The sequence below is a fragment of the Mobula birostris genome, chromosome 24 (assembly GCF_030028105.1).
Source record: "Mobula birostris isolate sMobBir1 chromosome 24, sMobBir1.hap1, whole genome shotgun sequence".
In the NCBI taxonomy this organism is placed as follows: Eukaryota; Metazoa; Chordata; class Chondrichthyes; order Myliobatiformes; family Myliobatidae; genus Mobula; species Mobula birostris.
Window position 1 is genome coordinate 41,886,530 of NC_092393.1, and position 72,089 is coordinate 41,958,618.

At 42.4% G+C, this 72,089-nt stretch overlaps 1 protein-coding gene across 1 annotated transcript; it reads right to left on the bottom strand.

Moving 5' to 3' along the window:
• Nucleotides 1-20,864: 20,864 nt before the first annotated feature.
• faap100 (FA core complex associated protein 100) lies at nucleotides 20,865-50,507 on the bottom strand. The gene is made up of 9 exons (XM_072242331.1): nucleotides 50,325-50,507; nucleotides 49,245-49,360; nucleotides 37,646-38,613; nucleotides 36,103-36,259; nucleotides 34,145-34,953; nucleotides 28,641-28,783; nucleotides 26,151-26,267; nucleotides 23,825-23,911; nucleotides 20,865-21,889 (listed from the first exon to the last, which is right to left on the bottom strand). Exons 1-9 carry the CDS (start codon nucleotides 50,499-50,501, stop codon nucleotides 21,758-21,760), a joined length of 2,706 nt encoding a protein of 901 aa, XP_072098432.1. The 5' UTR covers nucleotides 50,502-50,507; the 3' UTR covers nucleotides 20,865-21,757.
• Between the last annotated feature and the right edge of the window lie 21,582 nt (nucleotides 50,508-72,089).

Consider the following 72,089-nt stretch of genomic DNA (forward strand, 5'->3'; position numbering starts at 1 on the left):
TAAGTAACTTTGACCTGGAATGATTGCTGGTGCCAGATGGGGTGGTTTGAATATCACGCACAACAGTCTCTAGAGATTACAGAAAATGGTGTGAAAACAAGACCATTTTCTGGTGAGCAGCAGTTCTGTGGTCAAAAGTGTCCTGTTAATGAGAGAGGGCAGAGGAGAAGGGCTAACGGACAGGAAGGCAACGGTAACTTAAAGAACCGCATGATACAACTGTGTTGTACAGTCAAGCACACAACATGTCAAACATTGAAGTGGATGGGCTACAATAGCAGAAAAACACAAGCATACACTCAGTGGCCACTTTATTAGGTACGGGAGGTAGCTGATAAACTGGCCGCTGAATGTGGTATCTGACCGGCCAGAAGGGAAGCTACTGCAGTTTACAGAGCAAAATCCTTGGGCACAGTCTCTAGAAATGCAAATAATCTTTTAAAATCATGAAGAAACAGGGAACTGGTCACTAACAATACTGTAGCTTAGAGAAAGTTCGCTTTTTTTCATTGACAACCACATCGTTGTCATCCAAGTGCTTTTTAAGACACTCCTTAAAGGCAAATTGATCAAGTCGCTGTATCCATCTTTGCCTCATCAGTTATCTGATTAGATTCCTATGAAGAATCATGGCATTGTTGCTATGCTAAAGGCACTAAGTTCAAAGTTCAAAGTAAATTTATTATCAAAGTACATATGCCACCATATGTCACCATATGCTACCCTAAGTGGCACATATGTCACCATATAAGTGACACATATGTCACCATATGCTACCCTAAGAATGGTTTTCTTGCAGGCATTCACAGTAAATACAAAGAAATACAACTGAATCAGTGAAAAATTACACCGAAAGATGGACAAACAACTGCTGTGCAAAAGTCAACAAACTGGGCGAATATAAGAGAAAAAAACAAAATAATAATAATAAATTAGTAAATAATAATTATTGAGAACATAAGTTGTAGAGTCCTTGAAAGTGAGTTCATACGTTGTGGAATTAGTTCAGTGTTGGGGTGAGTGAAGTTATCCACTCTGGTTCAGGAATCTGATGGTTGAAGGGTAATAACTGTTCCTGAACCTGGTGGTGTGGTACCTAAGGGTCCTGTATCTCCTTCCTGATGGCAGCAGCAAGAAGAGAGCATGGCCTAGATCAGCCATTCTCGACAGGGGCCATATGGCCCCCTTGGGGGCCCTGGCACATTTGAAGGGGGCCACCAACTGACAACTGTGAGAAGGGGAGCTCCAAGCATTTATGGGGGCCCTGGTAACTGATCTGATGAAATACCCAAGCAGCAATCTTCATTGGAGTCAATAGTTTATGTGAAACATCTCAAGCAGATACACAAGGATATGTAAGAAAGATTTAATGACCTGTTAAACCTCGGTATCCTGGATTGGAATTTGAATCCATTTGAAGCACAACCCACCCAAGTTGAGGCAAGAGAGTTCGATTGACCTTCAGAGAGATATAACTGCACGTCGTCAGTTCAGTCAGTTTCAAAAAGATTTTTGGATCACGAGTGATCTGCCGAATAAATTTACAACACTGTGGGAAAAAGCCGAAAGGTTTTTTATCGCCTTTCCCTCAGCACTTTTGGTTGAGAGAGGATTCTGCAAGGTAGTTTCCTTGACAAAATCCAGGAACAGAATTGATATCGCAACAAGAGGTGACCTCCGACTGTCATTGTCTAATTTGGGGCCCGATATCATGAAACTTGCAGAAAAGCACCAAGCTCAAGGATCGCATTAGGTCTGATAGATGTTTAATTTCTTACAGTCTTTGGTAAAGTTTTGTCCAGTATGTCGGAATGTTCAAGTTTTCTTGGTGTTCAATAATAAATGATTTTCTGTCCATCTGTTCGTGTTCTATCCCTGTTTGAAAGGGGGACGCTGGAACCTGAGAGGAGCTCCTAAGGGGGCCCTGGCCAAAAAACGGTTGAGAATCACTGGCCTAGATGGTGGGGGTCATTGACGATGGATGTAAAAGAGGTTATGATTGATGAAGCTATGTAAATGGTGTTAAGCAGGGAGGGGGGGTTAAGGAGTGAATTCCAAAAGATTAGCATACTTTGACCTTGACACTAACAGTAAACTGTCAAAATTTTGTGCATTCCTGGTCATTGTTTATTATTTCCATTCAAAACAATCCTCTCTTCTCATGTAAAGCTGCTAAAAGGTGCTATATTAGTGCTCTACATAGCTAGACGGCACTTTGCAACTGAGGTCAGCTACCCATGTCTTCACACTGGGCTTTGATAAAGATTCCTCTGGGTGCCAGAGCTGGATTAAATCCTCTCTTCACCAAACAATCACATTCACAATCAAGAGCACTTGGGATCTGGAGCCGTGGCCTGATATTTCCCCAATAACTATCTGAGGGCTGGGTTTTTATCAATTCCCTGGGTGAGCCCAGTTAACTTATGAACATACCAGAGAATTGAATCTGCTACCTGCCTGACATCAAACATATCGGAACATCGGAATTTATCCAAAATGTTGTCATTTTCCAAAGAATACACAAGACTGTAACAGATCTGCTTAGATACCTCAGTAGAAATGCAGTTTTATACACATTTGCCTGATTTCAGAGGAAGGTTGCCAACATACCAACAATGCTGTGTTCAGCTCACATTGTCTTGTGTAGTGTGATCCTAAATAAGGAGCAGGAGTCCGTTCCCTTGCACAGGCGAATCCATGTCGGAAACACAATGGAATGCTGACCTGTGCAGGCCTTTGATCGGAATCCAGCCTGATTCTCCCTGCTTCCTGCACCACACCTTTTCTGTAGCCCTGATGAAGGCTTGCAAAGCATCATCTAGAATTTGCAACCATTCTTCACCAGGCTGCTCAGAATTCCTGATGTCTGAAAGGATCGGGATCCAATTCACACAGGAACAGAAAGTCACCTGCCTTGGGGCTGCCGACAATTTGCAGTGCCTTCGTAAATTTGGAAAGAGTAGCTTGGAGGGAGGCGGAGGCAATTTGAGGGCAGCATTGCTCACTGCTTCATTAATGAGTGTTCATCCTTTCCCTTCCAATCACCTAGACAGCCTCCTGCTACTGTGGTGTGGGGCAACAGTTGTGGAGCGGTGATCCACACTTGGTATGCTTTCAGACGTCTGGCACCAGGGTGTTGCCAAATGATTAATTTGCTAATTCAATATTAGAGTATTTATTGAAAGGAGCAAACAGATGTTCTGATTGATTAAACTTCCAGAAAATTGCTAGTTCAACCAACACTTAAAGGTCATTCTGAGCGTATATTTATTCTTCAGGAAATCAATTGCAACGGGCTCAGTGTCGATGTGTAGGTTGGAAGCAACATGCCCATTCGTATTTATCCCAAATTGTATCAACCCTGTAGCCCACTCAGTTCAAAAATGAAAATTCCAGGCCCTTCTGTTCTGCCACTATTATGTTAACTAATCTTTTAACGGTCCTCTCGATAAAAGAATAACCTTGTGTGCATATCATCCCCTTGACGACAAGTTACAAATTACATACAGTCACAAGAATACAATTTACAGCTGGATTTCTATTTTTCAAAAATGTGTGCAAAAGCAGCAGCTATGAAATTAATTATCTCACAGTTTGGAGGTGGTCCCATGACCACTTCTAACTGGCAGCCTTCCCACCTGTGAGTCAGAAGGGCTGTGCCTCAAGTTTCATTCCAGGACTTTGAGTATTTAGTCCAGCCATTGCAGTGCTGACTGAAGACTGCTGTGCCCTCCTGGACGGATGGCACCTTTTCGAAGAGTAGGGCTATTTTCCCTGAACTCTGGCCAATGGTTAAACATTGTTAATGTAGACATTTACTTCAATTGCAAGTTGTCCACACGCTTCCTACCTTGTAAGAGTGTCCAAAAAATGGGAACTTAATGCAGAAAGTGACTTAGAAGGGAGTGTCATGAATCTTTATTGAAAGGTAGTAGAAAAGTTGGAAGAATACTGAAAAGGGTAAGGAATTCTTTGCTGAATGTGGGCCTTTGATGAAACCTCTGCTGGGTAAAGGAGGTCACTAATTTGGAGATTCCAAGCACAAGGCAGAAAAATTATCAGTGTAGAATGGACCCTACAGGAAGAATTAACAACATGAAGGAGACACAGCATGTAGTCCAAAGTGGATAAAATTTATTAGATTAGATTAGATTACGAGGACCCTCAGTCCTCGTTTACTGTCATTTAGAAATGCATGCATTAAAAAATGATACATTGTTCCTCCAGAATGATATCACAAGAAACACAGCATGAACCAAGACTAAACCTGAAAAAAACACATAATTATAACATATAGTTACAACAGTGGAAAGCAATACCATAATTTGATAAAGAGCAGACCATGGGCACGGTAAAACAAAGTCTCAAAGTCCCGATAGCTTCATCATCTCACGCAGACGGTAGAAGGGAGAAACTCTCCCCGCCATGAACCTCCAAGCGCTGCAAACTTGCCGATGCAGTACCATTGGAAGCACCCGACCGCAGCGGACTCTGAGTCCGTCCAAAAACTTTGAGCCTCCAACCAGCCCTTCGACACAGCCTCTCCAAGCACCATTCTCTGCCAAGCGTTTCGACCCTGCTCCGGCAGCCGAGCAACAAGCAAAGCTGAGGACTCGGGGCCTTCCCCTCCAGAGATTTCGGACCACACGGTAGCAGCAGCAGCGAAGCAGGCATTTCAGAAGTTTCTCCAGATGTTCCTCCATGCTCTCACATCTGTCTCCATCAAATCAGGATTGTGCACGGCACCCTACTTGACAAATAACAGACATCACCATCGGAGTGGCCGCTGCGAGCTGCGTCGCGCTGCCATTTTCTCCTCCCCTCTGTGGATTTATGAGTGATGTGTGACTAAGAATTGGCTTAAGATATGGCAAGAAGAAGCGGTAGTGTTGACAGCCCCTTCATCTTCTCCGATATTAAACAAAGATCATAAAGGCTGACCTAACTTTGGCAATGACGATGAGGGAATTAGCTACCGAAATCCAAATGCATTGGAATTTGACACAGAGTTAGAGATACAGCAGATAACATGCCCTTCAGCCCATCAAGTGTGTACTGACAATCTTTTTACACTAAACCTATTCTGTCATATTTTATTCTTGCCACATTCCCATCAACTTTCCCCAGATTCTATCATTCCTCCACACACGAGGTAGTGGCCTATCAACCTACATATCTTTGGTGCTTGGGAGGAAAACAGAAATCTCTGAGGAACCCACATGACAATATGCAAGCTTTGGATGGAAGTAGCTAAATAAACATCACCATGCCAAAGACAGGAGCTAGGGCTGAGGTGACAATGTTCTAAAGGTACCCTTCAGCTATCTTTAAGCAATAAAGTGAACACAAATGATTGAAACCAGGCTCAGAGTCCAAATAGACACAGAGATAAAGAGTTATAATGAAAGCAGACATTTATTTAGGTTGGGCTAAGTTTAGATTTATTCAGACTGACTTCGGAGGCGTTAAGAACATAAGAACATTGACGCAATCAAATGGAGAAATGGAGTAGATATGCAGGTTGGCCTGGTAGATACGGGAGGCTTACCTATTACTTTTGCAATGGTTGCTGCAAAGGGACAGGTTTCACACGAGCACAATCAGCTCTTCAACGATGCTTCACCAATTAATTACATGACTACGACTGCTTTCTCTTCCTCCCACCAGTCCCTACTTTTTAAAATTCTCTTTATGTCTGAAACCCTATTAAATCTCGGTTGACACTCAGTAGCCTCTTCATTAAGCACCTCCTGTACCTAATAAAGTGGCCACTGAGTGAGTGTATATTTGTGGTCTTCCGCTGCTGTAGCCCATCCACCTCGAGGATCGACACGTTGCGCACTCAGAGATGCTCTTCTGCACACCACAGTTGCAGCACATGGTTATTTGAATTATTGTCGCCTTCCTGTCAGCTTGAACCAGTCTGGCCATTCTCCTCTGACCTCTCTCATTTATGAGGCCTTTTCATCCACAGAACTGCCACACACTGGATGCTTTTTGTTTTATGCACTATTCCCTGTAACTCTAGAGACTGTTGTGCATGAACATTCCAGGAGATCAACAGTTTTGGAGGTTCTCAAACCACCCCATCTGGCATCAACGGCCATTCCACTAATAAAAAGTCACTTAGGTCACATTTCTTCCCCATTCTGATATTTGGTCTGAACAACAACTGATTATCTTGACTATGTCTTCAGGCTTTTATGTATTGAGTTGCTGCCACAAGGTTGACTGAATAGATATTTGCATTAATAAGTGCTCACTGAGTGTAGCATATACAGTATACAGTAAACAAACACCACACCCCTCTGCAGTTGAAATCCCGAAGATTTATAACTCTCCAAGTAAAGAAGTTACCCTTCTTTTCAGACCTTAATGGTTAATACCAAATCATAATTCCAGTCTTTACAAGATATTGGTCTGTGACTGAGATTCTCTGCGTAAATATCTAGCATTAACCATGAGCTTTGAAAGATCATCCTAGAGTGCAACAGTTAAGAAGTTATTTCCATCTCTGTCCTTTGGCCAGGGGATACTACAGAGTACATGCTTAATGTTGGCCAAGGGATATTACAGAATATATGCTTAACATTGGCCAGGGGATACTACAGAGTACATGCTTAATGTTGGCCAAGGGATATTACAGAATACATGCTTAACATTGGCCAGGGGATATTACAGAGTACATGCTTAACGTTGGCTGGGGATCCGATAGAGTACATGCTTAACGTTGGCCAGGGGATATTACAGAGTACATGCTTAACGTTGGCCAGGGGATATTACAGAGTACATGCTTAACGTTGGCCAGGGGATATTACAGAGTACATGCTTAACGCTGGCCGGGGATCCGACAGAGTACATGCTTAACGTTGGCCAGGGGATATTACAGAGTACATGCTTAAAGTTGACAGGGGATATTACAGAGTACATGCTTAATGCTGAGTTCATTGACCTTAGCTGGGAGAAAATACTAACACCAGACTGGCCTCAGTTCATCTTGACCAAAGAAAGTAAATGTTAACCAAGGAATTTCCATCATATGAGATCACTGGATGTTCTGATTGAGCTACTTTATACTTTATTGTCGCCAGACAATTGATACTAGAACGTACAATCATCACAGCGATATTTGATTCTGCGCCTCCTGCTCCCTAGATTACAAATATTAAATATTAAAAATATTTAAAACAGTAAAAATTAGTAAATATTAAAATTTTAAATTATAAATCATAAATAGAAAATAGAAAAATGGAAAGTGAGGTAGTGCAAAAACACCAAGAGGCAGGTCCGGATATTTGGAGGGTACGGCTCAGATCCGGGCCAGGATCCGTTCAGCAGTCTTATCACAGTTGGAAAGAAGCTGTTCCCAAATCTGACCGTATGAGTCTTCATACTGTATTGATAGATGGTCATTGAAGCTTTCCCATGCACTCTGTTGTAGAAATTCATACCGCTATCTATCTTGTCCAGGCAAGTCAACATTCAGAATTAGAATCTGGTTTAATATTACTGACATATGTCATGAATTTTTTTTGTTTTGCATCTGCTGTACAGTGCAATACTTTAAAAAAACAATAGGAAATATATAGATATAAGTAGAGCAAAAGGAAAGCAAGGAAATAATGAGGCAGTGTTCATGGGTTCAACGCCCATTCAGAAATCTGATGGTATAGGAGAAGAAGATGTTCCCAAAACATTAAGTGTTTGTCTTAAAGCTCCTGTACCTCTTCCCTGATGGTGGCAATGAGAAGAGGGTTATGTCCTGGGTGATGGGGATCCTTAATATTGGATGCCACTATTTTGTGGCATCGCCTTTTGAAGATTCGTCAATGCTGGGAGGCAAGTGCGCATGATGAAGCTGACTGAGTTTACAACTCTCTGCAGCTTTTTTCCAATCATTTCCAGAGGAACCTCCTTACCAGATGGTGATGCAACCAGTTAGAATTAGACTTTAGATTTATCCCACTTACCAACGTGTTCCATAGCTCTGTAAGTTACGGATCTTCAAATGCTCAATCAAATGAGAGTTTCTACCTTCAGAACCCCATCAGCCAGTGACTTCCAGTTCTCCAGCATTCATTGAATGAGATATTGTATTTTATGTTACTGCCTAATCCTGCAACAAATTAATTCTTGGAAACAGAAACAATTATTGATCTCTTTGACAAGGGAAATTAAGTCGTCAATGAGAAAGCATCTAGAGCTTTCCCGGCCTATATGACGAATAGACTCTTTTTGAGCTTCCATTCAGGGGCAGATACTGATTTTAACCAATATTTCAATGACCAACTCTGCCACCTTCATCAGGGATAATGCCTGAGACAAGTCATCAATGTTTATTCTGTCTTGGTCTGTATATCTGAAATGAGTGTAGAAGTCTATTTTACACATTCGTACAGTCAAACTTCAAATCTCTCATCAGTGTCCTTTTAAAGAAAAAGAAACCAAGCAAGATTCAACAGACTATGATCATAACTGTAATACTCTTGCAACAAGGTGAATTCCCTCTGCACCCTCTCTACTGGAACCAGATCACTCCTGTAGTGTGTTCACTAGAACTGTTCTCCATAGTCTGCTTGTGACCTACTATTTCATACAGTTTGAGGACGACTATACCACATTCCCTGCTCCTGCATCAGGTACAAAAGGTAGGTGATCCAAATGTCCTCTTAACTACATTTCCTACTTGCCCTGCCACCTTCGATGAATGTGTGTTCTAGGATCTCATGGCCCCGTCATACCTCTTCCATTTATTGTGCTTTGTTTTCACCAATGCACGTTTTTTTTGGATAGAATTCCACCTGGCTATGCTGGAAATCCGAGCAACACACACAAAATGCTGGAGGAACTCAGCAGGCCAGGCAGGATCTATGGGAAAAAAGCACAGTCGATGTTTCAAACATCTATGCTCCGTCCGCCAGAACAAGTGGGATCTCCCAGTGGCTACCATTTCAATTCCACTTCCCATCCCCATTCCAATATGTCCATTCATGGCCTCCTCCACTGTCGTGATAAGGCCATACTTAGTTGGAGAAACAACACCTTACTTTCTGTTTGGGTAGCCTCCAACATGATGGCATGTACATAGATTTCTCAAACTTCCAGTAATGCCCCCCCTCACCATTTCCCATCCCTTTTTCCCCCATGTTATCTGCTTGCCCGCCCATCACCTCCCTCTGGTGCTCCCCACCCTCTCCTTTTACTTTCTTCCATGGCCTTCTGTCTCTTTCACCAATCAACTTCCTAGCTCTTTTCTTCATCCCTCCCTCTCCAAATTTCACCTGTTGCCTGATGTTTCTCTCTCTCGTTCCTCCACCTTTCAAATCTACTCCTTAGCTTTTTTTCTCCAGTCCAGCTGAAGGGTTTCGGCCTGAAATGTCGACTGTACTCTTTTCCACAGGTGCTGCCTGGCCTGCTGAGTTCCTCCAGCGTTTTGTGTGTGTTGCTCCATCTGACTCATCTGCCTCTTCTGTCCATTGAATCAGAATCAGGTTTATTATCACCGGCATGTGATGTGAAATTTGTTAACGTAGCAGCAGCAGTTCAATGCAATACATAATCTAGCAGAGAAAAAAATAATAATAAATAAAATAAAAATAAAAGTAATAAACAAGTTAATTACATATATTGAATAGATTTCTTAAAATGAGCAAAGACAGAAATACTGTACATTAAAAAAAGTGAGGAAGTGTCCAAAGCTTCAATGTCCATTTAGAAATCAGATGGCAGAGGGGAAGAAGGTGTTCCTGAATCGCTGAGTGTGTGCCTTCAGGCTTCTGTACCTCCTACCTGATGGTAACAGTGAGAAAAGAGCATGCCCTGGGTGCTGGAGGTCCTTAATAATGGACGCTGCCTTTCTGAGACACCGCTCCCTAAAGATGTCCTGGGTACTTTGTAGGCTAGTATTCAAGATGGAGCTGACTAGATTTACAACCCTCTGCAGCTTCTTTCGGTCCTGTACAGTAGCCCCTCCATACCAGACAGTGATGCAGCCCATCAGAATGCTCTCCACAGTACAACAATAGAAGTTTTTGAGTGTATTTGTTGACATGTCAAATCTCTTCAAACTCCTAATAAAGTATAGCCACTGTCTTGCCTTCTTTATAACTATATCAATATGTTGGGATCAGGTTAGATCCTCAGAGATCTTGACACCCAAGAACTTGAAGCTGCTCACTCTCTCTACTTCTGACCCCTCTATAAGAATTGATATGTGTTCCTTCCTCTTACCCTTGGTGAAGTCCACAATCAACTCTTTCATCTTACTGACTTTGAGTGCCAGGTTGTTGCTGCAGCACCATTCCACTAGTTGGCATATCTCACTCCTGTATGTCCTCTCGTCACCACCTGAGATTCTACCAACAATGGTTGTGTCGTCAGCAAAAACTCCCTCTTCTCCAACAGTTTTGAAGTGTTGCTATCATTTGGCAGTACGGTTTTAATTAGTATCCCCATTTTTAAATGCTCATGGTGCTGGAAGCCACAGGCACAAAAATACTTGGGGTCATTGCATTGAAAGGGGGAAAGCACAAACATGGGTGAAAGAAAAATGGAGGGCGTTTTAGGAGGAAAGGGACAACACAGGATGGAGAAAGGTTCGCCTGGAAACGGTTAATGCAGCAAACAGGGTGGACTAAGTAGGTCATCGATATGTGGAAATTTTAAATTCTTGAACAGTATTTAGCTGTGACTCAACCAGTCACTAGTGAGTTGAACATCCACTGGGCTTCACCCCTTTAGAAGCTGTAGATAGCTTTAGTCAGGACTCCTATACGAACTTCCGGCATGACGGTAATAGGTGAATTTACTTTTTTGCAAATCAGCACATTTCCAGCCAGATTTGAATCCGAAGTGGATTATTCCTTTCATATTCGCTCATTCTGCATTTGGCAATGGGAGGTGGCGCAGACAGATGTCTCTGCTTGAATTCCTGACAGCTTCAGTATCAACCTTGAGCAGTGCGCATTTCCTCCCCGGGGAGCTGAACTAATACTTACCGAGACAAGCTGCGAGAGGCAGGGGGGCCGCCCTGAGCACCGTCGAAACACTGTTCGATAATTCCCACGGGGGTACCCTGTGGGGGACACAATGGTGGAATTTTTTTCTACACATTCTCATCACGGTTCTGTGTTGGACAAGGAGTAACCAACACTGACACGGGGTGGGGGGGGGGTGGAATGCAATATTTATGCAGCGTGTCAGAGATGTGGCAACACAGAGCACCAAGCTCCTGCGTGGTTCAGTTACAGATCCTTCACATGATCACCATTAATCCTCGAGGAAGTGCACTCTGCAGGAACTACAAGTCCTGTCGAGAGGGGCAGGAATTTAACTCTTCGTGTGAACGAACCCAACTTCCGACTTTGAGAATGTACTTTTTTCCGCAATTAATATTCCCCATTGTTATTGAACAATGAATGGTGTGTCTGGATATTCTAAGTCACTTCTTGTGATACTGATTCAGCATCACTGTAGCAGAATGATTTTATTACAAGGATGTTGCCGGACCTGAGTTACAGGGAAAGTTGAGTAGGACATTGTTTTTATTTGTTAAGAGATAAAGCGCGGAACAGCTCTTTCCGGCCCAACGCGCCGCGGCACCCAGCAATCTTCCTATTTAACCCCTGCCAAATCACAGAACAACTTACACTGACCAATTAACCTACCAACTGGGGCGTCTTTGGACTCTAGGAGGAAACCGGTACACCCCGAAGAAACCATGCGGTCATGGGGGAGAACATTCCCAGTCGCGTAGGAGAACGTGGGGAGGTAAACAAAATTATGAGGGGTTTAGACCGGGTAAATGCAAACAGCCTTTTTTCCACTCAGGCTGGGTGAGACCAGAACTAGAGGTCATGGGTTAAGGGTGAAAGGCAAAATGTTTAAGGGAGGCATGCGGGGGGGGGGGCTTCACTCAGCGGGTCGTGAGCGTGAGGAACTAGCTGCTGGTGAAAATGGTGACACGGACTAGATGGGCTGAAGGACCTGTTTCTGTGGTGTAGTGCTCTATAATTCTAGAACTGGTGCCACACAGCTCCAGCGGGTTGGCTTCGAGCTCGTGTTGAGTAAACACCTCCTTCCTGTGACCACGCGGATTTTCGCCTGGGGTATTCCAGTTTCTTCCCACATCCAGAAGAACTCCAGGTAAATGAGCCACAGTACCTTGTCCTTAGTACGTAGGCAAGTAGTGGGTTTCAGGGGAGTTGATGGGGAATGTGAATATATTGGATTAGTGCTTGGTGATTAGCGTGGGTGCAATGTCACACTGTACGTGAAAGGGCAGCTAGCAGAATCATGCAGGAAAGCAGGCTGACAGCTTGTCAATATTCACCCCGTCCACACTTCAGAAGACACTGTTGAGGAGGCTGTGCACTTGTACAAAAGGAGTTATGATAACATATTGTGGAGGAACAGAAGGATCTTGGGGGTCCACATCCATAGGTCCTTCAAAGTTCAGCAGCAAGTTGATAAGGTGGTTAAGAAGGTATATGGTGTGTTGGCCTTTGTTAGTCAGGGGACTGAGTTCAAGAGCCACAAGGTAATGTTGCAGCTCTATAAAACCCTGGTTGGACCACACTTGGAGCATTGTGTTCAGTTCTGGTCACCTCATTATAGGAAGGATGTGGAGGCTTTAGAAAGGGTGCAGAGGAGACTTACCAGTACAATGTCTGGACTGGAGAGCATGTCTGACTAGAAGCTTTCTGGCCTAGAGAGCATAAACATGTTTTATGATGAGACCATAATACATAGAAGCAGAATTAGGCCATTCTGCCCATCGAGTCTGCTGCACCATTCCATCATGGCAGATCCCAGACACCACTCAACCCCATACACCTGTCTTCTTGCCTTCTTGATGCCCTAACCAATCAGGAAACTATCAACGTCCACCTTAAATATACCCACAGATTTGGCCTCCACTACAGTCTGTGACAGAGCATTCTCATTCGTAAGGCCAGTGATGTTGTGGGGATGGAAATGGACTCTCTGACCGTGGTGTCTGAAAAGAGGATGCTGTCCAAGTTGCATGCCATCTTGGACAATGTCTCTCATCCACTACATAATGTACTGGTTGGGCACAGGAGTACATTCAGCCAGAGACTCATTCCACCGAGATGCAACACAGAGTGTCATAGGAAGTCATTCCTGCCTGTGGCCATCAAACTTTACAACTCCTCCCTTGCAGGGTCAGACACCCTGAGCCAATAGACTGGTCCTGGACTTATTTCCTGGCATAAATAATTAAATAGTAATATGTAAATTATGGTTTTATTACTATTGAATTATTTATGGTGCAACTGTAATGAAAACCAATTTCCCCCGGGATCAATAAAGTATGACTATGACTATGACTATTCCACAGATTCACTAATCTCTGGTTAAAAAGATTCCTCCTTACCTCTGTTCTAAATGGTCATCCCTCAATCCTGAGGCTGTGCTCTCTAGTTCTGGATACCCCCACCAAAGGAAACATCCTCTCCATATCCACCCTATCTAATCCTTTTAACGTTCGGTAGGAGAGGTTCATCAAGCTAGAGCTTTTCCCTTTTTTGTAATGAAGGAGGATGACGGATGACTTGAAAGAGTTGTGCAGGATGATAAGAGGCATAGATAGAGTGGACAGACAGCACCTTTTTGCCCAGGTTGGCAAAGGCACCTAATTTTAAGATGTTGGGAGGAAAGCACAGGGGGAGGTCAGACTTTTTTTTAAACAGCAAAAGTGGTAAGGCATAGCGTGCCCTGCCAGGGGTGGTGCCAGAGGCAGAGATGTTAGAGACATTTAAGAGACTCTTTGATAAGCACATGGATGAAAAACTATTGGAAGGGTAAGTGGGAGGGGAAGATTTAGAAGGTTACCGTAACATCTTGGGCTGAAGACCCTGTAGTCCTATTTTCTACATTAACATTTAAAGAGACACAAATTATCACAACAGTTAATTATTTAGACTTGATCAGTACTGGGCTTTATATTTCCAACCTCTGTAGCAGGGGTTCCCAATCTGTGGTCCACGGGCCCCTCAATTAATGGTAAGGCTGCCTGGCATAAAGAAGGTTGGGCACCTCTGCTCTATAGAAACCTTCTCCACACTGGTTGCAAGCAAGGAGAGAGAGAGAGAGAGAGAGAGAGACCAGGGCAGTGAATGAGGTTAACCAGCACTATAATGCCCTGAAGAGAGTTATACAAGAGAATCACACCTGCCCTGAGTAAACTGGTACCACTTGCCTCTCATACCGGAGTCTCAGGTCTGCTGGTCAATCTGCCATTATGAGTTCGTAGGCCAGGGTCCCCATGATAAAGGAAGGATAAAAGGCACCTTCCGAACCCAGAATACTTCATTGCTCTGTTTTATTTGGTCCACCTGTTGACCAATTGTCGTCATGAATATTCCTTAACTCCTTACTCCTGGAACCTTGCTCCAAGTTGATTCTGCCCATTTAATGCCACAGTCAGATTCAAATTTATCTACAGACTCACTTTCAAGGACTCTACAACTCATGTTCTCAGTATTACTTATTTATTGTTTTCACGATTTATCCTCGTTTACACATTGGATATTTGTCAGTCTTAGTTATGTATAGTTTTTTTAATAAAATCTATTGTATTCTTTGTTTTCTTGTAAATGCGTGCAAGAAAATGAATCTCAAGGTATCTTGATAATAACTTTACTTTTAACTTTGAACTTTGATGCAGGTCAGAATTTCTCAGTGGGTCTATGATGACAATAGCCAGATCAATGTCCCTGATCAGGCTGGGAGGGATACAGGCATTTGCCGCAGATTTTCTAACCTCAGGCCTATTTTGGAGATTGTGAGCTTTATCCCATGCACTTCAAATAGTTGAACACCCCACCTGAAGGACAGAGCAAAGTGCTGAAGGATCTGTTCACCTGTCAAAACTGTACCCATCCAAGCAGAAGTCAATGTCCTTAGTGCAACAGACAGACATACCTCTGTGGTGCCTGTTCTAAAGCACTTCACTGCCAAGGGATTGCAAACACGGCTGTAAAGAAGGAAACACCGCTGCCAATTTATACACAGCATGCTCTAAGAAACAGCCATGGGATAATGACTGGATCATTTGCTTTCAGAATAGTTAATTGGGCAATAAATACTGATAGCAAAAGGAAAGAGGACACGGGACAAACTAGATGGAAAATCGTGTCAGAACCAATGAATCAGGAAGTTAGGGGTAGGAGTGAAACAGGAGAAAATATATTTTAAAAGTAATTAGTATATGGAAAATGAATTAAATCTGAAAGAGCTCCGAAGAGCATGACGTGATGAGGGGGTTAACACATGAGGAGAGATTGAGGCATCTGGAACTATACTCACTGGAATTCAGAACGAGGGGGAATCTTACAGAAACATATAAAATATTGAAAGGGATAGAAAAGATAGAGGCAGTATTTTTCCACTGGCAAGTGAGTCTAGAACTAGGGGACATAACCTCGACATTTAGGGAAATAGAATCAGGACGGACATGAGGAGAAAATGCTTTTCCCAGAAAGTACTGAATCTTTGGAATTCTCTGCCCAGGGAAGCAATAGAGGGTATCTCATTAAATATACTTAAGAAACAGTTAGCTAGATTTTTGCATGGCTGGGGAAGTGGGGATGATGGGGAAAAGGCAGATAGATAGAACTGAATCCACAACAATATCAGCCATGATCTTATTGAATGGCGAAGCAGTCTCGACAGACTAGATAGTAGACTCCTGCATGTATTGCTTATGAGAAAAGAGATAGAAGTATGATTAACTAGAATCAGAGGCAAATGGGTGAAATAAGATGCTGTCCTTCACTATATGTCCTGTTCTAACCTGATAGGGACAACCATTGTTCTACATTTTGACTTCCACAAGGAAACCTGGGATACATGCTGTTCCATTAGGATCTCATCCCGCAGTTCCAAGTATTCTCTGTGAAAATTGTAAGCAGATGGCTTTTTTGCAATGGGCCATTTCTTTGATTAACGAGCAGGTTAATCTAGAGAAAGTTGAAGTTTCGTTCTGCAAAGTCACAGCACCATCTGCTGACATGCTTGATGCTACAGCAGCAAGAAAAGACAATGGATCCACAAGGTTTCTAGAGAGGGCCAGCCATCATCTTCATTTGCTCAGTGTGATATCCTGTAATAACACATTGATATGGTATAATCAGTGTTATCTGGATGAACCTGTTCAGTACAAGGCCACAAAACATGTAAGTGGTGCAGTAGCCTGAATGTTAATCCCTTCCTATTGCACGTTCAAATAATGTGTTTAAATATATTTAAATAAAAAGAATTATTTTTATATTATCAGAAACTTTTTCTAAACTTCCTGCAAATTTAAGCAAGCACAGGCTGGGGTTCACACAAGTCTTTCAGTAGCACATCTGGTTCACTGGGGCAGACTCCCAACTTTTTTTTGTTCTTTCCTCTCGCAAAGCTGGTGAGAGCACACTTTTAACATGGCGAAGCCTTCTGCAGATCCTGGCAAAGTCATCAACTCGAAGCAAACTGTTTCTCTCTCCACAGATGCTGCCTGACCTGAGGAACATTCCCAGCAAACCAGTTTATTTTTAAAAAAAACTTTGGATGCCTTCTGCTGCCTCACTTAAATGACCTGTTCAGTGGTATCTCTCAGATGGCTGGCATATTAAGGAGTGTAGCATCAGCATAACACTATTATAGCGCCAGTGACCTTAGCTTAATTCTGCTGCTGTCTGTAAGGTGTTTGTACATTCTCCTCATGGCCTTATGCATATCCTCCGGATGCTCTGGTTTTCCTCCATATTCCAAAGATTAGTAGGTTAATTGGTCATACGGGTGTAATTAGGTGGTGTGGGCACATTGGGCCAGAAAGCCCTGTTACAGTACTATATCTCCAAATAAAAAATAAAGCTCTCCAGTAAGAACACGTACTCCGCTGTACATTAAAAACTATCCTCTGGCTTTGGACTGCACATTGTGAATCCTTAAACTCTGCTGGCATTCCCACAACAGTGAAAACTTCCCAGTGGGGACACATTCAAAGGTCAGGGACCAGAACTGAACTAGTCAGTATAGAGAGCTGTGCACTGAACAAAGAGAGGAGACAGCCCATCAAAAGGGAGGTGATGAGAGATGGTAAGATCTGGCGGTCCTGTCTGCATATGGAGCCGGTACCACCAGCTCGCAGTGAGGGCCCACACTCACCGTGCCAGATCAGGTGAAGCCCTAACACTTACAACTGAGTGCTGACTGGCTGCTCCACTCTTCGCTGCTCCACTCTTCCCAGCCCAGCGTACTCTCTGCACTGAGCATAGGACAAGCCATGCGCCTGGCTCCCAGTACCACAACATGCAGCTGGGGGAAGAGAAGGAAATTTTCACCCAGAACAGGAGCATCATCACTAATGTACTTCCCTATATACAAAGCAAGAGAGACCCATTAACCATCAGTGCTCTCATTCCCTGGGAATGCTGAACAAAGTATCAGTGAAGTTTGAGTATTGACAGCCAGTGCTGGCAGCCCCGCTGTCCATGGTACAGTAAAGATACCCACTTTCTAACCTCACATTGTCACTGTCCATTGCTCTCATCTTCCACAACATGTTGACAGCCTCCTGCCTGGCTAAATCACTAACACTATTCTAATTAATATTATCAAATATCCTAACTAGAATCATGACATTTCAATTTCTCTGGGACCGCCCTATCAGATTTGATGTGGCTCATGCTCTTTCATTGCCACCATTCTAAAGTTAACTTTCGGTGTGAATACCATTGCTTGGTATGTCCTTTTTCCTGTCCAAAAGCAGACAGTGTGTTTTAAGGAGTGACTTGTCCAAGATCCCTATACATGAGCAAGTTACTGCTGCTGTAGCCGAGGTTAGTCCTGGTTTCATTAGACATCCACACAAACAGACCAATCTTTTGACAATCAATTAATGGCTTGCCACCTGGAGCAGGAGTTTCTACTGATTTTCTCTTTCCTTATCTCAGCATCATTAACGTGCCCAATCTCGTGTCTTTGTTGTCAATGTGACAGAGAGCAATAAGCTTGGAAATGAGGTCTGAGACCTGTTGCCCGTGTTTGGGAGCTAGATACTGCCTTTCCCAATTGACCAAGATTTCCTTGTTAAACAACTCAGCTGGATCGTCAATCTCATGGCACCTTGTTGAAGAGAAACAGAGTTCGTCCCCACGCTGCGATCAGTATTTACTTCTCCCTCAGCAGAACACAAGGTTGCTTTTTGTGAGTGCTTGCTGTGCACAAAATAGCTGTCATATAGCCTACATTTAGGAAAAGATTAAAAGCTAAAGAATTTGCAAAGCAGAGCAATGTTCAGACAAACGTCTATAGGGAAGGAACTTGGCACGTGAAAGCTTTCTCTGATTAGATTTCCATCCATGTGCATAGGATATCCTATTCCAGGCTATCTCAATTCCAATTATATAAAATGCTTCACAACATTTCAATTGTAATATTTGTTGTAGAATATATTCCTTTTCTGTTGTCCTCAGTCCTGCATTTACTGTGCAGACCTGAATTCCCCATAACCTTATTCTAAGATTAAAAATACTACCTTTTAAAATAGGTTCTGACAGTCAGATAATACTTCAATGCTTTTTCAAAAATAAGTCTAGCGATTACTATTTGATAAATCGAAGTCAAGAGCTCTTGATGCAAACAGGCTAATGCAACCTCTTTTTCAGAAAGAACCAAATGAGAAATGTATTATTTGAAGTGATTGTTCTTGTATAGAGGGAAACGCACTACACACCAGATGTATTTTTTCCTTGGCATTCAACCCACTGCCTGGAGAGGGCGCTGCTGAGCAGTAGCTGTCTCTATCAGGCAAGTCACAGAAACCCAGGAAGCATCAGTGAGACTCAGTTCCACGACAGGATCTCTTCCAGTCTGGAGGAATCTCCCACGTTTTTAATTCTGTCAAGGGAATGCTAGAAAATAACAGTCAGCTTGTATTCAGTATAATTAGAACACAGTAACGAGTCCCGATAAAGGGTCTCAGCCTGCAACGACTGTTTATTCCTTTCCAAAGATGCTGCCTGATCTGCAGAGTTCCTCCAGCATTGTGTGTGTGTATTACGCTGGATTTCCAGTATCTGAAAAATCTCCTGCATGTATAATTAGGACAAATATTTTTTGTTCAAAGGTCCAATTTAATGTCAGAGAAACATATACGATATACATCCTGAAATGCTTTTTCTTCGCAAACATCCACGAAAACAGAGAAGTGCCCCACAGAATTAACGACAGTTAAACGTGAGAACCACAAAGTACCCCCCAGCTCCCCCCTCCCAGGCTAGCGGTAGCAAGCAACGATTTCCCCCTCCCCCAGCAAAAAAAAAGTGCACCTGCTACCGAGCGCAAGCATGAGCTAGGCGATAGCAAAGACACAGACCTTGCAGTTACCCCAAAGACTATCGCATTTCATCCGGCATTCGACAAACCACAGGTTCTCTCTCTCCCTAATAAGTGACCAAGTGCTTACACACAAGGCTATTTTTACATCATATTTTAATGTGTCCTTTCATAAACTTGTCTCTTAACCTCTGTTTAGACCTACAAAATACTGGCCCCTTTCTGCATACAGAATTTCAGACATTAAATGATGCTGGGCCCCAAGATGTTGATACTAATGGATTTCTTTTCCCCCATTAAATATAAAGCCAAGGTGACAAGGCTTTCTGTAATTGGAGACTAATTGTTTTTCAGCATCAGGTTTAATATCACTGGCACAGGTCGTGAAATTTGTTAACTTAGTGGCAGCAGTACAATGCAATACATAATAAAATAATAGGAAAATTAATTACAGTAAGTATATGTGTATATTAAATAGTTAAATTAAATAATAGTGCAAAAGCAGAACAAAAGTAGTGAAGTAGTGTTTACGGTTTCAGTATCCGTCCATTCAGGAATTGGATAGCAGAAGGGAAGAATCTGTTCCTAAATTGTTGAGTGTGCGCCTACAGGCTTCTGTATCTCCTTCCTGATGGTAGCAATGATAAGAGGGCATGTCCTGGGTGGGAGTCCTTAATGATGGACACCTCCTTTTTGAGGCACTGCTCCTTGAAGATGTCTTGGATACTACAGAGGCTAGTACCCATGATGGAGCTGACAAAACTTACAACCCTCTGCAGCTTACTTCCATCCCGTGCAGTAACCCCCCCCTCCCCGCCCCCAATACCAGAAGGTGATGCAGCCAGTCAAAATGCTCTCCACAGTACATCTGTAGAAATCTGATTTTTTTTTTTTAGGTGACATCTGAAAGTTCCTCAAACTCCTAATGAAATATAGCCACTGCTTTGCCTTCTTTATAGTTGCATCGATTATGTTGGAACTAGGTTAGGTCCTCAGAGATATTGACGTCCAGGAACTTGAAATTGCTCACTCTCTCCACTTCTGATCCCTCTGTGAGGATTGGTTTGTATTTCCTCATCTTACCCTTTCTGAAGTCCACAATCTTTGATCTTACTGACATTGAGTGCAAGATTCTTGCTGCAACACCACACAACCAGCTGGTAAATCTCATTACTGTACACCCTTGCATCACCATCTGAGAACCTACAAACAATGGTTGTATCATCAACAAATTTATGAATGGCATTTGAGCTGTGCCTAGCCATGCAGTCATGGGTATTGAGAGAGTAGAGCAGTGGGCTAAGCACGCATCCCTGAGGTGCACCAGTATTGACTGTCAATTAATTGAATTGACTTTATTACTTACATCCTTCACATACATGAGGAGTAAAAATCATAAGGTGGAGATGTTATTACGAATCTGCACAGATTGTGGTCTTCCAGTTGGGAAGTCAAGGATCCAGTTGTAGAGGGAAGTACAGAGGTTTTTATCCATGAAAAAAATAATCACACACTGCTTTAAATGCCGATCAGAAATTTATTAGCTATTTTTAAATTCTACATTTAAGAAAACTTAGTATTACTGTCAAGAGCTTGCCACAGTCGAAAGCCTCTGACACTTCACTGGGGCAAACATCTGGCAACTGTAGATTCTGGCCAACGTCAGTTCTTGTTTCTTTAGTAACGGGCTGGTAAAAAGTCAAGGATACTTTTTGGATGACAGTCCCTCACTGGCATCCCTTAGGTTTAAATAGATCTCACCACTGAAATGACTTGGTGTGCCTTCTGTAAGGAATCAATTTCTGAGTCTATGCACACTGGTCCTCCATGGTTGCTGTATTCACATGTGGAGTATCCGCTTGGTTAGACAGCTGCATCCTGGCCCCTGAGGCAAAAGATGGTGGGATCAGGGTGCAAGCCAGGATACATAAAAAGACTTAAGTACAGTGCCATATCTTCAAGGTTATTGTTCTTCTAATGGACCAGAATCTCTTTTGCTATTTCAGTTACTATAAAAATATGGCATAGTACTATTCAAATAACACGGGACTCTCCTGCTGTTCTGGCGAAGACATGTTCCCAATGCAATGCCGACTGAACAGGTCAACTTCTCATTGCTGTATGTGACATTTTGTAATGTTTTTCCACAAAACAAGTCAATAACTTACACTTTAGTTGTAATGGCTTGGAATCACTTTGGGATTTCCTATGCAGTGAAGGGAAAGCTACATAAATGAAAGTCTTTCCTTCATGCCATTTGTCAAATGATGAAGTAACAACTGCTACCAGAACACTGCACAGCTTAACATCGACCACAGGCCCCTGTTATTTAACAGCCTTCAAGAATGAAGGAAAGGACAGGCTGACAGTTACAACCTGGAGACCGCAGCAGTTTGAACCATTCCACCTGTTACACAATAACTAAATCAATGCTCCTCAGCTGCTTGTAGAGTTGCAGCAGTTTGCCCGCAGCATCGCTCGGATTCATTTCCTCTCCAAGGCACAACTGGTCCCGCAGCGACTGCGCCCCTTTAAGAAGAGTCTATAGGTAAAGCAGAGCCCAGAAGGGCAAAGTTACGATTGAGCAGCTGTAAGTCTTTCTGCATCATAAAAATAATTCACAATCTGGCAGTTAAATCCACTTCAAGCAAGAATACAAAATTCTATTACCATTTCTATTGAAAATTGCAACACTCTTGTTGGGATGAGGATCTTGTTTATAGATGAATCTGATTCTCAGCCACTGACAAAGGCAACTACAGTGAATCTATTTTAGAAATGCGGCCCTACTATTTCTTCCTCATTAGTAGCTAACCACAAAGATACCCATGATCATGAACATACAACGGGAAGGAGTCACACATAGGCCATATCTGGTCAGTTCAATATCCCACCATCCCAAGGGCACAAAACCACAGCTGGACTGTTACCATAACTACCAAATCAACCGTCTCTCTTAGTGCGACACAATCTTTCAAAGAAGACAATATGAGTTTTAGTAGAGAAAAGAGGATGCTTTCTCCATTATGTTTTACCATTAGTCAAGAAACACAAACATGCCAGGTGAATGAGGGAAAAGTCAACTTTTCAAAATTGACTCATGTAGCCTTTGAACCTACTTATCCAAGTTTGTTCAGCCCCGAGAAAAATATTAAAACTTGATTATAAATGGAATGAATGTATTTTTTTATATTAATTGTATTTGTCTATGTGGATGCACATATCCAATATGTTGAAGTGTAAACGTTACAAATTAAAAACACTTTAGGATTCACAGTACTTTTTGAACTTGCCTTTGCTGCTTTAATGACAGTGTGTTAAGTGAAAAGCTTTTGCAATAGGCACCAAGTGCTGACAGGGTAAGTTTGGCACTAGTGTTAATTGATAGGTGCTGACAGCCCTTCAGAACCTCACTGGAAAGTAGTCATTCTTTAGAAGAGAGCCCAGATATTGCATGTGGAAGGGCTATTTCTGCTACATGAGGCATCATAATTCAACTAGTCACATCTGAAGACCACCATTTTTGAAGAAGGTCACCATATGGACAACAAACTTGATAGCAGTTTCTTCAAACAGCTGAGGAGTACTTTGTTTATTGTAAAGGCTTTACTGGTCATCTAGCAGACATCAGGTAACATAGTAGGTATGGTGAATTGATCCCTAGACATTGCTCATTATGTGGAGTACCTCCTGTCAACTTTAACAAACATTACCAAAGGCCAAGGTACAACTGCTCACAACCAAAGGAAAACAGAAAGATGAATGGTTCATTCAGTTACATGAACCTTGACATGGGTTAAAACAGGTTAATGGAGGTTAATGTTACAGCACAGACCAGCTGCCAATAGGGAATACAAACTCTGGAAAAACTATGCACCTGCTCAGGAAACACAGCCAAGGAACAGTACCAGTGATTAGCATCAGAGTATTCACTGATGTCCTGAAACACAGGCCTTATTATTCAGCAGTGAGGAGAAACAGAAAACACTGGGCTCAACAGCAGCTGCTTCAGGAGTGTTTCCTATTCCTGTAGTTAGTTATGAAAGTATTTGGAACAAGTCCCTTTATGTGAGCTGGTCCCAGTATTGTTTGCTCTATAATTCCCACCTGTGTTAGGAGGTGCATCAATCAGATACAAATTAATTTGGTTTTAACTGTCTGCCAGCAACACCGCTGTATACGTAAGTAAGTTCTTTTCAACAACTTCAGACAGGCCACTGATCAAGTTCAGGAACAATCCCTGCAAAGGCAGCTTTTCTTACCTGGTTAACTCTTTGTGTCATCACAATCTCTGTGTTTAAAGAATCTTCAGAATGGGGGAAGGGACCAAACCCCACACACTCTCTCCACACTATCAATCTTGGAAGGAGAGGTTTTCAGTAAAATGATGCCATGTGGACTCAAATAGATACTGTCTTGCCCAGCACCTCACCCAAGTCTCTGCAAGGATTCCCAGTTTACTTCTCGGTTCCCTTACCTCTGTGCTGTGTGCCAGCTGTCTGAGAGACTGCATATGAAGGCCAGGCAGCGAGCCACTACAGGGAGAACTCTGTTCCAAAAGCATCTGTTCAATGGAGAGAAAAAACACACATATAATCAATCAACTTGAGGGGATGCTAAAATGAAATGCTTGCCATAAAGGTATTTTAATGAGCTGTGCCAATATTCTATGACCTGATCAAGTTTTTTTTAAAAATACAGTAACTGTTTGAATGAGAAATTTCAAAACTTACTTCACAAAAACTGCTTTTATTTGTATTACTGCTTTATCATATTAGTACTTTGAAAAGTCTCTTTCAATGTCAGAGGAATATCACGCTGTTACTTATTCTGAAATAAAAACAGAAAATGTTAGAAATACTCAGCAGCTCAGTCAATAGAGTTTCAGGTCAAAGACCATTCATGTGACCTGCAGGGTACTTCCAACATTTTCTGTTTTGATATCAGACTTCCAGTATCTGATACTTTTTTTAAATTTTCATTTATTCTTTCTGTTGTCTCTTTGCCCTCTCCAGATTCTCAACAATAAACTACATTTTTATTAAACTAAGGAGGTCCCCAACCAACCGGTTGTTAGTGGCCGGTATTCAGGTTGATATAAGGAGAAACGGAAACTGCAGCCAACATTCTCATATTGCAAAAGCAAAATACCACAGATGGTTAGGTAGTAGAAAGATGGAGACACCAAACTATTGTTTTATTAGAACAGATAAAATGTAATTGACCCGAAATGTTCAAACTCTTTCTTGCACACTGTTTACCCCTATTGTTCCATCAATGCCGTGTGAATATTGCATTTACCCTCCCACACCCCATCCATCAGCAGCAGAAGGCAGTAGGTGATGTGCAGTCTGAACAGCTGAACCAGGGCAGTCCATCTTCCACTCTCAATGTTCAATGTTCACTCAGACTTCTTGCTCTGTATGTGACAATTGGCTCTGAAGCTGACCAAGTAGGATGCTACAATGAAAGAGTTAGGGAACAATGGGTGAAGCTTATTCTTGGTCATAAGAATCATAAAGCACTACAGCATAGAAACAAGTCCTACCGTCCCTCTACTCCATGCCGATCTGCCTAGTCCCACTTTCTCCCCCTTTTCTACCACCACTGCTTCTCTTGCAAAGAAAATAAATAACTCTTTGTGAGCAAACCAACTAAAGGTCCAATTTGAAGTTTCACAGACAAAGCTGACTCAAAGAATTTACCACTTGCTTTGTTAAAGGGAAGGAAAGATCTAGGAAGAGTTCTTTCCATTCAATTTTTATCTGCCTTTTAAGAGATTAAAATAATATTTAGTGGAGAGGTAAACTTGCCCCTTTTATGACTTGTACAAATATCGTTCACCCAACGCTCGCTCTTTACAGTTTTCAAATCCAGTTAGGGATATTGAAGAGACACTTAGGCACATGAATGAAAGAGGAATGGAAGGCTTTGTGAAAGGGAAGGGTTAGATTGGGAGGGCAGAGGAGGGGAGGGTTAGGGTTAGGTTTAGGTTTATTTTAAAGTAGCTAAAAAGCTCAACACCGCATTGTGTACTGTGCTATACTGTTCCATGCAAGAATCAGAATTGGAAAAAAAAATAATGCCAACAAAAGAATTCCAAAATTCTGTAAGTGTTTCTGTACAAGATATAGAAAAAGGAGTAGGCCGTTTGTCCCTCAATAAATTAAGTGACTTCTTCAGAGGTTACATGTCTCCAAAAATATTGTTTTACAGTTTTAATTCCGTTATTATTCCCTGGAGGTCATTGGCGAGGACAGAGCAACAGCTTAATTCAAAGCTCTCCACACAAGGAAACTGACATTATTCTAAAATGTCAAACAAAATTCTATCAAACCTACAACTGACTGCAGAAAATGGGAGATATCCTCCGAATAGTAAAGAATTTTTGACAGATTTTCCTTTCAGTTTAATTGCCTGGTTTTAGATGATTGATTAATAGTGCACGCAGACAACCAATTTCTATACCAAACACTATGATCAACTAAAACAATTCTGAAGCTCCATTTAATATGGTTGCAGAGACCATGAGAAACAACCAAATTCGATTTACAACAGCTTCACCCATTAAAGAAATAATGCCTGTTCACAAACTGGCAGAGACGCAATGGGACAAATGGCCTCCTATTCTGTATGATTTCGTGAAACAACAATTGATTTTGACATTGTGCAGTATTCTACTGTACAGCAGGAGACAACCAACAATATTGCAAGGTTCAGATAAGGGCACAGTGGAAGCTTGGTTAAGAGACACACCCTGGCGGGGGACAATTCTGCTCAAGGGCAGACTGTTGACTTCTTACCTGGACACGCCGAGCGAGAGCCTGATGCAAGAAACAGAACACCGTCAGTGAGGAACACTCCAGCACAATTTCCACAACAGTGATTGGACCATCAACAGAAAAACCGGAGACTTCAACCTGCAAGAAAAGGAATGGTAGAACAAGAAAACCTTTGAGAAGGCTTGAGTCAGCAGATGGGTGAAGATCTTTCCCTTGGTAGAATGAGGGGACACGGTCTCCCAAGATAAATGATCACACAACTAAGAACGAGTTAATCCTCTATCCCTGAGTATGTGGAGTCAATAAATATATTCAAAATTGGAAAATAATTTTGGACTACAGGACAATCAAGGGCTGTGGGGCTCAGATAGGAAAATGGAGGTGAAGCTAAGATCAAGTTAGTCATTATTTTATTGTATGGTGGAGCTGGCCGGTGGAGGCAATGTTCAACTCCCACTGATACTCTTAAGAACAGGGGTAGAGTAGTATTCAGTACTGATGCTGAGAGTCATAGTCATTGAGCACTGCAGCACAGAAACAGGCCCTTTGGCCCCTCTAGTCAGTGCCAGCTTGTTCTTTTGCCTAGTCCCATCTACCCTCACCAGGACCATAGTAATCCACATCTCTCTCATCCATATTCTTATCCAAACTTCTCTTAAATGTTGCAATTGAAATTGCATCCATCACTTCTGCCGACACTTGCACAACCCTTTGAGTGAAGAAGGTTCCCCCTCATGTTCCTCTTAAACATTTCAACTTTCATCCCAAACTTGTGATCTCTACTTCAACCTCAGGGGGGAAAAGCCTGCATATATTTACCCTATCTATACTCCTCATAATTTTCAATACCTCTATAAGATCTCCTCTCATTCTCCTACGCTCTAGGGAATAAAGTCCAAATGTATTCAACCTTTCTCTATAACTCAGGTCTTCAGTTCCCAGCAACACCATTGGGAATTTTCTCTGCATTCTTTCAAGCTTATTGATATCTTTCCTGTAGGTAGTTGATGAGAACTGCACACAGTACTCCAAATTCGGCCTCACCAAGGTATTATACAATTTCAACATTAAGATACCAACCTCTGTGCTCAATGCAACACACAAAATGCTGGAGAAACTCAGCAGGTCAGCCTTGATGCTCTGAGAGTGCTTTACTTCTTTATAACTGAATGGAGTCACTGGAACTAAAGGGGCCAGATCATGCAGCTCCTCAGGAGGAGGTTCCCAGGAGACTTACAAACCAGCCATGTGTGCTTGTTCTGACATCCAGCCCTGCCCACAACAGCACTAACATCCGAGACTTGCTGCAGGCCTGTTGCGGACACACTTCACCAGTTGGGTCTCAGTTGTGCCCAGGTGCACTGCAATGCAAAGGCAAGTACACACGGCAGTAAGCACCTTCATTTGAATGAGGCTGCTCACCTTCATTAAAAAGGTAAGTGCAGGTATTTTTATCATTGTTTTACATAATTGCGTGCATTAGTCTTAAAATAATTTCTATCACTGAAAAGGGTTTTTAAAAGTAAAATCATCCATTTTGGCAATTCTTAAATGCCTGTGACTCATCTAAAACATCAGAACCAACAGATTTGCCTGAAGGATCCGAGTAGTTTGGGGGTGAGGTCTCAAGATTCACAGGCTGAAAGCAGGTCACTGCTGGAGGACTATTCCACCTCCTGGATCCTGCTGAAGCCAGGTCTCCAGCACAATCCAACACAGGGGTCCCAAGGAGTACAAAAGTCTACTGGATCAGCGTGGGGTGAGGATCACACGGGCAGCCATCCAGCCCAGTAAGACAACTATCAAAGGCTACACATTCTGTACATTGAAGTTCAAGTAAATTTATTATCAAAGTACATATCCTACCATTTCCTACCCTGAGAACATATCCATTTCCTACCTTGAGATTCATTTTCTTGCAAACATTTACAGGGAAAAAAGAAATGCAGCAGAATTTACATAAAACTATACATAAACAAAGAGTGACAAACAGCCAATGCACACGAAAAGACAAGTCGTGCAAATAAAAACTAATAATACTGGAACATGCATTGACAGGAGTCCTTAAAAGTGAATCTGTAGGTCATAGAATCAGTTCAGGGTATTGGTGAATGAAGTTATCATGCTGGTTCAGGAGCCTGATAGTTGCAGGGTAATAACTATTCCTCATCCTGATGCTGTGGGACCCAAGGCCTCTGTACCTCTTGCCCGGCGGTGCTAGTGAGAAGTGGGCATGGCCTGGATGGTGGGGGTCTTTGATGATGGATGCTGCTTCCCTGTGGCAGTGCAGCAAGTAAGTGGGGAGGGCTTTGCCCATGTTGGACTGAGCTGTACTCTCCACTTCCTGTATCCTATTCCATTTAGGAGCAATAACCCCATTAAACCATGCAAAGTCAATCCAATGATCCCTGTGTAATCTGAGGTTCCCTGTCCTGCACAGTTAAACACTTAACAGTGAGCATGTTGTGCACCCCCCAACACTCCACGACTGCATAAAGACCAACCACCTACCTGTTTCGTGAGTATCCAAACGCGGCTCCCATCCGGCGCTGTACACTGTACAGCCGGGGCAGGCTGCCTTTGTAATGCCTCCAGCTCAGGGTTTGTGGACAGCAACCACAGAAGGACACTTGATCCATTCTCTGGCATGTTTCCTGGGACAAAAGGGATTAAAAAAAGAACTCAGTGCAAGATGCCGGAGAAGTCAAGGAAAGATCACATTAAAACTATCAAATTCAAAAAAAGGTGGGGCAGAGGTCATGAAATAGTATCAGGAGTTTCTGAATCGAAACCTATCTGTAAACACCCTTATTGGGGAACCAGAAGTGTATGGAGAACAGAACATAGAGGATCAACTTTATTTGCCATATATATTTACATATATTAGGAATTTGCTGTGGTGTGTTGGCATGACATGCAACAAAAACATTCAACAATTATAAAGATTAAGGAATGATGTAAAGTTAGAGGTTAAAGTATGGATATGGAAAAATGTGCATAAGCACAAATACCTACATGTATTTACAGTGTAAACAGCATTTACAGTACAATGCCAAGACTGAAGCAATAGACAGACAGGGTGAGGGGGGCTAACTAGAATGGTTGGTCAGATTAACTGCCTGGGGAAGAAACTTTTAAGATGGAAGTCAGAACAAGCTGATCCACGTGGAACAGTTCGTGATAACTCCCGGAAACCACCCTTTGAGGAGCTGTACAATCTAACCCCTTTAGCTCCAGCGGCTTCATTTGGTTAATAAGGAATTATAGCACTCTCAGAGCATTGGTTCTGTCCATAAATGTTGGCTGACCTGCTGTGTCAGGATTTTGTGTGTGTTGCTCTGGATTTCCAGCATTTGCAGAATCTCTTGTGTTTTCAAGATGGCTTGAAGTTTTTGTTTTAACAGCCCTTAGCACTGTTGGCAATGATGTTTCCTGTCCACTTCGTTATCCTGGACACAGACAAGTCCTGCAGAGATGGTATACTTCAGCCACTCTCCTTTCATTAGCCGTAGTCTCATGGAGTAGCACCGGTATTAATTTACTGTGATGACGGTTTCAGTTTTCACTGGATTTGGCACTTTACCAAGAGACGGCAAGGCCAGTATACAACCTGTCCCCAGTAGAAATATAAAACTTGAGATCCCAGACAAGTACACACACAAGTCCTGGCCCTTGAACAGAGTGGTGTGAGTCCCCTGCATGTCTGGGTAGATCCACTTTCCAAATTCAGACTAGGAGTTAAGGAGTTCGTGGATTACATAGGATAAGACATGGGAGCAGAATTTGGCCATTCAGCCCAACGAGTCTGCTCTGCCACTCCATCATCACATCGCTCTGACCCCCGTTCCGTCATCACATCACATCACTCTGACCCCCGTTCCGTCATCACATCACCCTGACCCCCGTTCCGTCATCACATCGCTCTGACCCCCGTTCCGTCATCACATCACCCTCACCCCCAATGCCGTCATCACATCGCTCTCACCCCCACTCTGTCGTCATATCGCTCTCACCCCCACTCTCCTGTAACCATTGACACCCTTACTAATCAAGAACCTATCAACCTCTTTAATTTTCCCAATGTCTTGGCCTTCACAACCACCCACGGCAATGAATTCCACAGATTCACCATCTTCTGGCTCAAGAAATTCCTCCTCATCTGTTTTAAAGGGATGTCCTTGTATTCTGAGACTGTGTCCTCTGGTCCTAGACTCCCCCACTATAGAAAACGTCCTCTCCATGTCCACTTTATGCCACTTTTACTAACACTGATCTTCCTGGAGTTTCCAAAGCAACAGATTAGCCTCTCTGATGTTGGTGGAATGATACTTATGAGCTGCAGGCTTCTTTAACTGGGAGGAAGGTGGAAGTCAGTGGGGTGCATGACCATGAGACTGACATTCTACACCCTGATGGGTGTTGGTGGGCAGAGATCCAAGGGTCAAAAGGATGTGGTGGGAAGCAGGAATGACCTTCAATGGGAAGCAAAATTAAATCTATCCTGAAAAGATGGACACTTATGTAGGAAGCCAGGTAGGGTGAGTGTATAACTGTGCCCCAATATGTCCATAACCCACTGGTTAAGGTTGCAAGTTGCAAGAGATATGGGTCAAAGGCATCAATATAAAGTCAGCCCCAACTCCAGTACAAGGGATAACCACTTTGGCAGCTCTTCCTGTGGTCCCACAGCTGGACTTCTGAAGGGAGGGCCAAAGGAGGATTTGAATATACAGAAAAATTTTCCACATGATATTAAACATCCATTGTGTACCCATTGATATCACTGCACATGTCCAGAGGCATACATGGCCTGTTCATCACATGCCAGGACTGAAAAGCTAGAGATGTGACAGATACACACATGTACAGTATGAAACACAGTTTAGCAATAGGATTTTAGCTAAACTGCTTTTGTAATGCATACAAACTCAGCACTATAGAATAGGCAAACATGAGAAATTCTGCCGATGCTGGAAATTCAAGCAACACACATGAAAGTTGCTGGTGAACGCAGCAGGCCAGGCAGCATCTCTAGGAAGAGGTACAGTCAACGTTTCGGACCAAGACCTTTCGTCAGGACTAACTGAAGGAAGAGCTAATAAGAGATTTGAAAGTGGGAGGGGGAGGGGAAGATCCAAAATGATAGGAGAAGTCAGGAGGGGGAAGGATGGAGCCAAGAGCCGGACAGTTGATTGGCAAAAGGGATATGAGAGGATCATGGGACGGGAGGAGGCCCAGGGAGAAGGAAAAGGGGGAGTGGGGGAAACCCAGAGGATGGGCAAGGGGTATAGTCAGAAGGACAGAGGGAGAAAAAGGAGAGAGAGAGAAAAAGAATGTGTGTATATAAATAAATAAATAACAGATGGGGTACGAGGGGGAGGTAGGGCATTAGCGGAAGTTTGAGAAGTCAATGTTCATGCCATCAGGTTGGAGGCTACCCAGACAGAATATAAGGTGTTGTTCCTCCAACCTGAGTGTGGCTTCATCTTTACAGTAGAGGAGGCCGTGGAAAGACATATCAGAATGGGAATGGGATGTGGAATTAAAATGTGTGGCCACTGGGAGAGAATAGGCTATGTTTTTCCAGATTATCTTTAAACTCTTGTTTACAAGCTACATAAGTACTGGGAGATGGAGAAAACAGACAGCCTGACAGGGTAGTGTTGTTGACTGAGCCTCTAGAAAACAGTTGGCAAACGCTTTAAACTCTCCGGACAAACAACATTTGGAAAGGCCGTATGATTGCGCTGCTGCCTGTTTTCCAATCGTACACAACAACCATTGTACTGTACTGAAGCCCTGATGACAAAATAAAGCCCATAATGACTATAGCAGCTGAAACAATTGTGAGTGACTACCATCAGTCACAATGCTCATGGGCTCTTGTAGGCTCCGTGTCTCTGTTCTGAACGTTCTCGAATGCTCCATAGGAAAGCTCTTCCAAAACCAGCAGTCCCAAGAGGTCAGCAGAACTATTTTGTGTTTTTTTTTTAGGTTTCAGGGCAAGAGCATAACTGGATACCTGAATTTGCCACTGGAAGAATCAAAGTTACTGCACAGAAGACAGCTATTCAGCCCATTGAGCCTATGCTGGTTCCTTCCACAGCAGCAATGCACTGAACACTTCACCAGCCTCTGATCTGCTTCTATTGGAGGAACTATGACCAGCCTGTTACATCAAATTCAAATTCATTTACTGATCACACGTACATTGAAACATACAGTGAAATGCATCAAGGCATGCATGTGTCTGAAGCACATACATCAGCACGTGAATACCTACGCAAAGCTTGGTGAACAAGCTTTGAAACAGCCGCAACACTTTCAGATGTTTCCAAAATTAATGGAGAGAAAAGCCAAGTGAGGAATGAAAGGGAGATTCTGACCATGTAAATTTTTATCATAGAGGAATCAACAACTCAACAGTCAGTTTTACAACTCTCCCAATTTTTTATCCGTGCTAGTCAGGACAGATAAAGTGATTGAGTGGTTATCCATTGTATCTGATGATGAGAGTGAAACCTGTGTGGGAGAGTTTTTAAAAGTGGAAAAGCCATTGCAATGGGCAGTTCCACTCGCACGACCTCATAAGTCTGGGTCCAGTGGTACAAGTAGTCATCTCAACTGGGGTCTTCCTTGGTTGTAGTGGATGAACACGACTTCTTCAGTCCCTTGTCATGCCCTTCATTCTCCATGAAGAGTTCCAGGATCACCTTCTTGGCCGTTGGATCTCACTGTTAATCTCATCCGCCCAGTCCATCGGAATTGACTTTGCATGCTAGAAAAGGCATGCTCCTACATCACTGGAGTTATGAGACCACCAGTACCCTCACCTGTCAGCCCACCTATTGAAGTTGTGTACCAGGGTGCGGCCATTATCACATGCAAAAAACTACTTGGAGCCACAGGTGAGAACTGAGATGGGGACCAAGTGTGAGTGAGCTGCCCCAGAAAGGGCATGACCAGCCCCTTCATCAGATATGCTAACCCTCCCTGGACACCCCATACATGGTGTATAGCATATCCAGGAATGTAAAATAGACCATTAGTTGACTACTAAAGATTTCACAGACAGCAGAAATGCAAAATCCAAAGCACAAGCTTTACAATTTAACAATATGTTACACATTCATACCCATGTTATATAATAATTCACTTTAGATCTAAAATGGATGGGCTATGTTACAATTTCTGTGTGTGTTGGCCCAAAGAGAATTTGAGCCCACTGCAAAGATTAAAAAATCTAACTAACAGGTAGAAAAATTATTAAATTAGATAAATAAATCAAAATCTTTATATCTAGGTGACTGGAGTGCTGGTTGGAGGGGGAGCAGTCAGTCAGTCAACGCTCTCATGAGATTACATCTGAAGAGCAGTCTAGAGCAGTTCTTTGGTATGACACCTTAGGGAGGATACATTGACCTGAGGGGTGAGTGGGATGCAGAATGCTGCTTCGACTTTGGGTTAAGTTACAGAAAGCAGAATCGTGCTGTGGTTGAGAAGTCTTTGAAGATAATAAGGGGAAATGTTAGGGCAAATAGAGGGAAGCTATTCCTGTGCTTTGGGGAATCTAGGATGAAGAGCAAACTCTAAATATCAGTAGTAAAGTTAGGAAGACCGCATATAGAGGGCAAAACATTTGAAATTTGCTTGTAAATATGAAATGCTATCCTGTCAATTCTTAGATTGAAATCTGATTACAGTAGATGGGTTTTAAGCTAAAGGGAAATACAGAAACACAAGAGTTTCTGCAGATGCTGGAAATCCAGTGTAATGCTCACAAAATGTTGGAAGAAATCAACAGGTCAGGTGGCATCAACAGAGAGGAATAAAGAATCGATGTTTTGGGCCAACACTTCATCAAATCTGATGAAGAGTCTGGGCCTGAAACATCAACTCTTTATTCCTCTCCATAGATGCCACCTGATCTTCTGAGGGATGTACAGAAGCTCACAGACCTGTTGTAATCTTAGAGGATAAAAACTCAACCCATCACTCTGAGAAAAGATCCTCACCTGTGCTAATATCTTTTAGTGCAACCTCCATCAGATCAGAGGACACCTTGATAGAAGCTGTAAATGGACCAGCACCCACCCCATCGTTGCAAAGGCCACCGAAAGGGTTATTCACAGTTCCATCGTCCCTAATATCTTTGCCTTCAGAGCACATAGCAGAACGCAAGAACATCTCCAATGTATCCAAAGTGGTACGCCTATGATTCAGGTGTGGCATTGTTCCAGTTGCTCCTCTACCATGAATGTGCAAGCAATCTAACAAGTCAATAACATGAGTATTTAGGGGCAGACAGACTCCATCACTTTCTGAAGGTGCAAGAGGCAGTGAGGGCCTAGGAGAGACGGGCAGTCTGCTGGCAGCCGTCATGTTAAGAGTGTTCAAGTTATAATAGAGAAAGCAGTGAACAGACACAGGAAGTGGCAGAAAACCATCGTTCTCAGAGTTCAAGGGGATAGCAACCTCCATCTTCTCTCGAGGTGGAAGCTCGCTAATGGGAAAGGCATAAGAGAACGCTGTGCTGTCCAAGACCTTGGCCGAAACCAAGTTCTGGGCAACAAGCTGGACACAGAGAGACCACCTGTGCTGCAAAGACCAATCACTGAGGTTCTTCAATACAACTGAAATGACCAATGAATCCTGAAGTAGAACACGATTCCACTTTGTAGTGATGGAGCAGCTGAATGATTGTTTAGAAGACTCCTTTACTTTATCCTGATCGGATAGCAGTGCGCAGCATATGTTGAAGTCCTGATTCAGTCCTTTTAAGGCTTTGTCTTTCTGCTGCATTATACCTTTCAAGGAAGAGATTCTAGAGAAGAAAAAAAAACAGAATATAGTGAATTTATGCCCTGATTTATGCTGTTATACTGTATCTCAATTTCCCATTCTCCCCTCCTAGAGGTGCTACTTCTGCTGGGAGGAGGTTACACAGAGGTTTATGCTGTGTAATCCATGGAGATTCCTCTCCTGCAAGTCTTGGTAGTGAACGGTGGCAGGCTACCCAACTGTGAGAACTGTCACAGGACACCTAAATGGGTCAGGCAGTCTGCACAGAAATAGCTCCTTAAGCTGGAAGCACTATCACCTTCACCTACGAACTAGCTTAGTTCACAAGGTGAGTGAAAATTAAGCCTTAAGACACAGGAGTAGAATGGAGGCCATTTTAGGCCATTCAGCCCATCCAGTCTGCTACACCGTTCATTCATGCCTGATTTATTTTCCCTCTGAACCCCGTTCCCCTGCCTTCTCCCTGTAACCACTGACAGCCTTACTAAGCAGAAACCCATCAACCATTGCTTTAAATATACCCGATGACGTCGCCTTCACAGCAATAAATTCCACAGATTCACCACCCTGACTACAAAAATTCCTCCTCATCTCTGTTCTAAAAGGACATCCTTCTATTCTGAGGCATAGTTCTCTGGTCTTAAGACCCTCCCACAATTGAAAACATCTCCATATCCCCTCTATCCAGGTCTTTCAATATTCAGTGAGAACACCCCTTATTCTAATAAACTCCATGAGCACGGACCCAAACACTGGGGCTTCTGGACCGTCTGGCTCTTCACAAATAATGGTGCATGTAGAATATAGAACAGTACAGCACAGGAACAAGCCCTTTGGCTCATGATTTCTGCACTGAGCACGATGCCAGATTAAACTAAATCACTTATGACTATGTATCATCCAAATCCCTTCATTTCCAGCACACTCAAGTGTCTATGAAACACCATTATCAACTGCAATCACGCACTCTCCACTCTGTATAAAACAACCTGCCCCATACAACTCCTTCAAACTGCAAGTCCTCTAGCATTTGACATTTTCACCCTGGGAGAAAGATTCTGATGGTCTACCCTATCTGTGCCACTCATAATTCTATAAACTTCCATCAGGTCTCCCCTCAGGGTCAGTGCTTGAGGGAACCGGAACGCAGACTTGAGGATCAACCTCCTACCTGTCAGAGACACTGCTGATCCCAGATAGAAGGTCCTTTATGCGCTGTCCTGCGCAGGCTGGTTGGAGCTTCAGGGTGGGGGCAGCACTCAGAGGGTGGGGCAAGGTGCACGCCATCACTTTCCCTTTCTCAGTCAGGGCCACTAAGTCAATGTCACCTGGTCAAAATACACAAGTGGAGACAAACAGGGACCTCGTTTCGGGATACATCTACAACTGTGTCACTGAATGTACGTACATCTGAGGCAAAGGTTAACCGGCAACCCGAGTCAGCAAAATAAAGAGCACTGTCATTGTACCAAAGGAAAAGGGCATTCTGCCCATGTTTGTTGTTTTTATAACAAACCATATATTCCCATCCTTCCAACTTTTCCCCATAGCCATCCAATTTCTTACCTTCAATTCTTTTTTTTAAAAAAAACTATACAATTGAATCTACTTCCAAACTCTCGGGCTATGAATTAATTATTGTTACTATTCAGCACAGTTTTCCCTATTGACTCTTTTTGTCTCTTGCCAATCACCTTAAATCTGTGTCCAGAACACTCAAATAGGGGAAAGGTAAGGATGATTCTCTTGTGTAGGATACGGACGCACACGTGCACTCTCACACACACGCACACACTTTCACACTCTTAATCTAAGTACAAATCCAATAACACAAGAGATGACCTGATGAGGGGTCTTCTCCTGAAACACTGACTGTTTATTCCCCACCATTGATGCTGATTAATTTGTGTGTGTTGCTCTACATTTGGGGGTTCCCTACCTTTTGTTTTAAATGCCATGGACCCCTACCATTAACTGAGGGGTCCATAGATCACCAGTTGGAACCCCTGCACTAGATTTCCAGCACCTACAGAATCTCACATTTACAAAAGACGTCTTCACTCTGCAGAGGCAAGATGTATAATTAAATTTGAACAACCCTCAATAGCCCACTGCGGTTGTGATCCTCCCCAGAATCAGGTGCAGCTTTGGCAGGAAGGGCTTTCACCTTTATTTCAAAACTGGCTATCAGTCAGATTTTCCTGCCCTTAACATGAAATGGGAAATGAACACAGGAAAGTGGCAGCGTTCTGTGAAGGGAGAAATGCTCCTTAATCATAACTAGGGGAAAAAGTGTGCAGGTTGAGGTGACGATGGTCTACGATAGGGGGAGGCTTCGATTGTCCAGCTGATATAATGCTTTCAGAGCGGATGAAGGGGACCAGAGGACAATTAAAGAGAACTAAAACAAAACGCTGGAACTGTGAAAGACGGAACACAGCAGAGTAAATTCAGCAAGTAACCAGTGGTCAAACAGCATCCATTGAGAGAGGAAAAACTGAGTGAAGGTGGATGGCCTTAGGATGGAATTGGCTAGATCTTACACAAACGGGAAAAGCTGGCTATGTGTAATTGTGTAATTCAGTTGGAGCCTTGAAGGCTGCAAGGTGCTTCTTGTGCAATGGGTGGGCCTGCCTAAAGTAGCGCAAGAGCCCAAGGACAGAGGTCAGACTGCAAATGGGACAAAGAATTAAAGTGAGAAGTGACAGGAATACCTTCAGCAGTTGGTGAAGGCCTGGAAACAGCTACAACCCCACAGATGTTCAGACTGACTGGGAGAAGAATGGAGGGCAAAGCTCCAACAGACTGGCCACTCTCCTCATCTGGCAGCCTCCCAGAAAAATCCTCACTACGTAGGATCTCAACACCATAAAAGTCTGAGCGGGTGCTGTAGTAAAGTGTACTAGCGTGAGAGCAAGCACTGACGATGGGGCCCTGGAGGTGGTACTCGGTGAAACAGGGAGACCACATCTCCATCCGAAGGCTGGACTTGATTATCACCACTTTGCCCTCTTTTCCGATTACAACAATGCTGTTGGGAATCTGGGGCTTGGACCTTGATGGCTGGGGATCGTGATCGTCACTCAATTCCCGTTTTAACGTCAGAAGTCCAATGAAGACCACTGGCTGTTGGAGGTGTAGCAGCACTGTCATTCGAGGTGGGTGACCTTTGGCCTCAGATCTGGTGTACCTCATTGGCAAAACATAAACCTGGCCATCTGGCAATCCGCAAAGTACGATGGGTGAGAGCAGCAAGCTGGCGTCCACATTGAAGAGGAGGGCGAAGACGGATGAGTCAAGGCAAGTGTAATCTTCTCCATCCTTCTGTTCCTTTTCAATGTGAGGATGAATGCAAAGCAACACAGGCGGGTAATTCGGTTCAGATTTTTCACAATGTGGTGAATTAAGGTGAGAAGTGAACTCTATCTCCTCAATCTTTTGACACATCTGGTCTTCGCAGCCAGCTGTTGGCAGTCTGAAGGTCCTTATCTTCCATTTCTGCTCCTCCTCAGCCACCACCACAATGTCCTTGTCCAAACCAATGAAGGAGCAGACCGCACAGTCTCTGACAAGGCGATGTTCGGCACCCACGGTACAGACAGAAGGCGGGCTACAGTCAGAGTCACCCCCTGATGGGGAAGGATCCAGGGGCAATTTCTGTTCGACTGTCTCCGGCACGCGGCTGGGGAAAAATAAAGTGCAGAATTTTTTAAGTGAGAGGCATACTGATAACATTAGCAGAAAAATTTACAATGCGCTCTCAACCAATAAAAATCATGTGGAGAGGCCAAATCCATAAAACATGTCTAAATTACTGGTGCAAATGCACTCTCCACTTAAAGGTTATAAAGATAATAGTGCAATTGCAGGAAAATTCAGAGATTCACTGATACTGAGGAATGTGTTCTGTGCAGATAGCAGTGGAATGTAGACGAGAGTCTATAATAACACTGAGTGTGCCTGGAAGTGCATCACTCCCGAGAGGAATGGGCATTTTTTGTGCCTTTCACTAAAATAGGATCCAGGTGATATTATTTAAAATCTGTAGTTTGTTATTTTTCCCCTAAAACAGATGCTTGCCTGACCTGCTGTATATTTCCTGTGTTTTTATGCTAACACGGGACATGAGCCATACAAAGCAATTTTTGGATAGACGCCCGATTGCCCTGCTCCCTGATTTCCAGGTTAATTGGACACACTGCCCTTTGGACGTCACTGAAACCGTAATGGGAGAAAATACCTCCAAAACAAGCAATACAAGAAAGTCAGCTGCAATAATTGTTAGCGACGGCAGTCAATCCAAATGCTGATGGTTCAAAAGGGCACAAGAAACAGCGAAATGTCAATCACAGTAACTAGGCAATTCGTGAACAATGGAAATCAAGAGAAGAGGAGGAAGCTGAGGCTAGAAATGAGAATTTAGGGATTAAATTTGTTCTCCAGGATGACCCTACAGTAAAGTCAAAGTAAATTTATTACCAAAGTACATTTATATGCCATTGCCATTTTATTAGGTACACCTGTACACCAGCTCGTTAATGCAAATATCTAATCAGCCAATCATGTGGTAGCAATTCAATGCCCAAAAGCATGCAGACACGGTCAAGAGGTTCAGTTGTTGTTCAAACCAAACCTCAGAATGGGGAAGAAATGTGATCCAAGTGACTTTGACCATGGAATGTTATTTGGTGTCAGACTGCGTGGTATGAGTATCTCAGAAACTGCTGATCTCCTGGGATTTTCATACACAACTGTCTCTAGAGTTTACATAGATTGGTGCAAAAAAAAAAATCCAGTGAGGAGCAGTTCTGTGCAGGAAAACCCACCTTGCTAATGAGAGAGGACAGAGAATGGCTAGAATGGTTCAAGCTGACAAGGAAGGTGACAGTAACTCTAATGACCACGTGTTACAACAGTGATGTGCAGAACAGCATCTCTGAATGCACAACACATCGAACCTCGAAGTGGGTGGGCTACAACAGCAAGAGAGCACAAGCTAATAAAATGGCTACTGAGTATGTTTGTTCTGGTGTTAATGCCCACAAGAAACAGAAAATGAATCTCAAGATAGTTTATGATGATATATTACTTTGACCTTTGAGATGAACAGAAGAGGAGGAAGTTGAGAATTCAGGGATTACATTTGTTCTCCAGAATGACGCTAGATAAAAGTCAAGATCAAAGTCAAAGTAACTTTATTATCAAAGTACGTATATGTACTTTGTGGTGTATGGGGTGTCTAGAGAGGGGCAGCACCTCCAGTGAAGGGGCTCGTCGTGTCCATTCTCAGGCAGCTCATTCATCTTTAGTCACCGGACACTCAGCTCTCACCGGTGTCTTCAAGTAGCTGTTTACATGCAACCCAGTACACCACTTCAACAAGAGGGCTAAACCAGGAAAGGATAGCCAGCGGGTCTCATATCCCCAGTGAGGTAGGGGCATAGGGACATGCCTGTCCTAGCATGCAAAGCCAGCTCTGACAGACTGGGTGGATGAGATCTGCAGTGAGATGCATCGGCCAGGAAGGCGGCTCTGCAACACTCCATGGAGAGTAAAGGGCATGACAAGGTACGGAAGACGTCATTGCCATCCGAGGCAACCGAGGAAGACCCCAGTCTGCGACCACTGGACCAGTACTTCTGAGACTGACAGAGTGGAACTACCCCAGTTGCAACGGCTTTTCCACTTTGAAAAGCTCTGCTGCACATCATCAGACACGACGGACAACCACAATACACTACCTTGAGATTAATTTTCATGCAGGAAAATAAAGTACAATAGAATTTATGAAAACTATACATAAGCAAAGACTGACTAACAACCAGTGAACAAAAGACAAATAGTACAAATAAAAAATGTTAATAAGTAATACTGAGAACATGATTTGTAGAGTCCTTGAAAGTAAGTCTGTAGGATGTGGAATCAGTTCAGTGTTGTGGTGACTGAAGTTATCCACGTCGGTTCAGGAGCCTGATGATTGCAGAGCAGTAAGTGTTCCTGAACCTGGCCGTGTGGTCTGAACCTCAGGCTCCTGTACCTCCTGCTGACGGTTGGAGTGCGAAGATTAACAGATGGATTCGGTGGTGCAAACCCACCAGCACTTACTGGAACGGAAATAGACTGGACAACAGTTAGTTAAATGAATTATGTGCCAAATTAACCTGATAATGACCATGGAGCAGTGATTAACTCAGAACAATTTTCCAGGCCCAGTTGCAGACGGATGTAGATTTTGAAGTAGATAGCAAAAAGGAGAAGGAAGTGGTCAAATATTCTCTTTGAAGAGGAGGATGAGAGGAGACTGGATAGAGGTGTACAAAATGACAAGAGGCATAAATAAACAGCCAGAGACCTTTCCCCAAGGTGGAAACGCCTGATCTGAGGTGGAGGGGGGAATAATTTAATACGATTGGTGAAAAGTATGGGGAGGGGGTTGTCAGTGCTAGTTCCAACCACACACACACACACACACACACACCACACACACACAGGAACATCACAGAAAGGATTACACGGACAGAAATTTACATTAGGGACATTTAAGAGACTCTGAGATAGGCACTTAGACAAAAGAAAAATGTGGGCATCAATTACATTACTGAAGAGAGTAATGACCCAATTAAGAAGCAAAATGGTACAGTAAAATGCCAGTATTTCCACATCTTTCAGACTTCAGTAATTTTCTGCAAGCAGATTTCCTAGATGATTGGACATTATTCCTCTCTTTGATGTTTGTAAGGTAGACAATAATACAGAACTGTTCCAGTGAACCTGGTGGGTGTAAAGGCAATGCTCTCTGCACACTCCTCACTCCCACATGGGCCTCATAAGCAAGTTCACTGCTGAACGATCAGAATTCCAGAACAATCCGATGCCAGATTATTGGAGTTTTACTGAGGGGAATGCAGAGAGGGAGTGAATGATCCATCAGCGTCGTCGAGGGATGGTGGTAAGAACACCGAGCAGGATGCAGTGGTTGGGAAGCTGAGTCCCTGTGGGCGCACTGGACAGCAAGGTGAGCAAGAGTAGGGAATGGGGTAAGTGGCTCTGATATTCATAAGGAAGCACTGGCTCGTTCCTCAATGGACACTTCACAGAATGCCTAGGGAGGCTCAGATAGTCCACATCAGCGGCAAGGCAGCAGAAAAGCAGAGGAGTAGGGATGTGCCTGGAGAGGGATCAGAGTCAACATAGTGCCCCACACGAGAAATGAAACGTGACAGCGGTCAGTAACACTGGGGAAGAAACCGGGAGGAAAGCTGAATTATAAAGGTGGTGGACCAGGCTCCAGAGAAGCAAACAAAGCAGACACCAATTTACTTATCATGGGCAAAGCCACTGCAGGCATCCAAGCAATGACAAATTTCTTGCGTAACTGTGGCATATGCTTACGATTGGCAAAATACTGTCACTGAACTTATAGTCCCAACCACTGTTCAGTTCCATCTTAAAACTAATCTGACTGCATAGCTGCTGACAACGAGAAAATAAGAGGCACTGGAATTTCAGCAGCTACCAAATATTTGGAATTATTTTTATTTTCTTCCATATATTATTAAACAGGTTGAAAGCAGACACCATTCCCTTCTCACCAGTTGGAAGACTTTGTCAATTGTGATGAATTAACTCTCAACCCCCTACCCAATTTTATCCATGCTGATACTGAGAGACAGACATCATGACAGTCTGGACATAGAGGTCAATCCAGGCAAGATTCCTATCTGCAGACAACTGCAGTTACAACTATTAAATATTTTATGGCACAGAGTTTATTGAGGGCAGAAAACTTTCCTCCAAAATGTACCAAAATATTTTATCAATAGAATAGGGTTTGACACTAAAAGACATTTTAATTTTCCCTCCAATTCATTTACAATCCGCATCAGAAAATTAACACTGATTTTACTCAAGTCTTTTGTTCTAAAAAAAATGGTCAGTGGATTTTAATATTTTAAAGAAAAATTCAGATTTAACTTTTCTTTCACATATTTTCATCTGGTGTTCACAGAATTTTTAAGTCTTACTAATTGTTGTTTCACTTCTCACACAATTTTCAGGGCCACATATGCTGAAAATGATAAACAGAACTCGAATGTAAAAGCAAGACCATATCCGTCAATCCATTTCCAGCATCCGCTTGTGAAATAACCAGCAAACTTGCCTCAAGGATTTTCCATTTAAAACTGATTCATTTCATATTCCGACTCATTTTACCTCCATACAAAACATAATATATGGACTCCCTTCCCTGCATCTCCTTAATCTCCTCAAGCCCTACATTCCGTATTAATCCATTTCAGCCTCCCAGTCATCTCCAAATATAATGACTCCACCGCGTACAGCTGTGCATCCAGCAGCCAAGACTTTGGAATTCTTCCCTAATTCTCCCCTTCCGTTTAATTTGCCTTCCTCTCATCTCTCAACAGACCAATTGGTAATGATTACATTACTGTGGTGGAAACTTTTGGCACAAATTTACACCTCAGAAATACTTCAATGGCAGGAAGTAATTTGGGATGTCCTGGAAAGAAACTTAAAAGGAAATCTTGAAATGTAAATCACTTTCTTTTTATGAATCTCTTTAAAGCCTCTTTTTTCCAATCAAGCATTCATCATCTATCTTGAAATGGCTTCATGCCAGCATGATTTTACTAATGCTGCTAAAGTGCCTGAGGCATAGTGTCACAATGAAGGTACTATGCAATTGGAATGAAGGTGCCCTGTAATTGGAATTATCGCTGTTGCAGTTGTCATCCCCAACTAAAGCACAACTTTGGACACCTTATATTTGGGTAGATGAAAGCCCCATCGTACACTTCACAGGATTCACCTTGTATATAATTAAACATAATACCACCTTGTGAAACACTTAACCCACTGTAATAAGGCATGCCTTCAGCAGATTAATAATTGTCTCAGGATGTACTGGTTTGGTTGTCGTTGACCTGGGTAGAGAACTATCTCCTCAAAATGTCTCAATGTGATTACATTACTGAGCAACAGAGCTACAGTCAGAATGTTGGGATGACTACATTTTAGGTCCACAGGACTAAGTATTTACAAGATCAATTATTGTGGAATTAGGACTGGTTGACAGATGTAGGTAGCTTAGTTTACACAGGTCAGTTAGAAATATTTCCAATAGAACTTAGAGCCACAGAAAAGCTCGGCAATGATGGAAGAATGTGACACAATCAAGTCCCCATTACCCGTCCATTAGTTTTGCGAGACCATGGATCTGTGCCTGGAAAGTCTTCACTCTCCAGGGCGCAGGCCTGGGCAAGGTTGTATGGAAGACCGGCAGTTGCCCATGCTGCAAGTCTCCCCTCTCCACGACACCGATATTGTCCAAGGGAAGGGCATTAGGACCCATAGAGCTTGACACCAGTGTCATTGCAGAGCACTATGTGGCTAAGTGTCTTGCTCAAGGACACACACGCTGCCTCAGCTGGGGCTCGAACCTATGACCTTCAGATAGCCAGTCGAATGCCTTAACCACTTGGCCACATTACCCGTCCATCAATGCTACAACCTGGGCCATTGCCTGCTGCCTGTACAAAATGTACAAAAAGGTGTTGATTTGGCAGCCAAGCCTAACTTCTTTCAAAAGTGGCAGGAAGGCACTGTTTGACAACATTTTATTTTATTTTATTAAAATCTGTCCACTGTGAGTAAACATCACTAAAGAGGCCGGCGTTTATTGTTCAGCCATGACTGCATTCCTTTGAAGCCAGAGTCAATTCACCAGGCCAGACTTGGAAGTCAGCAGATTTCGTTCTCTAAGAACACGAGCATACTAGATGGGCTTTTACGATAGTTCAGTAGTTTCATGGTCCCCTTGCGAAAAGCAGCTTATCTAGATTTACTAAACCACCTGAAATCAAGCTCCCTAGCTGCTGTTTAGAGATTTGAATTTGTGTCTTGGGGTCATGGGTTCAGGCTTCTTTGAAGCAGTCCAGTGATTTCAAGGTACTGCATCCTTGCATTCCATAACAATCTGGGCCAGAACAAGCCTTGCCCATGAACAGAGAGCGTAGAACAGTACAGGTTCTTAGTGCAGCAATACAGTGCTGACCTTTCAACCCACTACCAAGATCAATCTAGCCCTTCCCTCCTACATAGCCTTCCATTTTTCTATCATCCTTGTGCCTTTCCACAAGTCTCTCCCTCAATGTCACAAAAATAAAGGAGCTGGTTGTGGACTACAGGAGGTATGGAGACAGGCTATTGACATCAACAGAACTGGGGTTGAGAGGGTGAACAGCTTTAAGTTCCTTGGCATACACATCATGGAGGATCTCATGTGATCTGTACGTACCGGCTGTGTGGTGAAAAAGGCACAACAGCACCTCTTTCACCTCAGACGGTTGAAGAAATTTGGTATGGGCCCTCAAATCCTAAGAACTTTCTATTGGGGCACAATTGAGAGCATCCTGACTGGCTGCATCACTGCCTGGTATGGGAACTGTACTTCCCCCAATCGCAGGACTCTGCAGAGAGTGGTGCGGACAGCCCAGCGCATCTGTAGATGTGAACATCCCACTATTCCGGCCATTTACAAAGGCAGGTGTGTAAAAAGGACTGAAGGATCACTGGGGGCCCGAGTCACCCCAACCACAAACTGTTCCAGCTGCTACCATCCGGGAAACACTACCGCAGCATAAAAGCCAGGACCAGCAGGCTCTGGGACAGCTTCTTCCACCAGGCCATCAGACTGATTAATTCATGCTGATACAATTGTATTTCTATGTTGTATTGACTATCCTGTTGTACATACTGTTATAATTTACTATAAATTGCACATTTAGACAGAGACATAACGTAAAGATTTTTACTCCTCAGGTATATGAAGGATGCGAGTAATAGTCAATTCAATTAAATGTGCCTAATGTATCTGCCTCTACCACCACCGCAACAGCAAGTTCCACACACTTACCACCCTGTGTAAAAACAAAACTTCTCTGACATCTCCTCTTGATTGTCTTCTAATCACCTTAAAATTATGCCCCCTATGCACAAGTCTCCAGCCACGTCTGCCTGCATTATGTCAGTATCTGGTCTTTACCAAGCACTTTATAGAAGATTCATCTGATAAGTACTTCTAGTATTACATCTGAAAATTACAGCATTCTATCAGTACTACAACAAATAATAGATCACTTTGGCTAAGCCAAGCTCCATGCTTAAAACCTGTCAAAGATATTGTATAACTCTCCCTATAATCGCCCTTATATTGTCATTTTCAAAGACTTGCACAAATCACATTTAAAAAGTGCTGCTGAAAATGTTACCAATGGATTCCAAATCCCAATAGTTCACTGCCTATCACAGACAGTCACGTCACCGTGATAAAAGTCACGCAGGAGAGGGATAGAACATCTTCATTCACTCAGGTAAATTATTGTACTTGAATCCACATAGCCCCTGGTGACAGGTACAACAGTGAACCTGTGGAAGGTTGCCAGCAGTCACAGAGAAGGTCTCAAGTTAACACACACAAACTGCTGGAGCAAATCAGCAGGCCAGACAGTATCTATGGAAAAGAGTAAACAGTCGATGTTTCAGGCCGAGACCCTTCATTAGGACTAAAGGAGGGCCTCAGCCTCAAATGTTGACTGTTTATTCTTTTCCACAGATGCTGCCTGGCCTGCTGAGTTCCTCCAGCATTTTCTGTATGTCTGTGTTGTGTTGCTTTGGATTTCCAGCAACTGCAGATCTTCTCGTGTTTGGGAAGGTCTCAATTGCTGGTGGCCTGAAGTCAATGGGCAGTATCCATGAAGATTTCAACAGTAAGAGAGCTAACATTCAGGGTTTTTTAAATTATCCCTCAGGATGAATATTCCCCAACAAATGTGCATTGACGGCAACAGTAGCCAGAGTTAAACTTAGAAAACACTCACGATAAGTAATACGTTACCAATCAAAGCTCAGCAATTTCAATAGTCATACAATTAAGATATGATTTCCCATGATATATTCAGCACAGTTTAGATTTCCTCCTCATATTAGTCTTGAAGTACTAAATGTCTGGTACCACCATTACACAACAACAGGTTTGTAATCTGATACTGATATCTATGCAACACTGCCCTCTATTTTTTTTTAAACACAGGGTGGTAGGAAATGATTCAGAGAACAGAAGGTGCATATGAGTAACTGCACATTGAACAGTAGCACACAAACATACATATGTTTGGTGCAGGTTTGCAGTATTCTACAGATCGCGGGCCTTTGACTTGTTTCACTGGTCGATGTGTCATGCTGAATAACTGCAGGGAAGACATCTTCCAATATCTGAATCTTTAACTAGAAACTGCTGCTTACCAATTCATTGTCTGAAACTACAGCGAACACTTTATCTGAGATGTATAAAACTATAAATATATCAAATACACCCTATCCTCGTTATATGCGGGGGATACATTCCTCGAAGTTGACGCATAATGTGAGATCGCATAATACAAATAATTATTTAAATGGAGAAAATAGGGATGCATTCCAGAGGGCTTCCTAAATATGCTTTATCTGTAATTTATTCATTTTCATACCAATATGACACGAAAGCAGTACTGCAAGACAACATTTCTATTATATTTAATCAATTTAAGGTAATATTCAATGTAATAAATCATAGAAAGTTAGCATCCGAGGGTGTACAGTACTCACCAACAGTGGCAGGTATGTTTGCTCCGGGGGGTGAGTGGTTGTTGTGGTGTCGGGCAGCCTTACACAGATGAGGTGGATGGTTGTGGTCGTCAGGACCATATCAAGCACAGCAAGGGGTGAAAGAAGACCCACAGAACTCTTAGAACTGCCGGCAGCAGAAGATTACACTGGTTTGAATAAAGTGGTGAGGGTTGTTTGCTTGGCAGCATTTTGTCTTTCAGCATAAATGTGCTTGTAAGGAAGAAGGGGTGACGGCAGGGAATGACTGAAATGCTGACTCCGTTCTAAACTTGGGTCCACGTCCATCGGCATTTCTGCCAAGTGTTCCAACTTCCACCATTCCCTCACTGTTGATAAACTCCCGGGATTTTCAAAATCGTCAGTTGCTTGCAGCATCTGACAGATAGTTCGCCGTAAAAAAAAATATGCACGCCATGAATGTGGATTACACCTTGGTCGAGTGGTTGAATCAGCGATGTTGTGTTAGGCAGCAGGAAACGCACTGTTATGTTAGGATGAATGCTGTCCAAATGTTTAGGATGGGCTGGTGCATTGTCAAGCAACAAAAGAACTTTAAAGGCAAGATTCTGTTCCTGGAAGTAGCATCCCAGAGTTGTGTTACCTTCAGCTGATGCCGCGCTGTTTATAATTTCCAACTTTTTTTTCAAGTGTTAAAGCCGTTCTCTGCCGCTCGGCTGACAGCCCAGGACATGACATCGGACGCTTCGGAGGCATAGTTAAATATTTCAAGCACAAAATCACTGCACCGTAGGTAAAACCAACAAAGGTTTAAGAGCGCAAGATCGCACTTCCACACCTTGCCAAAACCAATGCGAGAGTGAAATTGTGAGGCACGCGCACCTGACTTATATTGGCGGGAAAGTGGTGCTTCTCATCCCAACAGTGAGACTGTGAGGCGTGCACGTGACTTGTATTGGCGGGAAAGCAGTGCTCCTCGCATAACTGTGTGTTTTGGACACATATGAGAACTTGGTAGAAATAGGTTCCTCGCATAACTGTGAAGACGCATATAACGAGGATAGGGTGTACACTCATTCTGGTCATGATGCCAATATACACTCAGTAGCCACTTTATTAGGTATACAAACGGAATCCAGTCAGCTGCTGCAGCCCATCCACTTCAAGGTTCAATATGTTGTGCTTTCAGAGGTGTTCTTCTGCACAGCACTGTTGTAAAGCATGGTTATTTGAGTTACTGTCATCTTCCCGCAGCTTGAACCAGTCTATCCATTCACCTCTGACCTCTCTCATTAAGGCATTTTCATTCGCAGATCATTTTTTCGTTTCTTGCACCATTCTCGGTAAACTCTAGAGACTGCTGTGTGTGAAAACCCCAGGAGATCAGCAGTTTCTGAGATACTCAGACCACCCCATCTGGCAGCAACCATCATTCCAAGGTTAAAGTCACTTAGACTGCATTTCTTCCCCATTCTGATATTTGGTCTGAACAACAACTGAACCTCTTGACCATGTCTGCATGCTTTTATGCATTGAGTTGCTGCCACATGATTGGTTGATATTTGCAACAACGAGGAGCAGGTGTATCTCATAAAGAGGCCACTGAGAGTATATTAGTATCTAATACAACTTTACTAATATAGTATTATGTAGAAGGGTTTTCTTTACCTGTTCTGGTTTAAAAGTATGCTATATATTCCGCCACCATCACACAGCACCAACAGCCGCTCGCCTCTCCTGTCCAACTCCACTTGCCACACCATACTGGGTAACCTATATACAACCTACCAACAGAACATAAAGGAAAGGTTTTTAATCTTCTCCCGAAATATCCTCCAACTGCTGTTCCCAGTGGACAAGAGCTCACCCACCCATCACCTACGCAATGAAGAACACAGAACTTCACAATCTCGGGACATCTCAAGGTTCGTTCCAACCAATATAATACCTGAAGCAGGGCTGTAACTGGAAGACTGCTGGCATTTTCCCCTCAGCTAGCAATGATCCAGAACTTGCTGGGAGAGGGTCCTGCAACCCATATTCCACTACTGAACCCATTCTACGCTCAAACTTATTTCTCCAGACTTTAGGTCAAAACTGTCCTGATCAAAAATGGCAAAGGCTTTGTGTGACAAAACGCCTTAAGCCCAGCCAATGAAATAGTTGAGGAAAAACTTCTATCCACTAAGCCACAGCCCCAAGTTGGTGGTGATGGTAGAGTCTGTGACTCACAGTGAAATCACAAGGGTGAAAACTTGATTTCAGCTACATCAAACAAGTTCCGCAAGGACACTGAATGTTGACATTAAGCACCTCAGGTATATTTGTAAGTGGCCAATGGCGATTTTTAAGAGACACCTGGAACATCTAAATACAAGTCCCAACAGATTTACCACAGGATCAAATTCATTTGTGGATTGGATGGTGCGGGGGGGGGGGGGAGAACTGGTTTAATTGGTCACCATTGTTCAGTATCTCAATGTCCCCTTTACTCTTTTAGCTAAAAAAAATGGATGTTTTATGTAAAAAAAAGTCATCAAATTAGCAAAAGTTAGTAGTTTTCTGGAAAATGCAGAAAAAGAATAAAACATTTAAAAGTTAGGTTTCTTTGTGGCAAATGATAAACCAGCTGCTGGTATCCAGCAGAACCCACAGTTACGGGCTAATCACAACAAATACTTTGCTACCTGCAATTTTTACATAAATGCAACATCAACCAGGTGCCAGAGATTGACAGCTGTCACTCACCTCCAAGGATCCGCTGACGCGATAAATGTAGACAAACTCAGAGCAGTTAGACACGCAGACGCGGGTTTGGGAGACCAGCAGCCGCACGGACCCACGGGCGCCCCTTCTCCCTCGGCAGAGCTGCGCCGCTTTAATTTGGTCCCAATAACGAACGGTTTTGGCCCGCAACCCCGCCATCTCCCGCCGCCCGGAGACCTCTTCCAATCAGGGGCGCACACTCGCCTCCACCAATCAGCAGCTCTACGAGTCGTCGCAAAGGTCACGCTTACTCGAAATGAAAATAATCCGAAATACGCTCTGTGTTGTAGGAACGTCTTGTTCTGCCTAGCGCTGCAAATACAAAAACTGTGAATTTATGATATAAAACATATTGGAAATACAGACACTATGGAATAAAGACTATTCAGCATTATAAAATGAAAGTGCCCTTTATTTTACCTATTGCAGACTGCAATTGTATATTTTAAATATTTTCAGGCTTTAAAAAACAAATGACACCTAGATGAATTTACAAACAGAATAAATTATTTCAACTCCCAAACAGCTGTCAAGTTCTCATCATACCACATACATACATAAAGATAGAAATATTGTGTTTCCAAGGCTGCTGTTCATCTCGCAGAGTAAGACAAGTGTCCAGAGTCTCTATGACGTGCTCAAAGAGGGAAATTTAAACATCTAAATAATATTCAGAGTCTCTATGATGTGGTCAAAGAGGGAGAAATTTAAACATCTAGAAATATTATTTGTAATGGGTTCAGAAAAAGATGTTTCACAGTTCATTTTTTAAAAATATTGTTATATTTATATGAGTTGAACATGACGAACATCCACCAGATGACTATTGTCTAATTTGATGCTCACAGGCAAAACTCAAAAGGTTATAATTAAATTGAGCCAAAGATATATGTTTATGTAACTTTCCCTGCTAAAATTAATAATTAGCAGGCCACTTTTAAGCATGCCCACTTGGTTAAAGTCTTGAGTGCGGGTGATGCTGGTTTAAATTCTACGGTCTAGTTCTATAAATCAAATTCAACAGAACAGGACAGGGTAAGGCAGAGAATTAAGTACCCCACCTACCCATTAATCCTCAACAGTGCACAATTCCATTTAGTATCAGAATCCGTTAATATCACTGGCATAGGTCATGAAAATTATTAACTTTATAGCAGCAGTACAATGATAAATAAATATAGAGAAAAAACTGAGTTATGTTAAGTATATATATGTCTATTAAATAGTTCAGTTAAAATTAGTAGTGAAAGGTAACAGCAATAAAACTAAATAGTGAAGTAGTGTTCATGGGTTCAATGTCCATTTAGCAAAGGGGAAGAAGCCATTCCTGAATCGCCGAGTGTGTGCCTTCAGGCTTCTGTACCTCCTTCCAGTGAGAAGAGGGCATGTCCTGGATGGATGCCACCTTCCTAAGGCACTGCTCCTTCAAAGATGTTTTGGATACTATGGAGGCTAGTAGCCATGTTAGAGCTGACTAATTTTACAAGTTTCTGTAACTTACTTCGATCCTGTACAGTAGCAGCAACCCCCCCCCCCCCCCCACCTTCCTAGATGGTGATGCAGCCAGTCAGAATGCTCTCCACGGTACAATTGTAGACGTTTTCGAGTATTTTAGTTGACAAAGCAAAACTCCTCAAACTCTTAATGAAATATAGCCACTGTCTTGCCTTCTTTACAGCGGCATCAATAGATTGCATCTAGGTTAGGTTGTCAGGGATACTTTCACCCAGGAATTTGAAATTGCTCACTCTCTCCACTTGTGAACCCTCTATGAGGATTGGTTTGTGCTCCCTCGTCTTACCCTTTCTGAAGTCCACAATCAGCTCTTTGGTCTTGCTGACATTGAGCGCAAGGTTGTTGCTGTGACACCACTCCACTAGTTGGAATATCTCACACCGGTACACCCTTTTGTTACCTTCTGAAATCCTGCCAACAATAGTTGTCTCATCAGCAAATTTATGGATGCTGTTTGAACTATGCCTAGCCACACAGTCATGGGTGTAGAGAAAGTAGAACAGTAGGCTAAGCATCCTTGTGGAGTGCCAGTGTTAATTGTCAGTGAGGTGGAGATGTTATTTCCAATCCGCACAGATTGTGGTCTTTTGGTTGGAAAGTCTAGGATCCAGTTGCGGAGGGAGGTACAGAGACCTAGATTCTGTAGCTTTTCGATCAGGATTGTAAGAATGATGGTGTTAACTACTGAGCCATACTCAAGAAATAACATCCTGACAGGTATTTGCATTGTCCAGGTGATCCAAGGCTGCATGGAGATGCATTGAGATCACATCTGCTGTAGATCTATTGTGGCGATAGGCAAATGGCAGTGCGTCCTGGTCCTTCCTGTGACAGGCATTGATTCTAGCCATGACCAACCTGTCGAAGCATTTCATCACCATAATATGTGTCTGTTTAAAGTATTCTAAAAAGAGTCAGATCTAAAATATGTTCATCTCACTGCTAGGGAGTCAAATAGTAGTACAGGTAACTGCCTCCTAGAGGAGTAAATTCTGGGACCTTTCCCACAGTCTGATAGATTGTGATTTCATGTGGGCCATTAAATTGTCCTTTCTACGGAAGTTATCAAAACTATCCATGTACACCTATCAGCTGGGGGCAGAATTGTATTGTGGGGGGAGTGGGGTAAAGGTGTTTCTCCAGCAGTTCCCGATGGAGGTCTTTATGGTTATATATAAATCAGTCAGAGCTAAAAATATTTAATAACTCAAGTTCAATCCACTTCACTGATGCAGATGCTGAAAACCTGAAATAAAAGTAGAATATGCTAAAATATTCAGCAGCTGTGGAGAAAGAACGGAGTTAAAGTTTAACCAGAAAGGACAAGAATTAGGATTCTCCTTCCATATAGGACAATAGAGAATTGTTGGGGATTTTTAAAAATCTGGGAATTCCTTGGCCACCTTTAGAGAGACAAGCTTTTGACCCCAGTTTATTTAAAAGGCACAGTTATGGGATTTAAGTTCTTCTTTCCAGATCAATAATCTCAGTTTCTGGATGTTAATTCAGTAATTTGATGACACCATCACTGTTAGATTGTATAGCTGTTGCCTATTTGGGATTTAAAACTTCTCACAGTCACCCACAAACATCTTCCATCGTAGTTTTATTTACAGATCTTAATGTGACTCAAACCCATGCATCAATGGTAAATATCATTGCAGAAATAGGTTGATTTTCAATGACTAAAATTCAACACCTAATAGTTAGTGAATGTTCTTCATTAAAGGAGAAACAAAAAGCAAATTTGTCGAAGTTCTCAGAAGTTTATCCAGGATCTTGAGTATCACAGCCTTGTATCTATCTCAAACCTTGTATTAAAAGAGGCACTTATGGTTGAATATTAGGGTTTTACTTGTCTGTTTCCGACACTTTACCACATTTTGGAAATTGTAAAATAACTTCAATTAATTGTGCAAAATTAATTGCAGGACCTCTATAGTTCAATAGGAAAATGATTGGATGTAATGAAATTGTTAACTCTAATGTAAAGTTTCCAGAGATGAAGGATGTTTGCTGCTGTCAGGAAAGGCAATGAAACTATTGAAAGACAAGCAGGGCTTTCTGAACTGTATAATTGTCTTGATTCCTGGATGTCAGTTAATGGGGATGATTTGCCAAATCATATTCCTATGAAACGTTAACGTTCTGCCATGGTGAAATGATATGGGAAACAACTCATTAGCATGAATTATGTTTCTCCGTAAATCTTGTCTGAACAGAACAGAAATGCCAGAAATGTGCAGATCTGTGTGGCTACAGTCTGGTTTGGAGCAAAGTACAGGAAAATCACTTCAATCCAGCAGTTTCACAGAAAGCTAATCGCAGTATTTAATATTCACATTCCGATTAAAGTTTTTGACTGAACTCAAAATCTTCACTGCAAACTTAAAGCAGATTCCTGTTCTCATTATGAAAATAAGCTATTCCATCATAAAAACAAAGAAAAAAGCTCAAAAAGCCAAGAATGTCGATGATACAAAAGATTGCAGATGCTGGATCTAGAGCGAAAAATAAACTGCTGGAGGAACTCATTGGGTCAGGCAGCAACTGTGGAGGGAAGTGGACAAATAACATTTTGGATTGAGTCCCTACACCTGGACAGAAAGAATGGAGAAGATAGCCAGTCTAAAAAGCTGAGCAAGGAGTGACAAGTGATAGAGAGATCCAGGTGAAGAGGGTGATTGGCAGATTAGGACAGAGAAGTGGAAGTAGTGACGGATGCTGGGAGGTGATAGGCAAAAGGCTGCAGATGATGGAATTTGATACGAAAGGAAGGTGGTGCATGGAACCAAATAAGGAAGGTGGGTAGAGGTGGGCAAGGGAACCCAGGTGATTCATAGGCAGACAGAGTAAGTCAAGGCGAGGAAAAAACTAAGTGATAGGGATTTGAAAGAGTGGTGTGGATGTCAAGTAACTGAGTAACAGATTGAAGAACTTAAGGAGATTAGTTTTATTTGTCACACGTATATCAAAACATGCTGTGAATTATGCCACTGGCATCAAATCAAATCAGCGAGGTTTGTGCTGGGCGGCCTGAAAGTGTCGCCATGCTTCCAACGCCAACACAGCATGCCCACAACTTCCTAATCCTAACCATAGACCTTTGGAACACGGGAGGAAACGGGAGCACCCGGAAGAAATCCACGTGGTCACAGGGAGAACATCAAAACCCCTTGCACTAATTGAACCCTGATCTTACAGCTGGCACAGTAAAGTGCTGCACTATGCTACCATGTCGCCCCAAAGAGACAAAGAGGGGAGAGAAAAGGGCAGAAGCTGAGCCTTGATATACAAATGACGCTATCTGTATAGAGTCTTGCTCCTATAGCAGCAGTATTCATGACACAGTTAAGTGGTCAATGCAGATTTAAAGCAAACTGCTTTGGCCAGGGTGATGACGTTGAAGTATGTTTGTGCTGTTGAGACATACACTCAGTGGCCACTTTATTAGGTACACCTGTACATCTGCTCGTTAATGCAAATATCTAATCAGCCAATCAAATGGCAGCAGCTCAATGTATAAAAGCATGCAGACATGGTCAAGAGGTTCAGTTGTTGTTCAGACCAAACATCAGAATGGGGACGAATGTGATCTAAGTGACTGTAACCGTGGAACGATTGTTGGTGCCAGATGGGGTGGTTTGAGTATATCGAAAACTACTGATACCTGAGATTTTTCACACAGTCTTTAAAGTTTACAGGGGAAACAAAAAAACATCCAGGGAGCAGTGGTTCTGTGGACGAGAGCACCTTGTTAATGAGAAAGGTCAGAGGAGAGTGGCCAGACTGGTTCAAGCTAACAGGAAGGTGACAGTAACTCAGATAACCACACTTTTCAATAGTCGTGGGCAGAAAGGCATCTATGAACACACAACATAACGAGCCTTGAAGTGGCTACAACAGCAAAAGACCACAAGCATAATACTTTATTAGGGAGAGAAGGAACTTAATAAAATGGTCTCTGAGTGTATTTTAGCTTCTTTCTCATTAGTCTGTTGTACACACATTGAGTTCATTTTGCTTTATACAGACTGGACAAATATTTGTTATCCCTGACTTGATTCCTGGTGAACAAAGTTTAAGTGCAGAGCCATCTGGAGTCAAGTTGTTGGGTAGGCTTTTCAATAGCAACCGGCCCCAAGGGTTAACTTAATGCTATAACAGATCATATAACCATGCCAGAAAATGAATTCAGGATAAACTTGAATGTCGATAGGAAATTCATTAAAAATTTAAAAAACAATAATGTTTTATCATGAAAAAGACCTCGAGGTTTGGGTTAGTGCTGGTTCTAATCTATACCAATGATTATGTTCCCAAAACTCGAAGTAAATTAGAATTTTTCAGATAATGGCAAACTAGGAGGACGAGGCATATCAGGATCTGCAGAATCTCAACATTTTCTGTGAGTCAGTTAAAAATGGGGGAGTAAAATAAATGGTTTTCATTAGGGGGTTCTACCATGATCCCATATTTCCCCTCTGCAGAAGGAATATGCAGTATAGATTTGAAAGCAGAGCTGGCAGGTTTGAATATAAGTAACTGGTAACAATAACAATACAACTGGACCATCTGGGAAAAGAATTTAATGTTTTAGATTAGGCAATTTTGCCTGTCAAGAATAAATCTGGCCCACTGCACCATTCCAGCATTCTTTTCCTTTAGTTCAGCTTTTCAACACTTGCATTTTTATTTATCAATCTGAGTGACAACAAAGCCCGAAATAAAAAATGACTGTTTTAATTGAGTGCATAACACTTTACCGCTAAGCTGCCACACATCTGAGAAATCGTATGTACTAAATTATAGTTCCATTTATTATAGAGAAGGACAGGTCACGATTCTCAGATGTTGCATTCTTTATCAACAGAACATGGAAAAAGTGACCTTCTTCTGCTCATAAAGTAAGAAAATACAACCCTGTAATAGGAATATGTGTTTGATACAGATGAAACAATTGTATACAATGCCAAGTAGAGGCATTTGTAATATTGGTATCCACCCCACACTTCTTTGATGAGTACATTTAAGACCACAAGAACAGAATCAGGCCATTTGGAGTCTTCTCCTCCATTCTAGCATGGCTGATTTATTATCCCTCTCACCCCCAATTCTCTTGACTTCGTCTCATAACTTTTAATTCCCTGACTAATCAAGAACCTATCAACCTCTGATTTAAATACACCCAGTGACTTGGCCTCCACAACTATCTGTCGCAATGAATTCCACAGATTCACCACTCTCTGGCTAAAGAAATTCCTTTTGGACATTGCTGTTCATAAAAATCTTTAAAGTCCACACCCAATATTACTAAATTAGTCTTTACGGGCCCACTTACTGATTGAATCAGTGAGCACAGTGGCTGGATCATCAAGGGCAAGCAAAACGTGGTCAGACGTAATAAAGCAAATTGATCCGGGACTAGTTTTTACTGCTCATGCCAAGGGTGGAGATTAGATCAACTAGACTGGGGACATCACACAGGTTCTGTTCGGTCCATATCCAAGTTTGCTGAAGACACCGCTGTCGTGGGCCAAATCAAAGGTGGTGATGAATCAGTATATAGGAGGGAAATTGGAAATCTAGCTGAGTGGTGCCACAACAACCTCTCAGTCAATGTCAGCAGAACCGAGGAGCTGATTATTGACTTCAGGAGGAGGAAGCCGAAGGTCAATGAGCCAGTCCTCATTGGGGAATCAGAGGTGGAGAGGATCAGCAACTTTAAATTTCTTGGCGTTATCTCTTCAAACAATCTATCCTATACTGCAAGTGCAATTACAAAAGAAAGCACAACAACATCTCTACTTCTTCTGCTTCCTTAGAAGTTTGCAAAGATTTGGCATGACATCTAAAACTTTGACTAATTTCAATAGATGTGTGGTTGAGAGTTTATTGACTGGCTGCATCACGGACTGGTATGGGAATACTGATACCCGTGAACAGGAAATCCTCCAAAAAGAAATGGATAGGCCAAGTCTATCACGGGTAAAGCCCTCCCCAAGATTGAGCACATCTACATGGAGCACTATCGGAGGAAAGAAGCAGTCATCGTCAAGGACCACCGCCAGCTAGGCCATGCTCCCTTCGGGACGAAGGTATCAGAGCCTCAGGACCCACCCCACTAGGTTCAGGAACAGTTATTACCGCTCAACCATCAGGCGCTTGAAACAGAGGGGATAACTGCACTCAACTTCTCTCACCCCAACACTGAACTGTTCCCACAACCGATGGACAATTTCAAGGACTCTTCAACTCATATTCTCGATATTTATTGTTTATTTTTTTCTCTCTCTATTTTGTATTTGCATAGCCTGTTGTCCTTTGCACATTGGTAGTTTGTCCACTCTGTTGGGTGTGGTCTTTCATTGATTCTAGAATGTTTATTGGATTTACTGTGTATGTCCACAAGAAAGTGAATCTCAGGGTGACGTATACTCTGTGTACCTGATAATAAGTTAACTTTGAACTTTGTACCTTGGACTTGGCTCAATGATGGAATCATCAAGACGGTCCAAAGCAAACAGAGGATCTGGTTTCAGTAATGGGGATACAGGGAAGTGGAGGAGGGGTGAGAAGGAAAATAAGGTAAAGGACAACATGTTTAGCAAAAGTTCATAATAAAGTTTTGATGAGCTTAGCAAACAAATAGTAGGGATTGAGTGGGAGGAAAACAGCAGCATGGCAATGTGGGAACAGTGCCGTGCCAAAACAACCCTATCACACAATGATTAATAGGTCAATTTTGCAGTAGGAATAATTGTACATTCTCCAGTTAACTCCAGTCCTATTGGCCTCCTATTCCTTTTCTTCATCCAACTAATATTTCACTAAAACAAAAGAAAGGCTGTAAAACTTAATCACGATGAATATGTACTTTAAGAAACAGCCCTAATTCTAAAGGCAAGATGACGCAACCATGGCTGACAAGGGAATTCAAAGCCAACATGAAAAGCAAAAGCGGGGGCAGATAATAGAAGAAAAATTAGTGGGAAGTTAAAGGACTAGGAAGCTTTTAAAAACCAACAGAAGGCAACTAAAGAAGTCAGAAGGAGGGAAAAGTTGAAATATGAAGGTAAGCTAGCCAATAATACCAAAGAGGATACCAAAAGTTTTTTTCAGCTATATTAAGAGTAAAAGTGAAGCAAAAGTAATTATCAGACTGCTGGAAAATGATGCTGGAGAGGTAATAACAGGAGATAAGGAAATGACGGACAAACTGAATGAGTATTTTGCATCAGTCTTCACTGTGGAAGACACCAGCAGTATTCCGGAAGTTCGAGAGTGTCAGGGGACAGAGCCAGTGCAGTTGCTATTACTAGGGAGAAGGTGCTTGGGAAGTTGTAAGTAGATAAGTCACATGGGCCAGATGGAATATAACTCCAGGATTCTGCAAGTGGTAGCTGAAGAGCTTGTGGAGGCATTAGTAATGATCTTTCAAGAACCAGTTGATTCTGGCATGGTTTTGGAGGACTGGAAAATTGCAAATGTGACTCCACTCTTGTAGAATGAAGGCAGGCAGGAGAAAGGAAATTTTAGACCAGTTAGCTTGACCTCAGTGGTTGGGAAGATGTTGGAGTTTATTGCAAGGATGAAGTTACAGGGAACTTGGAGGCACATGCTAAACTAGGCCAAAGCCATTCTGGCTTCCTGAAGGGAAAATAATGCCTGACTAATCGGTTGGCATTATTTGAGGAAATAACAAGCAGGACAGACAAAGGGAAAGTGGTGGATGTTTGTGTACTTAGATTTTCAGAAGGCATTTGACAAGCTGTCGCACATGAGGCTGCTTAGCTAGATAACAGCCCATGGTGTTACAGGGAAGATACCTGCATAGATAGAGCATTGGCTGATTGGCTGGAGGCAAAGAATGGGAATATAGGGACCCTGTTCTGATTGGCTGTTAGTGACAAGTGGTGTTCTACAGGGGTCTGTTTCAGGACTGCTTCTTTTTATGTTCTACATCAATGATTTGAATCATGAAATTGATGGCTTTGTCTCCAAGTTTGCTGACGATATGAAGATAGATGAAGGGGCAGGTAGCGTTGAGGAAGAAGGGAAGCTGCAGAAGGAGTTAGACAAATTAGGAAAATGAGCAAAGAAGTGGCAGAGGGAATACAGTTTCAGAATGTGTATATCATGTAGTTTGGTAAAAGAAATAAAAGCATAAGCTATTTACCAAATGAGTAGAAAATTCAAAAATCCAAGGTGCAAAGGGACTTGGGAGTCTTTGTAAAGGATTCCCTAAAGGTTAACTTGCAGGTAGAGTCAGTGGAGAAGAAGGCAAGTGCAATGTTAGCATTCTTTTCGAGAGGACTAGAATATAGAAGCAAGGATGTAATGCAGAGGCTTTATAAGGCATTAGTCAGACCACACTTGGAATATCATGAGCAGCTCTGGTTCCCTTAACTAAGAAAGGAGGCGCTGGCGTTGGACAGGATTCAAAGGAGGTTCACAAAAGTTATTCCAGAAATGAAAGGCTTATCGTTTGAAGAGCATTTGATGGCTCTGGACTTGTACTCACCGGAATTTAGAAGTATAGGGTGGGCGGGGGGGAATTTCATTGAAATCTATTACATTTTGAAGGGCCTTGATAGAGTGGATGTGGAAAGTATGTTTCCTATGGTGGGAGAGTCTAAGACCAGAGGACACAGCCTCAGAATAGAGAGACGTCTATTTTGAGGAGAGATGAGGAGGACTTTCTTTAGCCAGATGGTAGTGCCACAGGCAGCCGTGGAGGGCAAGTCATTGAATATAGTTAAGGCAGAGGTTGATAGATTTTGATTAGACAGGGCATGAAGGGATATGGGAAGAAGGCAGGAGACTGGGGTTGAGGGGAAAATAGATCAGACTAACCTGGACGCAACATATTGATGCAGCTATAAGGAAGGCAAGACAACAACTATATTTCATTAGGAGTCTGAGGAGATTAGCTTTGTCAACTAAAACACTCAAAAACTTCTGCTAGTGTACCGTGGAGAGCATTCTGACTGGCTGCATTACTGTCTGGTATGGGAGAGAGGCTACTGCACAAGATCAAAGTAAGTTGCAGAAACTTGTAAAATTAGTCATGGGTACCTGCACCATAGTATCCAAGACATCTTCAAGGAGTGGTGCCTTAGGAAGGCAACGTCTATCATTAAGAATTCCCCACCACACAGGACATGCCCTCTCCACACTATTACCATCAGGAAGGAGGTACAGGAGCCTGAAAGCACACACTCAGCAATTCAGGAACAGTTTCTTCCCCTCTGTCATCTGATCTCTAAATGGACATTGGACCCATGAGCACTACCTCATTACTTTTTTATTTCTGTTATTTTGCACTGCTTATTTTAACTATTTAATAGACATGTACTGAATGTTACTCAGCTTTTTCGCTATATTTATTTACCATCAATTTCATTGCACTGCTGCCATAAAGTTAACACATTTCACAACATATGCCGGTGATATTAAATCTGATTCTGATTCTGATGAAATGGCGGAGCAGACTTGATGGATCGAATAGCCTGATTCTGCCCCTGTGTCTTATGGTTTTATGGTCAAATCCATTAATGTGATTCCTTTCACAAGATGCGGAAAGGCTACTGAATGTCATGGTGCCTATTAAAACTTCTAATTTTTTTTACAACTTATTTGCATTTGCATATCCCAAGTGAAAAAGACTCTGCCTTGGAAAATTTTTAAAGTGTGCACCATGCAGTTGAAGTGTCCAGAAGAATGGGGACAGAAGGGAAGTTGGCTTGTTGGAACCTTTTACAGGCAAAGAATGAAGCAATTGAAGGAGGTATCTCCGTAGAATAATGGAAGAGTTGAATGAAGGACTGGCTTTATCCTTTTAAGAGAAGAGAGCAGGAAGAGAATCAAGGTTATGTGCAGAAGGAAGGGTAACAACGAATGCAAAATAGCTGGAATCTTCAAGACTATTAGCTGGAATATAGTTCAAACTTCCAAGTAAACTTATCACCAAAGTACATATACTGTACATCATCATATAAAAGTTCAAAGTAGATTTATTATGAAAGTACAAATATGTCACCATGTACAACCCCGAGATTCATTTTCCTGTGGGCATATTCAACAAATCTATAGAATAGCAACTATGACAGAATCAATGAAAGACCACCCAACTAGGACGCTCAATCAGTGTGCAGAAGACAACAAACTGCGGTGTTATGAACTGTAACGTTTTAGAAATAAACCAGCAGCAAGAGATTTCACACTGAGTCGGGTTTTAATGATGAACCCACTATCTTTATTAGTACCTACTTATAATATCGTAACTTAACCAAGATAAACAAATGTTAACAGTGTTATGTTGTATATATGTGTAAATATAGCTCCCAAACTATGTTGAGCTTGGGGAAACAAAGCTTAGAGTCTTGAGATGATAAAGTAGGAAAGTTCAGTTCATCCACGAATGAATGATAGGAGAGAGATATTTGTAATCCAGAGTGAAACGTAGAGAAAAGGTGGTTACATTGAATTCCACAGGTAAACGAAAGTATCGTCGTCGAAGATCTTGCCCGTCGTATTGTTCCAAGTCTACATACAAGTTATCACTGAAAGTAACCTGTCACAGGGATATCATCTTCAAGTGATTACCACACAACATACCCGGGCAAGGGTTAACACATAAGTGGTCTCCACAGGATATCCTGAAAAATCCACTTCTTTGGATTATATGAAGTGACAGTCCCACATTCGTTGTGCTGATATTTAACCCAATCTTTTGGGCTTAAAAGAGTTTCAAACCATCATGGTGACCAGCTAAAGTTTCGGCAGCTAGTCTCCTTTCTTTCTCTCTCTCTCTCTCTCTCTCTCTCTGTCTCTCGACTGACTTCTGACCGTCTCTGTCTGTGTCCTTGTTTTAAAATTAAACAAGCTGCAAGTAAGTCAGTGAACATCATAGTCCCACCTCTTTAAGCGCTCTTAAAGTGACAGTCAACAGTAAACAAAACCTGTGGGTTCGTAACAGTGGAAATGAAAATATAAATAAATAGCAATAAATATCGAGAATATGAGATGAAGAGTTCTTGAGAGTGAGTCTATTGGTTGTGGGAACATTTCAATGATGAAGTTATCCCCTTTTGTTCAAGAGCCTGATGATTGAGGAGTAGTAACTATTCCTGAATCTGGTAGTGTAGGTCCTAAGGCTCTCGTGCCTTCCTCCTTGAGATTTATTTTCTTACAGGCATTCATAATATAATTAATGGAAAACTACCCTCAAAGACCGACAAACAACCAATGTGAGAAAGAAGACAAACTCTGCAGGTACCAAATAAATAACCAGATAAATGCCAAGAACATCAGTATAGATTCTTTGAAAGTAAGTCCATAGTTTGTGGAATCAGTTGAGTTGAGTTGAGTGACGTATCCATGCTGGTTCAGGAGCCTGATTGATGGCTGAAGGGTAATAACCGTGTTTCTGAACCTGGTGGTGAGGGGCCAGCGACAAGAGAGCATGGCCTGTGGGGGTCCTTGATGACGGATACTGCTTTTTCTGTGACAGAAGTTGTAATGACAAGAATATAAATGAAGGTTTCATTAGCAATAGGTTTGGGTTGGGGCAAAGTGCTTTATGTAAACAAGTTGCCTGATGTGGATCAAGGAGGCCAGATAAGGCAGACGTCAAGAAACTGAGACTGTAAGACAGGAATTCACGTGGGCCTGTTGTTAAGCCTGAAAGTCCGTGGGCAGAGCACGCACTGTTGCAATTGATCCACCCGGAACAGAGCCTCAGTCTTCATTAAACTTATTTGACCTCTCATAGCTCTAGAGACTATAATTCATCTGTTTTATACTGAATTCTTGGGCTTGTAGTCTAGCGATGTGTGGAGCTGAAAAGAGCTGTGCCTCCTGGCTACACAACATACTTGTAAAAATATGGGAAGGTAATAAAGTACAGATGCTACAAGTCAGAAATAAAAGCAGAAAGTGCTAGAGATACTCAACAGGTCAGGTGACATCTGTGGAGAGAGAAGCCAGGCTAACCATTCAGATTGATAAGGATAATTGGGCAGTAAAGAGTGCAAAGAAGATTTGCAAGAAGATTACGAGGACTTGTTAGAGCAATTGTGGTTCAGCCCACTAGGAAAAAGACAATTTTGGATTGGGTGTTGTGTAATAAAACAGATTTGATTGGGGAGCTTAAGGTAAAAGAACTATTAGAAGACAGTGACCATAATGTGACAGAATTCATGACAGAGAGGGAGAAGTTAAAAATTGGATGTATAGGTTTTAAAGTTGAGGAAAGGTAACAATAGAGGCATGAGAGAGCATCTGTCCAAAGTGGGTTGGAAAGGGGCACTAGCAGGGATAGAGCAGAAATGGCTGTAATTTCTGGGACTAATTTGGAAGAACTGGAAGAAGAAGCATTCTAAAGGGAGAAATAGGTAACTGTGGCTGACAACAGAAGTCAAAGAGGGCTAAAATGCAAAAGAGTATCTTTGCACTTAAGTATAGCAAAAACTAATTGGAAGCTTTTAAAACCCATCAGAAGGCAAATGAAAAAAGCAGTAGGGAGAGAAAAGATGAGATATGAAGGATGTATTGCTGAGGTTTTATAAAGCATTTGTCTGAGCACGTTCGGAGCATTACGAGTTGCTTTGGACCCCTGATCTAAAACGCCATCTGACTTTGCTGAGTATCTCCAGAATTTTCTGCTTTCATTTCTGATTTCCAGTGTCTGGATTTTATTGTGGGCATTGGAAAGGGTTCTGAGGAAGCTTATGAGACTGATCCTGGGAATGAATGTATAAGAAACATTTGATAGCTCTGGGCTCGTCCTCACTGGAGTTTAGAAGACTGCTGTGGTGGGGAGGGGGATCTCATTAAAACCTACCAAATATTGAAAGGCCTAGGCAGAGTGGATATGAAGAGAATGTTTCAATAATGGAAGAGTCTAGGATCAGAGGGCACAGAAGGACGTCCCTTTAAAACAGATATGAGGAGGAATTTCTTTAGCAAGAGGGTGATGAATCTATGGTATTCATTGCCATCGTTTTTTTTAGATTATGAGGACACACAGTCCTCTTTTATTGTCATTTAGTAATACATGCATTAAGAAATGATACAACGTTCCTCCAGAATGATATCACAGAAACACAAGACAAACCGACTGAAAAACTGACAAAACCCACATAATTATAATATATAGTTACAACAGTGCAAAGCAATACCGTGATTTCATGAAGAACAGACCATGGGCACGGTAAAAAAAATCTCAAAGTTGGCTGTGAAGGCTAAATCATTGTATGTATTAGAAGAAGAGGCTGATAGTACTTAATTAGTAAGGGCATGAAAGGCAGGAAAATGAGGGTGAAAAGGAAAATGAATTACTCAAGATCGAATGGCAGACCAGACTCAATGGGTCAAATGACCTAACTCTGTTCTTATGTCTTATGGTCTTATGGAATTAAGTACCCAAGTTCTAGGGACTGCTTAAACAGGCTAGGACTTTATTTCTTGGAGCACAGGAAACTGAGAGATGAGCTTATAGAGGTGTATAAGATAATAAGAGCCATACGTTGGGTTAATACACACAGCACACACAAAATGCTGGATTTCCTCTAGCATTTTTTTTTGCGTGTAGCTTGGTTTTCCAGCATCTGCAGCTTTAGGGTTAATGCACAATCTTTCTCCAGGGGAAAAGGAATTTAGATTTACAGTGAAAGGGAAAAGATTTAAAATGTTTCTGAGGGCAACATCTTGACAATGGAATGTGATGTCCAAGAAAGTTGTTGAGGCAGCTACAATAGCAACATTTAAAAGATATTGGGCCCATATCCCTTTAAGCATTTCCTGTAGGAAGGGCTTAGACCAATATGAGCCCAATGCAGGTATAACATTTGGATAGCTAGATAGATAACACTATCTTAGGTTGGCACTTTGGTTGGCATGGACAAGTTGGGCGAAGAGCAGATTTCTGTGCTGGATTACTCTATGACCTTTCATCAGAAATTTTTAAAAATAATACTATACTACTTGTTGTTAAATTGACAAACACTTGACAGTTCACACAGTGTAAAATGTGACCCAAATTTCACTAAAATAAATTACAGAATATACATGCTTTAAAATATGATAATAAAAATATATCTTACTTAAACACACATTAGTATATTATGTTGTAATTTAGATATATTATTGATACATTAATGGTTATTGCTATCAACACAATACAGAATGTTACATCAATTTTCATTGTTATTTAATAAATGCATTGCTCTTTCTTTCAGCTCTTCTGTTCACTGAAGTAAGACCCTTTTTCATGCGCAGTCACACTTTCACCAGAAGGTAGATTTGAAAGATTCTTGCTAGTAAGGAAGACACAAACATGTGCTGTTCATCTGTTCTCACCCATCTTTTATTTATCGAGGAACAACGCCTCATATTCCCCGGCACAGGCTCCAGCCCAGCAGCATTACAGGAGCAGGGATGTGATGTTGAGGCTCTATAAGGCACTGGTGAGACCTCACTTGGAGTACTGTGGGCAGTTTTGGAGTCCTTATTTAAGAAAGGATGTGCTGACGTTGGAGAGGGTTCAGAGAAGATTCACTAGAATGATTCCGGGAATGAGAGGGTTAGCATATGAGGAATGTTTGTCTACTCTTGGACTGTATTCCTTGGAGTTTAGAAGAATGAGGGGGGACCTCATAGAAACATTACGAATGTTGAAAGGCATGGACAGAGTGGATGTGGTAAAATTGTTTCCCATGATGGGGGAGTCTAGTACAAGAGGGCATGACTTAAGGATTGAAGGGCGCCCATTCAGAACAGAGATGCGAAGAGATTTTTTTAGCCAGAGGGTAGTGAATCTATGGAATTTGTTGCCACGGGCGGCAGCGGAGGCCAAGTCATTGGTGTATTTAAGGCAGAGATTGATAGGTATCTGAGTAGCCAGGGCATCAAAGGCGGGGGAGTGGGACTAAATGGGAGAATGGATCAGCTCATGATAAAATGGCGGAGCAGACTCAATGAGCCGAATGGCTGACTTCTGCTCCTTTGTCTTATGGTCTTATGAACAATGAATTCTCAATCTTCAGATCCCTCTGTCTCTTTTTTCCTTTCTTGCTTTTATAATTTTGCTCTCCTCCTGATCCAACAGGCCCCCAATCACCCAATCTCTTTCCCTTCTGCTACACTCTCCTCCTGTAAGACCATAAAATGATAAGACATAGGGGAAGAGTTAGGCCTTTTTACCCACTCTGCTCCGCCATTCCATAATGGCTGATTTATTAACCATCTCAACCCCATTCTCCAGCGCTATCTAGGCCTTTCAATATTCCATTGGCTTCAATGAGATAGCACCTTCTTTTAAACCCCAGTGAGCACAGGCCCAGAACCACCAAACACTCTTCATACTGTACGCTAACCCTTTCATTCCTGAGATCATTCTCGTGAACCTTCTCGGACCCTCTTCAAAGTCAGCACATCTTTTCTTAGCTAAGGGGCCCAAAACTGCTCGCAATACTCCAAGTGCAGTCTGACCAATGCCTTATAAAGCCTCAGTATTACATCCCTGCTCTTGCATTCTAGTTATCTCAAAATAAATGCGAACATTCTAGTCGTTTTCCTTACCACCAACTCAACCTGCACATTAACTTTTAGAGAATCCTACACAAGGACTCCCAGGTCCATTTGCAACTCTGATTTTTGAATTTTCTCCCCATTCAGCTTCCCAAGCATCTTCTCCTTGGCAATAGCAATGACACTCACTTCTCCCCCCGACACTCTCGCATTCTGGCATTCTGCCACAGCGACGCAAAATACTTATTAAGTTCAACAACCATTTCTTTTGTCCCCCATTACTATCTCTTCAGCATCATTTTTCAGTACTCCATTATCCATTCTCATCTCTCATTTGCTGAAATATATCTGAAAAAAAAGTTTTGTATCCTCTTTTATACTATGGCTAGCTTACCTTTATATTTCATCTTTTCTTTCTTTGTGGCTTGTTAGATGCCTTCTGTTGGTTTTCAAAAACTTCTCAATCCTCTAATTTCACACTTATTTTTGCTAAATTGTATGCCCTTTCTTTTGCTTTTATATTGTCTTTCACTTTCCAGTTATCTCAAGCTCCCTTCAGAATACTTCATCGTCATGATGTAGTTCTCCTTTGCCTTCTAAATTGCCCACAAAAACTCAAGCCATCACTGCTCTGCTGTCATCCCTATACTGTCCCTTCCAATCAACTTTGGCCAGCCCCTCTCTCGTGCCTCTATAATTCCCTTTACTCCACTGTAATACTGATACTCTCCTCAAACTGCAGGGTGATTTCTATCATATTATAATCACTGCCTTCTTAGGTTTCCTTTACCCTCACCTCCCTCTTCAAATCTAGGTCATCCAGAATACACAATCCAGAATTGCCAACCCCCTATTGGGTTCAAGTACAAGCAGCTCTGAAAAAACATCTTGTAGGCATTGTATGAATTCCCTCTCTTGGGATCCAGCACTAACTTAATTTTTCCAATCTACTTGCATATTGAAATCCTCTATGACTATTGCAACATTGCCATTTTTACATGCCATTTGAACTCCCATTGTGATCCAGGCTGCTGTTCAGAGGCCTACATATAACTACCACAAAGGTCTTCTTACCCTTTCAGTTTCTTAACTCTACCCACAAGGATTTTATATCTTCCAATCCTCTGTCACCACTTTCTAAGGATTTGATTTCACTTTCTACCAACAGAGCCTCCCCACCCTCTCTGCCTTCCTGCCTATCCTTTCAGTACAATGTGTATCCTTCGATGTTAAACTCTCAACAACGTTCTTCTTTCAGCCATGACTCAGTGATACCCACAACATCATACCTACCAGTTCTTCAGCCATGCATTCACCTGCCAAATCACCCTATTCTTACCCTCACTAGCACGTGGCACAGGCAGCAATCCAGAGGTTACTATCCTGGAGGTCCTGCTTTTCAGCTTTTTACCCAACTCCCTATATCCTCTTTTCAGGACCTCCTCCCTTTTCCTACCTCGGTCATTGGTACCAATATGTACTATGACTTCTATCTGTTCACCCTCCCTCTTTAGAATGCTGTGGACCCAATCGGAGACATTTCGACCCTGGCATCTGGGAGGCAACATACTATCCGAGGGTCTCTTTCACATCCACAGAATCTACTGCCTGCTCCTCTAATTATGAAATCCCCTATTACTACTGCACTCATCTTCTCCCCCTTCCCTTCCGAGCCACAGAGACAGACTCAGTGCCAGAGATCAGGTCACTACAGCTTTCCCCTAGTTGGTCGTTTCCCCCACCGTCCACCCTCCCCCCACCGACAGTCTCCCAGTTACCTGTCTCCTGCAAATTAGGCGTGACTGCCTCCCCGCGCTCATTTCCCCGCATTATCCGAAGGTCATTCAGCTGCAGCTCTATTTCCTTAACGTGGTCTCTGAGGAGATACAGCTCAGTACACTTTGTGCAGACGTAGTTTTCAGAGAGACTGAAGGTCTCCCAAGGAGTATACCGCTAACTCTCATCCATTCTCAGTGCATTAGCTGTGTAGTAACATGAAAAAGACTTATAGCAACTTAATTAGAACCTCTGTGTGTTGAGCCAAAGGCTGACCACTCTAACACTGTCCACTCATAATGGCTGCTCTGCTTACAACTTGCTTCTTTATATTGGTCCCAGCCGAGTGATAGATCATTATGATTGCAGCCAAACAAAAAGACCCAAAAGCACCAGAGCTCTTTTTCAACTGCGCACTGTGTCACCAATGAACAACTTCTCCCATTAATTGCAACCCACCAAGAAAATTCAAACACTAACTCCCCTCCCCACTTCCCCTTAATTCCCTGCTTCACCATTCTCCCCAAACAGGTCACCCCATCTCAGCCCTTTGTCACTTCCACCTACTGTCTCACCTATCAACTTCTGACATCATGCCCTCACCTGAATCCACCAGCTCTTTAACCATCGCTTTCCTCCTACTTTTTATATTGGCTGTCTCCCCTCTTCCTTTCCAGTCCAGATGAGGGGTCTTGACCTGGAATGTTGACTGTCCATTTTTGCTGTCTGACCCGCTGAGTTTCTCCAGTGCTTTGTATGCTGCTCCAGAATTCCAGCATCCACTGTTTACCTCTTCAGCTCCCCCTGCTGGTTTATAAACTAACACTGTGACAACCAAGGTAGGCTGAAAAGGAGAGAAGGGGGAGGGAGAGAAATCAACAGAAGACTTCTAACTTCATTTAATTATCCCCCTTCCCTTCTCTTCTTTTCCATTCCTCATTCTGGCTCCCCTCTTACCCCTTCTCTTCTCTTCTCCTGCCCATCACCTCCCTCTGGTGTCCCATGCTTTTCCCCTTTCTCCCATAGTCCACACTCCTATCAAGCTCCTTCTTCTTCAGTCCTTTGCCTTTTCCACCTATCTCTTCCCAGCTTCTCATTTTATCCCTGTTCCCCTACTCTAACCACCTACCTTCCCCCTCAGCTGGCCAGCTTTCACTCCTTCCCTTCCCCCACCTTCTCGGCTCAAAATATCGACTCTTTGTTCCTCTATATCTATAACTCAGCCTGATCTGCTGAGTTCCTCCAGCGAATTTTACTTGTTACTCTGAATTTCCAACATCTGCGGAATCTCTTGTGCTTATGACAAAAACAACAAGCTTTGCAACAATAACAGTGAATAACTGGATCTCATCTAATCTGTGAGTCCAACCATTTCTCTGTCCTTGCCAATTGTGCTGTTGCATGCCCAAAAACCAAACTCACATTGCATGTTCCTTTATGATTCATTTGGTGCTCTTTGATCCCTGAGCAAAATTATTGAAGCAATGGAGGGTTACTTACTCTCTCAAAATGTGTTGTATTTGCCTTTGATGAGGGTTGGAATTTAAAAATTTAAATTAGTATTTAGAACTGAGTAAGTAAACAGTCTTTGTAATCTTACCATTGTAATTATGGTCATAGTCATAGACATACTTTATTGATCCCCAGGGGAAATTGGTTTTCGTTACAGTTGCACCATAAATAATTAAATAGTAATAAAACCATAAATAGTTAAATAGTAATATGTAAATTATGCCAGTAAATAAGTCCAGGACCAGCCTATTGGCTCAGGGTGTCTGACCCTCCCAGGGAGGAGTTGTAAAGTTTGATGGCCACAGGCAGGAATGACTTCCTACTTTGCTCTGTGTTGCATCTTGGTGGAATGAGTCTCTGGCTGAATGTACTCCTGTGCCCAACCAGTACATTATGTAGTGGATGGGAGACATTGTCCAAGATGGCATGCAACTTGGACAGCATCCTCTTTTCAGACACCACGGTCAGAGAGTCCAGTTCCATCCCCACAACATCACTGGCCTTACGATTGAGTTTGTTGATTCTGTTGGTGTCTGCTACCCTCAGCCTGCTGCCCCAGCACACAACAGCAAGCATGATAGCACTGGCCACCACAGACTCGTAGAACATCCTTGGCATCGTCTGGCAGATGTTAAAGGACCTCAGTCTCCTCAGGAAATAGAGATGGCTCTGACCCTTCTTGTAGACAGCCTCAGTGTTCTTTGACCAGTCCAGTTCATTGTCAATTCGTATCCCCAGATATCTGTAATCCTCCACCACGTCCACACTGACTCCTGGATGGAAACAGGGGTCGCCGGTACCTTAGCTCTCCTCAGGTCTACCACCAGCTCCTTAGTCTTTTTCACATTAGGCTGCAGATAATTCTGCTCACACCATGTGACAAAGTTTCCTACCGTAGCCCTGTACTCAGCCTCATCTCTCTTACTGATGCTGATTGGATACCTCTAGCCTCTCAGTACATCTCACCATCAGGATATTCACTCCAAACGCGTTGCAAGTTCCAATTAAGAAAATGAGAGATAATTTGTCATGTTTTCTTTCATCCAGCTGATGAACGTTTAGCGCAGCAGTGGTAGTTCGATATCCAGTGTGACAATTATACGGAACATACTCCAGAGTGTTTGATGCTCTGACTTATTGTACGTTCTGTTATGGGTTAGGGTTAATGAGTTGTGAGCATGTTAGTGCTAGGAGCGTAGCGCACTTGTCGGCTGCCCAGCGCAATCTTCACTGATTGGATTTGAAGCAAACGACGTATTTCACTGATTGTTTCCATGTACGTGAGAGAAATAAAGCTAATCTTTCACCTTTAATCCTAGGTTTGTTCTGGGAGACAATTGGAGAGTCTCTAGTTTTTCACCTGTGCATCAAGCATTCACATTTCATGCAGAGAGTCACGGGGACATAGCT

Bases quoted from the DNA above. Each gene is read 5' to 3' on its own strand.
- faap100 (XM_072242331.1), bottom strand. From the start codon at position 50,501: ATGGCGGGGTTGCGGGCCAAAACCGTTCGTTATTGGGACCAAATTAAA. The intron at 36,260-37,645 runs GTATTCCTGTCA...TATTTTGACCAG, and splicing joins GCCTTCACCAACTGCTGAAG to GTGACATTGACTTAGTGGCC. The intron at 34,954-36,102 runs GTAGGAGGTTGA...TTTCTTCTCTAG, and splicing joins ATCAGCAGTGTCTCTGACAG to AATCTCTTCCTTGAAAGGTA.